The 65,019-nt window shown below is 40.8% G+C and overlaps 2 protein-coding genes across 2 annotated transcripts; one reads left to right on the top strand and one right to left on the bottom strand.

Moving 5' to 3' along the window:
- The first annotated feature begins 46,483 nt into the window (after positions 1–46,483).
- mpc1 (mitochondrial pyruvate carrier 1) lies at positions 46,484–48,295 on the top strand. Its single transcript, XM_026224720.1, has 4 exons — positions 46,484–46,682; positions 47,568–47,664; positions 47,754–47,886; positions 47,986–48,295. The coding sequence occupies exons 1-4, from the start codon at positions 46,608–46,610 to the stop codon at positions 48,008–48,010; spliced, it is 330 nt and encodes a 109-aa protein (XP_026080505.1). The 5' UTR covers positions 46,484–46,607; the 3' UTR covers positions 48,011–48,295.
- Positions 48,296–48,517: 222 nt separating this feature from the next.
- Positions 48,518–60,136, bottom strand: chs1 (chitin synthase 1). The gene is made up of 19 exons (XM_026224704.1): positions 60,055–60,136; positions 58,611–58,746; positions 58,001–58,186; positions 55,784–56,880; positions 55,576–55,677; positions 55,255–55,419; positions 54,996–55,143; positions 54,823–54,888; positions 54,317–54,551; positions 53,667–53,867; positions 52,403–52,687; positions 51,933–52,112; positions 51,298–51,841; positions 51,067–51,206; positions 50,482–50,837; positions 49,540–49,650; positions 49,240–49,457; positions 48,957–49,023; positions 48,518–48,835 (listed from the first exon to the last, which is right to left on the bottom strand). The coding sequence occupies exons 1-19, from the start codon at positions 60,099–60,101 to the stop codon at positions 48,767–48,769; spliced, it is 4,353 nt and encodes a 1,450-aa protein (XP_026080489.1). The 5' UTR covers positions 60,102–60,136; the 3' UTR covers positions 48,518–48,766.
- Positions 60,137–65,019: the final 4,883 nt, after the last annotated feature.

The following is a 65,019-nucleotide window of genomic DNA, read 5'->3' on the forward strand; positions in this document are numbered from 1 at the left end:
TTTAGATTAAGTGGTGTTTAAAAACTCTAATATTTTAAGAAGTCCAAATATTAAAATAAACATCACGCTATCATACTGTGCATGCCCACATTCAGTTTTTCACAGCAGGAAATGTTATTATAGGCTATGTATTTTAGTTAAGAACTGGATGTGTTTCATCTTTTGTCTTCTCCAGATGTTAACTGATGGACTGGAGTGCTGTGGATTATTGGGATGTTTTTATCAGCTGTTTGGGCTGTATCAACTCAAGATTTAATCTGCTCTTGTGAAGTGAACTCTTGTGAACGCACACTGCTAAGCTCATGATTCCCTACATTACACATCATTTTTTTAGTTCCTTTCTCATCGAACCTTAAGACAGAGTCTGATCTTTGAATCAAGGTTGCAATCGCTGTGTCTGCCGTCTGAGGGACAGAGGAGCTCTGAAGGTGCTTCTTACATGCAGTGGCTCAATACATGAGTATCAAGTTCCTGCTGCTCAAGACACAGCGGTGTGCAGAGATGCTTCACACACACACACACACACACACACACACACACACACACACACTCACACACACACTCACTCACAAACAGTCCATTACAGTGATATGAACACATTTAAGCAAATATAGCCATAAAAACTACAGGTATTAAAGGAGTCATCAAATGCAAAATTCCCTTTTACATGTTGTAATAGATGTGTGTTACACATCCACCCTGTAATGATAAAAGTCCACCCAGTGGTATTTTTTAATCCCTATAAATAATATCTCCTTTCTCAGAGCAGGCTGTTCTCAGCTACATGGCAGAGTGATGTCACACAGACCCAGGCCCCTCCCACTCTTGTTGATTGACACTGGTGTTTAATGACAGCTCCGCCCCCTGAGTGAGCCGTCATCAGTCCAACAATGTTTCATCGCTGGAGCAGATGAAGACAAGAATGACTCCTAAGTGATTGAGGTGTTCTGTTGCTGGATGTTATAATGAACATAGCAGTTAATATTTACTCCTGACATCTGATCCACTGAAGACGCAGAGGATTATGTTTGTTTCTACATAAATGCATCTATGTTTGCGGGAATCATTCGTGACCCTGCTTCACCACCAGAAGTAGTGTAAGGTTCTTCAATGAATCTTTGTAAATCAACTTTCCTAATAATGTGCTAATTAGCAAGTGTCACCATGAATGCAAGTTAAGAGTCTCTTAGAGAACAGAAGAGAGGGGCGGAGTCAGCAGAGCTCATTAGCATTTAAAGAGACATGCAACAAAACGGCTTTCTATGAACAGACCTTTTTTTGACAAAGTAAAATTTTGTTTTTTACCCAACCACTGAGAAATTTTAACCAAAGCATTGTATAGACTTTTCATTAGGAGTCTAAAGAATCATATCAACTTGTGGAAAATAGGCATCCGGTGACTCCTTTAATTAAAACTGGAGCAATAATGGTGCACTACTGTATGCACCAAAAAAAAAAAAAAAAATCTTTCTTTTTTTTCAGAAATTGTGTTGTCTGTTCTAACTTTTCTGAATTTTATATTTTATTTATAAATGCACTTTGCATTCAAAAACTGTGGTTATCAAATGAATGCATATTCAACTATTTAAATCATCTTTTAAAAGGTAACCAGATAAAATGCCATAAGCCATAAAATGAAAGGATTTGTTCAAACAGAGTCCTGCACAACATAGATTCACTGTTAAACTAAAACATGGATGGTAAACTGTGATATTCATTCAAAATAATGTTTCAATGTGATATTTTTATTACTAAGTTGTGAAATACATTTTATTATAGAATTAACATTAATATAATCCATCATAATTTTTTCTGTCTGAGTTTCTGTGTGTAGCTGACGATAGATCTGACAAAAGAAATGCCGGTGATGTGATGATGATGATGTGTTGATGACTTCACATTCACACAGCAGCATTTACATGCTTGAAGATCCAAAGCACAGACGAGGAAAGGAACTCATTACATTTAGCTTCTCACAATACTGTAATTGAGTAGCTTTTTTGTGTACTTCTACTTTTTAAAGGCATTTTTTAAATATGTAATATTGCCTCTACTTGAGTATTTTATGTTTGAAGTATTGTACTTTACTACATTTTAAAACACATTAATTACAAATTAAAAAAATAAAATAATAAAAATTGCACCCTCAAAGCTTCTGCAGTAAATAATGGGCATATTCTGGACTATTTTCAAAAAGAATAGCAAAATGTATTTTTAATTGTGTTTTCCATATCTGGTAACATAATCCACAGTGACTGCCACATTTCTACTGAAAAAGCAAAGTCAATTAGCAGCTGTGTTTCCCAGGTCTACAAGCCAGCTGTCAATCAATGTGAGGGGCGGGTGTTAAACACACACATTCAGACACACCAGGACTCATTCAACTGGGCCTGAGAGTCATGAAGCAGTGTGCCGTTCAGACTGAAGAGCGTATCTCTGTGGTTTGGTTTGCTGAGAGTGCTCACCCATGCTGTTAGTGGAGCTGCACCACATGAGCAGACCGGCGGTGCAGATGAGATTCAACATGCTGAACAGAAGGATCCTCCACGACTGAAACACACAGACACATCCTCTCAGTGTGTGTGTGTGTGTGTGTGTGTGTGTGTATAATGACATGGGTATGACACAGGTATTACAAGGAGAGGGTGACTTATGAGGACATAACCCATGTCCCCATTTTTCAAAACGCTTATAAATCATACAGAATGAGTTTTTTTGAGAAAGGTAAAAATTAACAAAATTTCCTGTGAGGGTTAGGGTTAGGTGTAGGGTTGGTGTAGGACCATAAAAAAATACAGTTTCTACAGTATAAAAACCATTACGCTTATGGGATGAACACACTTTTCACAAAAACAAACGTGTGTGTGTCTGTGTGTGTGTGTGTGTGTGTGTGTGTGTGTGTGTGTGTGCGCGCGTTTGTATATGTGTGAGAGACCAGTGAAACACTGACCCCTGCTGTCAGAAAAATCACTTCTCAACCTCTGCTGGATTTCAGCAAACTCATATCATTATGGTTGATTATCGCTTGATTTGATCAACATTGATTCCCAATTTTAATTCAAGTGAAAAAAAATCAAATATTTAAATATGTCTTTTGCAAAACATTTAATTGCAGCAGAGTACCATGAACAAAAATCAGCCAACTAGATAAAAACTGGACTTGATTTAGAGCTGTTTGTGTGCAGAATAAATAGAGACTTTTAGATGGAGGTTGTGGTTCTCACAAATCTAAATAAAAAACTTCCTAATCTCCTGGAATCTATGAATGGAGAGATTCAATGACTTGATGCACACACAGGAACTGATGGGTGGAACTGACATTTTAAGCACCTGATTCCTGACCTTAGGTGCCTAATTCTGGAAATGGAATTGATTTTTGATTCCCAACTCCATATATCATAATCAAATAATGCTGTTCAAACCTTGCATTAACAGCATGGAAGAATTCAGGAAGCAGGGAGTTTATGTCTTTGGTGTGTCTTCATTCAGAGCTGAGTACTCTGCTGTTTTCCTGAGATGAAGAGTGAAGACTAACCCGTCTGTCAGACGTCACCAAACTCAACTCCTGCACTATCTTCCCCAGGACGGAGCGCTGACTTCTGCGGAAGGGATGTATGGTACCCTGCAGTGATGGACAGAGAAAACTACATTACCCACAATCCCCAGAGTCAGCGTTCACAGCCAATGAGCGCAGCAATAAACACAGTCTCCCATGATGCTTTGTGACTACACACTCAAGGAAGAAAAACAGCCCTACAATACATTAACTAGAAACTAGTTTAGGGTCAGCAAGATTAAAAAATATAATTAATACTTTTATTAATATGGACATATTTTAATTGATCAAAAGTGAGGGTAAAAACATTTATCATTTCAACTTTCAATTCATCTGTGAATCCTGAAAAAAAAAATATTGAGAAGCATAACTGTGTTAATATATCAACATTGATAATAATCAGGAATGTTTCTCCAGCAGTAAATCATCATATTTTCATGATTTCTGAAGATCATGTGATCCTGAAGACTGGAGGAATGATGCTGAAAATACAGCGGAGCATCACAGAAATAAATTATACTTTAACAGAAATTCACACAGAAAACAGATGATTTACATTAGAATAAATAATGACCTGCTTCTTTCTTTGCAGCGGCGCTTCTGAACACAGACAAAACACACTTATTAACATTTCACACAGCCAGACCAGCCTCCAAACAAACACCACAACACTGAACAGAGCACTGGAAACAGCACTAACTGTGTGTGTGTGTGTGTGTGTGTGTGTGAGTGTGTGTGTGTGTGTGTGTGTGTGAGTGTGTGTGTATGGGTGAGTGTGTGTTTGAGTGTGTGTGTGTGTGTGTGTGAGTGTGTGTGAACATATGTTTGAAAGTAGGGATGCAAAATATCGATTAATTCCATAATCGATTGTAGTTTAAATTAATCAATTTATCTAATAATCGTTAACCATTATGCTGCAAAATGGATCTATTGCAGGAAGCAGTCACTGGCATGAGAGGATGTGCAAAAGCCACACACACACACACACACACACACACACTTTCTGTTTATACTTCTTTTAGAACAATTTTCCAGGAGGAATTGATTGGGGAGATGTGGAAAGCAAAAACAAAGCATTGTGTTCTTGCAAGAGTTGGAGGTAAATAAATAATTTTGCAATGTGCTGCTGTTGCGGCTGGTCAAGCAAATGTTTCTCCTTTGTTTACATTTGATATAATTGTAAATATCTCTATTAAAATACTGATATTCTGGGGCCATATTCACAAAACATCTTAATTATTAACATCTTAATAGTTCCTAAATTGCAGATTTTATAATTTTTGTAGTATTTTTTATTATGTTCCTGTAGCTCAATTGGTAGAGCATTGTGATATCAATGTTGGGGGTTCGATTCCCTGGGAACACATGATAGGTAAAAATTGATAGCCTGAATGCACTGTAAGTCGCTTTGGATAAAAGCGTCTGCTAAATGCATAAGTTTAATTTTAATTTAATTTAATTTAGGAGAAACTCTTAATGGGCGTGTCAGTCCTAATTTTAGGAGTCCTACATTCTTGACCTAAGAGTATTTCTAGCTAAAACTAGCTCCTTAATCTGTGAAACATTAGGAGTAGTGAAGAGGATTCCTAAGTCACACTAAGATCAAATCACAAACAGTCCTAATCCACACAAAGACACTGTACACCATTGAGTGAATAGTGATAGAGCCTTAGGTGCTGCAAAATGCAATACATTTTGATTAATAGATACATGATGAGACGCCAAAAAATTTTTTTTAACGAATTAATATTCGGCTGGATTCAGACAGGGAGGGGTGGGGGATGGGATAAAGGGGGAAAAGAACACAGGAAAGGTTCTCGTGATTCAGTGGAAACTTGCTGTTCTGTGATGAAATAGACATTTATAAAAATTAAAAATGTCAAATGAAATATTTGAGAATGCAAATATTTCTCTGAATGTGATTACTTTTAGAATAAAAGCTAAAGTAGAGTAACTTCTCTCTTAACGTAAAGACACGATTCCCGAACACGTTCATACACTAAGTATATATATTCTGTAAGTCACACTTTGGTAAGGTTGGTCTGGGCCTGGTTCCCCAAAATGTTCTTATCGCTAAGTAGTTCTTAACCTATTCCTTAACCTCTCTCTTAACGTTATGGCACGATTCCGACACGTTCGTATGCTAAGTATATCTTCTGTAAGTCACACTTTTGTAAGGTTGGTCTGGAGCATTCGTAAGCTCTCTCTTAGCATTGTTTGAGCTCAAGACGGTAGTCACCGCCACTGTGTAGCAGTCTTTAGAAATCAGAGCAGCGCAGTACAAGTCAACCTATGGTATGTTGACAATGTTGTGGCTCAACAATGATTTTATGTTATGGACATTTTAAGAATAATAATAAAATATGTTCGCAATCGATACAGGCCTATTTATGAAGTTGACTTTATGTGGTATTAGAACTAATATGGTGGTAATTAGCCTAGGCTATTTCGTAATGTCATTGATGCGTTTAAATTGGCAATCATAATTCAAATCTGGCAACCAATTTGACTCTAAATGGCTAAGATCTATAAATGGGTAAGCTTGGTGGTGTCCAGTAAGTGACCAACTATGGCAGCGATCCAACGTGTACTCCGTGGCCGGTGCATTTTAGTCCATTTCAATTTTTTTTTTGGCAAAACTTAAGCCTTTTTGACATTTTGCCTGACATGGCTATATAAAAAAAAATTAGCCTCCAAAGACAACTCATTATGGAGCTGCTGGATCTTCTCAGACCTGCGCTTGCCAGGCTAACGCGGGTGGAATTTTGCTTTAGCCCTTAAGTCCAGTGGTAAGGTTTTTTGCTACAGAGAGCTTCATCGAGGTCGTGGGAGAGGGCTATGGCCTAAGCAAGACCTCTGTGTGGAGGTGCGTCCACACTGTCACCAACGCCCTTCTGTGCCATGCCGGGGATTACATCCGACTGGCGGCAACACGTCAGGATGTGTCAACATGCCATTGCTGCCATCCCCAGAGTCTTGGGCCTGATGGATGGCACACTCATCCCTATCACCAATCCATCAGTGACTGATCAGGCGTACATATCGTGAAAGGGTTTTACGCAACCATAAACGTGCAGGTTATAGTGGACCATAGGGGTGTCATCTCCGAAGGTCCAGCAAAACTTCAAGTTCCTCTGACGAGAAGCTTGGTCCCCTTTTTTACATTGCTTCCCCACCATATTGTGTATCTAACTCTCTCTCTCTTTCTCTCTGTTCATTGTGGATAAATGACTTTTTATTGAAAACATTAACCAATGGCAATCAATACTGCATTAAACAGAAGTAACTGCAGCTGCTTGCCAATCAATTCTGATTGTAAAGTACCTTACCGTTAATATAAAAGTGTATAACATAATTTTTAGAAGTCGTTAAACCAATGTCAAGAAGACAAGTGTCGTGCTGCATAGTCTACCCGTCACAACATATCGTGTAAACATATTACTGACCATTTGATAATTTAATTTATAGTCTATATTTTACTTATTACTTTTACTGAGACTATGTTAAAATAAATGTTACTGGAATAATTTGAGGAATGTATCATTTGCATAGGACGTGTTGTCTTTCTTAACGCCAAAATGCACAATTCGTGTGAAGTGGAAAATCGATTCCTGAGCAATTTATGCCAACCAATTCAGCACCTTCTTTTGGGACAGCGCCTTTGTACCATCGGACGTAATAGTCAGCATGCTAAGATGCTTCCCAAGGGACACTTCGGGGAACAAACTTAGGAACATAAACAACTTTGGTAAGATATATCTTTCGAGTCTTCTTAGCACGCTAAGAGTGAGCATTATCGGGGAACCAGGCCCTGAGATATCTTCACTTAGCTGCATAATTTCAACACCATCAACATCAATTCCATGTGACAATATTAAATCTAGAGTATGATTTCGACAATGAGTAAGTCCTGAGACGTTTTGTCTAGCCCCAATAGAGTTCAGGATGTCTATAAATGCTGATCCCAATACATCTTTTTCATTAGCAACATGGATATTAAAATCAACAACTAATAAAACTTTATCTGCAGCCAGAACTAACTCGGATGTAAAATCACCAAACTCTTTAATAAAGTCTGTATGGTGCCCTGGTGGCCTGTATACAGTAGCCAGTACAAACATAACAGGGGATTTATCATTAACATTGGTTTCTCTGGATAATGTTATATGAAGCACCATTACTTCAAACAAGTTATACTTGAAGCCTGCATTCCGAGAAATCCTGAAAACTTTGAGAGTGAGTTTACTTAAAAACAGTGATTGTATCCCCTTGTCGCTGGAAAATCTAATGTAACGATTCAGTATTTAAACTGTATTTAATAAAAGTCATGGGGCAGCGTTGACAAGTTTGTTTTCTCCTGGATGTGTGAGCTGCGCGATTTCCAATATGTGTGTGTGTGTCATTAATATAGAACGATAATTAAAGCTCTAATGCACACCAGCACACCAGTATATGTGTGTATTGTAAGAGCTAGACACCGAATGATGGTGTGTGACGTCATGGTAGTGGTGTCCCAATCCTTAGGGGAATATTTTCTCCCCTACCCCTTGACACTCTGTTTCAAGGGACAAGGGGAAGGGCTATAAAATAGAATTGGGATTGGGCCTAAGGCTTTAAAATATATTCGTTTTTTTGTCTTTTCGCATAGTTATTTCTGGTTTCTTTTAACATATACAGGTAGTAACTTATTGTCATGAGTCCGGACCCGGTGTTCCTCCCTCTCACAACCAGAGGGAGCCACTTCCCCATCTACCGGACTCATTCACCTTCACTCCACACACCAATTCACCCACTTACACACACACCCCTGGTGCCCATTGTCAAGGACTATATAATCTCCACTCTCACACCACTCTGTCTGGCTGGATTAATTGTAATTGTGATTTGTAAGCATTAATGGTGATTCGTGTTTTGCATTTCGGCTGCGTCTGTATGGAGCCAGAAGAGTCTCAATAAAGATAAATGCACACACTACATTCACATATGCACACACAGGATTCATAGATGCACACACATGATTCATAAATACACACACAAGATGCACAAATGCGCACAAAATTCACAAATGCACACACAAAATTTAAAAAGCACAGAAGATTCACAAATGCATACAAAATTCAGAAATGCACACAAAAATCAGAAATACACACACAATTCAGAAATGCAAACAACATTTACAAATGCACTCAAGATTCACAAATGCACAGGACAAGATTCACAAATGCACAGGACAAGATTCAGAAATGTATTTCTGATGCACACACACATAAATCTTGATTCACAAACTGCTTGCTGTCTGTGAACTTCACTGCATTTGTGTGTGAATTTTGAGACTCCCCTGACTTGGCTGGACACACAAATGCTTTTTTTTAAACAGGGAATGATCTGCAACCAATCAGATATCTCCCTTCTTTTAGCCAATCACAAGAATGCACCCCATGTGGGGGGATTGTTTACTTATAAGCCAATCACATGAACGTGTTCACACAGCAATTGTATTAAATTGTATGAAAATACAGATGTTTAGATTACAATTCAGGTTTATTTTTTTTATTATTTTTTACTAAATATAAATTTAAAAAGGTCTCAATACATATAGCCCAGTGACTGCAGAAAAAAAGTTAACCATGGATTCATAAATTTGCAATAGGCAATTTGCAATAGGCAATTATTATTAATAATTATTATTTCTGTCGTTCGCTTAGGAAAGTGAGTTGATTGCTGCGTGAGGAAAGTAAATCGTTCGCTCAACTTCGCTGCTTGAGGAAAGTGAATCGTTCGCTGAGGAAAGTGAGTCGCTCACTGGGTGAGGAAAGTGAGTCGTTCGCTGCGTGACTCGTGAGGAAAGTGAGTCGCTCGCTGGGTGAGGAAAGTGAGTCGCTCGCTTGGTGAGGAAAGTGAGTCGTTTGCTGCGTGACTCGTGAGGAAAGTGAGTCGCTCGCTGGGTGAGGAAAGTGAGTCGTTCGCTGCGTGACTCGTGAGGAAAGTGAGTCGCTCGCTGGATGAGGAAAGTGAGTCGCTCGCTTGGTGAGGAAAGTGAGTCGTTTGCTGCGTGACTCGTGAGGAAAGTGAGTCGCTCGCTGGGTGAGGAAAGTGAGTCGTTCGCTGCGTGACTCGTGAGGAAAGTGAGTCGTTCGCTGCGCAAAGTGGGTCGCCGGCTGTGTGAGGTAAGTGAGTCATTCGCTGAGGAAAGTGAGTCGTTCGCTGCGTGAGGAAAGTGAGTCGTTCGCTGATTGGCTTATAAGTAAACAATCCCCCACGTGGGGTGCATTCTTGTGATTGGCTAAAACAAGGGAGATATCTGATTGGTTGCAGATCATTCCCTGTTTAAAAAAAGGCATTTGTGTGTCGAGCCAAGTCAAGGGAGTCTCAAAATTCACACACAAATGCAGTGAAGTTCACAGACCGCAAGCAGTTTGTAAATCAAGATATATGTGTGTGTGCATCAGAAATACATTTCTGAATCTTGTTCTGTGCATTTGTGAATCTTGAGTGCATTTGTAAATGTTGTTTGCATTTCTAAATTGTGTGTGTATTTCTGAATTTTGTGTGCATTTCTGAATTTTGTATGCATTTTTGAATCTTCTGTGCTTTTTAAATTTTGTGTGTGCATTTGTGAATTTTGTGTGCATTTGTGTATCCTGTGTGTGTATTCATGAATTATGTGTGTGCATGTATGAATCCTATGTGTGCATATGTGACTGTAGTGTGTGCATTTATCTTTATTGAGACTCTTCTGGCTCCATACGTCTGCTCTTGTTCCCGTGATTTGTTTCTGTTTTGTTTTTGCCTTTTTGTTTCAGGTTATTAAAAAGTAATTTTTTGGATCCAGACCCTGTTTCTTCCACAGTGCCGTCTCTACCGTGCTGTGACAGAATCCAGCCAGGGAATTTGGAGTATCGAGGATTATGCCTGGGACTTTGTGGGGGCGGCTCGGTTTTTGGCGACAGAAAAGACCTGCTTAATGGTCTTCTTTTGGGGAGCACTAGCTGAGTCCTTCAAGTCCCTTATGCCATTCTGGCACCCCGATGAGAGGCTGGAGGACTACATCAACCTGGCTCTCCAGTTAAGTGGCTCAGCTGTCAGGGTGGGGGTGCCTACCCAGAAGTTTCCCTGCGAGGAGGCGGGGCTCACCTCCAGCATTAGCCGGAGGGGCTTGCTTCTGGCCTTCACTAAGCTGCGGAGCCCACTGATGTTTCCTGCGAGGCGGCGGGGCTCGCTTCCGGCCTTCACAAAGTGTTGGATCCCGTTGATGTTCTCTGAAAGGCAGTTGGGCTCGCTTCCGGTCTTCACATAGCAGCGGAGCAGGCTGATGTTTCCTGCGAGGTGGCGGGGCTCGCTTCCGGTCTTCACATAGCAGCGGAGCCCGCTAATGTTTCCTGCGAGGTGGCCAGGCTCGCTTCCGGTCTTCACACAGCGGCAGAGCCCGCTGATGTTCTCTGAAAGGTGGCTGGGCTCGCTTCTGGTCTTCCCATAGCGGCAGAGCCCGCTAATGTTTCCTGCGAGGTGGCCAGGCTCGCTTCCGGTCTTCACACAGCGGCAGAGCCCGCTGATGTTCTCTGAAAGGTGGCTGGGCTCGCTTCCCGTCTTCCCATAGCGGTGGAGCCCGGTGATGTTTCCTGCGATGCGGCTGGGCTCGCTTCCAGTCTTAACATAGCCAAAACTCCATCGGTGACAGAATGGAGAAAAAAACCCTGGGAGAAACCAGGCTCAGTTGGGGGGCCAGTTCTCCTCTGACCAGACGAAACCAGCAGTTCAATTCCAGGCTGCAGCAAAGTCAGATTGTGCAGAAGAATCATCTGTTTGCTGTGATCTTGTCACGGTTGTCATCTGAAACAAGGTCTTTACAGGGGATCAGTATCTGGGGCTCTAGTTGTCCTGGTCTCCGCTGTCTTTCAGGGCTGTAGAGGTCCTTTCTAGGAGCTGATCCAACATCTGGTCTGGATACGTACTGGATCCGGGTGACTGCAGTGACCCTCTGATCTGGACACAGACTGGATCTGGTGGCTACGGTGACCTCGGAATAAGAGAGAAACAGACTAATATTAGCATAGATACCATTCTTCTAATTATGTAGCAAGTACATTGGACATTATGGGAAGTGTTCCTAGTTCCGGTTTACCTTATTATTGCTGCCTTAACGGATTTGGATATTAAAAGCATATGCGTGTGTTATGTGTAAGCCAGGTTAAAGAGATGGGTCTTTAATCTAGATTTAAACCGCAAGAGTGCAGAGATGGGACCAAGTCACACATGTGCAAGTCTCAAGTAAGTCTCAAGTCTTAACCTTCAAGTCTCAAGTAAGTCCCAAGTATTTTTTTCTTGGGCAAGTCAAGTCAAGTCAAGTCACAAGCTATGTCAAGTCAAGTCCAAGTCAAGTCACCTTAATATTGTTATTTTACCTGCAGAATCTGATCTTAATAAAGTTAAAAGACAAGATATAAGTAACTGTCAGTAAATTAAAATAATTTGGATTTGCATTGTAAATACTCATGTTCAGTAAAATACATCATGGAATCAAACAAAATTGTAACTTCCTAAAATTATTTATTTTTCACTTCTGCCAACAGTGTTTGAAATGTTTTACATTTTCAACATTGAGTCCATAAAACAAATAACAGCTAAACATCCAACAGACTCCTCTCTGAACACCTCTCTCTCTCTCTCTCTCTCTCTCACACACACACACACACACACACTCTCTCTCTCTCTCTCTCTCTCTCTCTCTCAGAGTATAGAATATAAATATGACGTATTTTCAGTTGTTTCATACTTTTTTGTTATGTACAGTACAGATCAAAAGTTTGGACACAACTTCTCATTCAAAGAGTTTTCTTTATTTTCATGACTATGAAAATTGTAGACTCACACTGAAGGCATCAAAACTATGAATTAACACATGTGGAATTATATATGGAATTATATACATAACAAAAAAGTGTGAAACAACCAAAAATATGTAATATTCTTGGTTCTTCAAAGTAGCCACTTTTTGCTTTGATTACTGCTTTGCATTCTCTTGATGAGCTTCAAGAGCTAGTCACCTGAAATGGTCTTCCAACAGTCTTGAAGGAGTTCTCCGAGAGATGTTTAGCACTTGTTGGCCCTTTTGCCTTCTGTCTGCGGTCCAGCTTACCCCTAAACCATCTCGATTGGGTTCAGGTCCGGTGACTGTGGAGGCCAGGTCATCTGGAGAAGCACCCCATCACTCTCCTTCTTGCTCAAATAGCCCTTGATGCCTTCAGTGTGACTCTACAATTTTCATAGTCACGAAAAATAAAGAAAACTCTTTGAATGAGAAGGTGAGTCCAAACTTTTGGTCTGTACTGTACATAACAAAAAAGTATGAAACAACTTAAAATACGTCATATTTATATTCTGTACTGTATATATATATATATATATATATATATATATATATATATATATATATATATATGCACTTCTCATGATTGGGTAATCGCGGCAGCTACATTAGTTTTTCTGATTAATTGTTTTGCTCTATGAGAAAGACAAGGTAACAAAATATTCGGGGCTTATGCCCCCTTAGCTCAGTCCTAGCGCCGCCCCTGGAATGCGTTTTTTTGACGGCCTGCTAGCGGATCATTAGGGGCCGTTCACATCACGTCTTTAGCGCGCGCAAGTTCGTTATTTCCAATGTAGGCGCGCGGTATGCGCGCTCATAATGGAAGCAACGCGCGCGCATCGCACCGCATCGAGTTAAAAACATCTAAACTTTTCAGAATGCTGCAAGCGCACCGCAGGTCATGTGACAATAACTAACCAATCAGCTTCATCCTTTCCCGTATCAACGTTGAAAGCTCAGCTAAGATGAAGGAACAGCTGTTCATAGCTGTATATGGATTGCCATTTTGAAACGAATTTAGTGGCAGAGCTACTGCGAGCGATTTTTAGTGCTGCAAATCCATTTATACTTTGATGAAAATTCTACGTCTTCATTGAGAGAGAGCGTGTCATGGATGCTTAGCAACGACAGACGCCCCAGCCGGAGCACTTCTGTCCCATTGCTTTGGGAAGAAGGAGAAAGCGGCGCGACTAGCGTTTTCCACGCGTTTTTAGGCGCGAACTATTGAAGACAAAAGCGATGACCCTCGGTACCTCTCAGGCTGACATGTTGATGTGATGTGATATCTGATTTAAGTGGGCGTGGTGTGTGTAAGGTAGAGAGGGCATGACTGATGATAGTGTCCTGATCCAGTCCCGACGCTATTCTCAGCCTGCGCTCTAACTGAGTAATCAACTTTATTTAAAAAAAATAATTTATATATTTTATATTCAAACTGAAAACATGATGTGATTAACACTCAAGTCATTCAAGTCATCGTGTCTCAAGTCAAGTCAAGTCCCGAGTCTTTGACTTCCAAGTCCGAGTCGAGTCTCAAGTCCTAAAAATAGCGACTCGAGTCGACTCGAGTCCAAGTCACCAAGTCACAAGTCCCCATGTCTGCAAGAGTGTGTCTGCCTCCCGAACAATGTTAGGTAGGTTATTCCAGAGTTCAGGCGCCAAATAGGAAAAGGAAATGGAAGCTTTCACATAAGTTCTGCCAGGAAGACTCAATTGTTAGCGTCACCTATTACCTTTTCAATTGTCCAATCACGTTCTAATAATAGAAGTATAAAAGAACCTGTGCTTACACTTGTCTGAGTTTGCAGATGCTGAACGCTTCACTCAGTTGCTCGCGTTCAGTTGTCGACCAAAAACGTCTCAAAACTTGCAATATATTTGCGAATACTCCGACTCTGACAATGAAATCGTCCTGCCATGTCCTGTTACCGCTCGCCAAAGTTCGCGTTTACAGTGCCGCACTTCACCATGGGCTCTGTGGTCTTCGGAAAATATATACAAAGCTCTCGAAAACGCCGAAATACCAATAAGCCAAGGTCTCTCAAGAGAAGATATACTTTTTCTCGCCTATAACACGCTAGGCTATCCCCCGGTTCCTACCCAAACAACTCCAAAACCTTCAACATCGACAACTCAGACAAAACAGTCCGGAAGGGAAAGAACGGCTAAATCATCTTCACCCGTTCCCGCAAAAAGAACATCACAACCTGCCAGAGCACCATCTCCACCTCAAATCATCGAATCCACCGATACGAATCTCCATCTCATCTCTGCTGTTCAAAATGTCTCCAAAACTCAAACTGTAGTGAAAGAACTACAATCAAAAATGACTAACCTCGAACATTCTTTTACCAGTTCCCACTCAAGTATAGATCCGGCAATACACTCAGCTATTCCACAATCTCGTCCTCCTCCTTCTGGAATTAGTAACTATCAGAGTATGCCATCGACTTCAGCTTCCTCTCCACCTTCTCAGCTCACTATCCAGACGCCTTTTCAAAATGTCTCCACTTCACCGGCTTCCTCAAACTTCAACCTTTCCACAGCAACTCCAGCACAAGCATTCGGTAGGCGTTTTGTTCCACCAGCCGCCGCAACAGTGTCTAACCATTTAAGAAGCAATATCATCCAAGGTAAGGACATCAATCTTGCTACCTTACTGCTTCCTTCGCCTGCTGCCGACAGGAAAATGGTTGACTGTGGTGACGTGGCAGTACTTCTTAAAACTTCTGATCCCCGTTTACAACGAAATCTCTCGTTTGGCGAATTCGTCATTGCATTCAGTATTTACAGAGATTCAGATTCAGTATTTACACTGTGTCAAACCTACCCCGAGAGAAGGGAAGAGCAAGATCTTTATCTATCAATGATGGCGGACTTCAGTCAAAGATACGGGGGAACTCTATTTTACGAGTACCACAAGTCCTTCTCAGCGAAATCTGCCTCCTTTATCTCACTGTTTAATTCAAGACTGGTCAGTTACCGACACCGAACTGCTCGTCCGCCATTTCAGAGGCCAAAAAAGCTTGACTTGCGCTATTTGCAGAGCTCACAGTCACAAGGCTTCATTTTGCCCTAAAGCGTTTGCTAGTAACGATCCAGCTGCTGTCCACGGTCCTGAAAATGTAAGCCTCTCTTCAAACTCCAGAGGTCGCTCTACTACGGCAGAATTCAATAACGTACCTCTATGTTTTCAATTTAATGAGGCTGTTTGTTATTTTCCAAATTGCAAATTTGCTCATATTTGTAGTGTTTGCAAGGATCCACACCCGAAATCTGTTTGTCCACGCCGGTACAAACCTGCACCCCGAGGGAAAGCCCTAATTCGGAAAAAAATTTGAATAAACACCCATCTACTCCTATTAATATTCCCAACCTTTCAAGCTACCTCTCTTCTCACTCCGATCCGGTATTTGTCGATTATTTAATCACTGGTTGTCCCAAGGGTTTCGGGTGGGTATCCTCTCTCCTCTTTCTGCCTCTTTTGTTGCAAAAAATTTGCAATCTGCTAGACACGAACCTGATGTGGTTTCAGTTCTTTTAGATAAAGAGGTTAATAAAGGATATGTTATCGGCCCCTTCACTTCTCCTCCTTTTTCTCCTTTTCGGATTAATGCCATCGGCATCGCAACTCGCAAATATTCCGGTAAAAAACGTCTAATCTTTGATATGTCTTCTCCACATTCCTCCAACATAGCTAGCGTTAACGAAAACATTCCCCTAACACCTTTTTCTCTTCATTACGCTACGGTGGATAATGCCATCCAGTTAATTAAATTAGCTGGTCCTGGCGCTTGGTTAGCCAAAGCTGACATTACCGACGCTTTTAAAATTATTCCAATTCACCCATCTGATTGGCCGTATTTTGGAGTGAAATGGAACTCAAAATTCTACTTCCCTGTGAGGCTGACGTTCGGTTGTAGAAGTAGCCTGCATATTTTCAACAGTCTCTCAGAAGCTCTGTGTTGGATTCTACTGAACATCTGTAAGCTTCCTTTCGTTTTGCATTTACTAGACGATTTTTTGCTAGTCGACTTTCCATCTTCACAATCTTCCATCCTTAGTATTCTTAAACAAATATTTAGCGACGAAGGCGTTCTACTCTCTGCCGAAAAAACATTAGGCCCTTCTACTTCGTTAGAATTCTTAGGCATTTCCCTTGACACAGTCAAAATGCAAGCTTCCTTGCCACAAGAGAAACTCCTAAGGATCAGGTCATTTCTGGAATCTTTTTCCTCTCTACGCTGCGTCACGAAACGAGACATGCTCTCTCTGGTCGGTCACCTCAATTTCGCCATGAGCATCATACCACAAGAATCATTTATCTCTCGGCTGTTAACTGTAGCCCATTCCGTCCAAAAATTAAGCGATCCGATCCAGTTAGATGACGGTTGTCTCTCCGATATAAAATTTTGGACTCAGTTGCTTAATGATTGGAACGGTATTTCTTTATTTTACAATGACGCCTTTGAATCCTCCGCAGACCTTCATTTATTTACCGATGCTGCCCCATCTATCGGCTTCGGTGGGTTTTTTCGAGGGCAATGGTTCGCAGAGAAGTGGCCAAACAAATTCCCTAAGAAAGAATCAGGTTCCGTGTCTTCTGCGCTCTACGAGATTTATCCTCTAGTAGTTGCTAGTGTAATCTGGGGTTCAGCGTGGTCAAGGAAACGCATTTTGCTGTTTTGCGATAACGAAGCCACTGTTGCCATAATCAATAAAGGCAGGTCATCGTGCCAAACGATCATGCCTTTTTTGAGATGTTTAATCTGGCAATCAGTCACTTTCAATTTTATTATTAAAGCTGCTCATATACCAGGGCACTGCAACGTTATTGCTGACGCGCTCTCCCGCTTTCGTTTTCAGACGTTCAGATGACTTTGCCCTTCAGCCAATACAGAACCAACACCCTGCCCTCCCCTATCAGCAACTATGTTAAATTAGACGATTTGCAAAGATCAACTAGGCATTACATGTCTAAAGGAGTTGCTCCTTCAAATTTTAAAGCTTACACTTCAGCTTGGTCTTCTTTTCTAATGTTTTGCTACTCCTTCCAGATACCTTTATTTCCTATTCTGGTTACCACGGTTTGCTTGTTCCTTGTTTTTAATTTCGAAAATCGCAATTTAAAAATTTCCTCAATTCGCAGATTGCTCGCTGGGATTCAATTTTATGCTAAATATTTAAATCCCGATTTTCCAAGTCTCTTCACTGATTCTTCCGTTCGATTACTGCTCAAAGGCTTCACTAAATCCTCTACGAATTCCCCCGACAAAAGGTTGCCTTTTTCTTTGCCTCTGTTGCAAAGATTAATCCTTTCCCTACGCAATGGCCTTTTTTCCATATACTCTAATATTCTGCTAGAAGCAGTGTTCTTAACTGCTTTCTATGGATTTATGCACCCAGGCGAATTCACTTCAGCATCTAAACGTTTTGATCCTGTCCGTGGTCTCTGTATCTCTGACTTACACTTCTCTCCTAACTTCTTTACACTTTTTCTTAAACACTCTAAAAATGACTCTTCTGGTTCTGGTGTTTCCATAACAATATCCAAAATAAGCAATAATTTCTGTCCCTTCACATCTATGATTAGATTCCTCAAAATTCGCCCTAGATCCTCAGATCACTCACCCCTATTCTCACTCTCTAACGGAGCTCCTCTTTCTAAAACCTGGTTCAAATCTCATCTAGTTTTCATCCTTAAAAACTGTAGCCTATCCCCTTCCCTGTATACTGGACACTCATTTAGGATAGGAGAAGCTACTACAGCAGCCGAACGCGACGTTCCTACAGAAAGCTATTAAGATCCTGGGAAGATGGTCTTCCTCCGCTTATGAGTCTTACATAAGACCTGACTTTAAGACCATCCTCGAAGCTCAGCAAGCTCTGCAATAATAATTCAGGTAAATTCCTATGCAACTACTGGTGGTGGTGCCATGCTCTATCTATCTGTCATAGTACAGTTTTCATAATTCATGCCATGTATTAGTTGCGTTGTTCTGCGTCACCTCGTCTATGTTTGGCTCAGCGTGGCCTCGTCTATGTGTGGCTCAGCGTGGCCTCGTCTATGTGTGGCTCAGCGTGGCCTCGTCTATGTGTGGCTCAGCGTGGCCTAGTCTATGCGTGGCTCAGCGCGGCCTTGTCTATGCGTGGCTCAGCGCGGCCTTGTCTATGCGTGGCTCAGCGCGGCCTTGTCTATGTGTGGCTCGTCACATGTTATTAAAATATATAAATAAATATTATATATATATATATATATATTATATATATAAATATTTTAATTAATAAATGGAACCCTATTATAAACTGTTAAAACAAGAGTATTGAAGTTTTCATGTCTATCATGCTTGTTCATTGCTAATTATTTTGTTTTTTCTTTTTAGGTACGTCAAGATAGACAGCCGGCAAGTATATTAATTTTCCATTTCTAGGGGTAGGCTCCATTCCAATAGAATTATTCTTCCACTAGTTTTTGGGGGTCGCCTGCGCCCCTGCCTTCATCTTCAGGCAGGAAATACTGAATCCGTACCCTCGGACAGCTATTTACGGATGGGGCCTACGCCAAATACAAACATACAGCTTGCTGGGTCATAAATAAATGTATGAATTTTTACAATATCTTCTCAGAATCTTTCTGGTAGAAATGGAAGCTTTAGCATAAGTTCTGGCAGGAAGACTCAATTGTTAGCGTCACCTATTACCTTTTCAATTGTCCAATCACGTTCTAATAATAGAAGTATAAAAGAACCTGTGCTTACACTTGTCTGAGTTTGCAGATGCTGAACGCTTCACTCACCACCACCCAACCCTCCACCACCAAGATCGGCTCCTCCCTCACCAATAACAAGCATCTTCTCTCCATCTCCCTTACCACCACAGGATGTTCTTCCCCTCCAACCATCCCACCACCACCAGGATGGTCCCTCCTAAAACGTCACGGGGGTCGGCTGTGCCCCTGCCTTCATCTTCAGGCAGGAAATACTGAATCCGTACCCTCGGACAGCTATTTACGGATGGGGCCTACGCCAAATACAAACATACAGCTTGCTGGGTCATAAATAAATGTATGAATTGTTACAATATCTTCTCCGAGTCTTTCTGGTAGAACTGCCGCCTGCAGTTGATTTTGATATTCTAGGTATTATCAAATTGCCTGAGTTTTGAAAATGCAGTGGACGTGGAGGATTTTAATGTAACAGGAGCTCATTCAAATACTGAGGTGCTAAACCATTCAGGGATTTATAAGTAATAAGCAATATTTTAAAATCTATACGATGTCTGATAGGGAGCCAGTGCAGTGTTGACAGGACCGGGCTAATATGGTCATACTTCCTGGTTCTAGTAAGAACTTTTGTTGCTGCATTTTGGACTAGCTGTAGATTGTTTACTAAGCGTGCAGAACAACCACACAATAAAGCATTACAATAATCTAACCTTGAGGTCATAAATGCATGGATTAACATTTCTGCGTTTGACATTGAGAGCATAGGCCGCAATTTACATATATTTTTGGGATGGAAAAATTCAGTTTTACAAATGCTAGAAATGTGGCTTTCTAAGGAAAGATTGCTATCAAATAGTACACCTAGGTTCCTAACTGATGACGAAGAATCGATAGAGCAACCATCAAGCCTTAGACAGTGTTATAGGTTATTACATGCAGAATTGTTAGGTCCCATAATTAACACCGCTGTTTTTTCTGAATTTAGCAATAAGAAATTACTCGTCATCCAGTTTTTTATATCGACTATGCATTCCATTACTTTTTCAAATTGGTGTGTTTCACCGGGCTGCGAAGAAATATAGAGCTGAGTATCATCAGCATAACAGTGAAAGCTAACACCATGTTCCCTGATGATATCTCCCAAGGGTAACATGTAAAGCGTGAAGAGTAGCGGCCCAAATAATGAGCTTTGAGGTACTCCATACTGCACTTGTGATCGATATGATACTTCTTCATTCACTGCTACGAATTGATGGTGGTCATATAAGAACAATTTAAACCAGGGTTCCGAACCGGATGAAGGAACGAAAACAAAAACTGGAAACAAACGAAATTTTGACAGGAACAGAACCAGCACCAGAAACGAAATCAAATTGTGTAGTTCCGAACAGAATTTAAAATTTGAAATGGCTGTGAACTCATCATAGGTAAGTTGCAATGGCAATGCACTGTGTAAGATGAATTCAACAGATCACACGCAACTGCAGAACTTCTGTGAATGGAGAAAACCGAAATCTATAGGCTTACATAGGCTTACATAAAAAGGAACATAGGCATATACACTAAATATATTTCACTTAAATAATTTTGACAGATTAACGAAATGAAAGATTTTTTTTTGCTAAATTACGGTTCATTGTGACAGGTTCCAAAGTTTTTGGAAAGGAAAACGAAACTGCAGGGAGAAGTTTTCTTTATTTTGCAAAAGCTTTACAGTTTTAATTGTTTAGTAAAAGCTGACAGCTTTGAATAATGTCTTGCTTCTATAGGCTATAACCAATCAGCTTTGGTATGACCATCCTCTTCTATCATCCAAGCCTGTTCATTATCAAAACAAAATAGAGTTAAAGAAACAAATAAAAAGTTACACTGCTCCGTTGTACAACATGTTGCGTTCAGCATGACAGTGCCTCACTCTGCTGATATAGCTGATGTGAAGGATGATGAATGTCGATGAAAGTACAAACACTTTATAATAAATCATATTTTAGCATCCAGATACATTGGGAATATGGAAATATTTGGATTTGTGCCGAATGAGAGTTTGTTTTTGGATTATAGTTTTTATAGCCTAAACTTGTTTTGTTTTGGAGATAAACTAATAGCTGTTTTTATAATGTTTGTAAACTATTTTGCTTTGGCATTTTAGCCTTCATTATTTCGGAAAGTAATAGGGCTAATAAAATGCGAAGTTTTTTTCACTTTCAAAATGCAATCTTATACAAGTGTTTTTTTTAACAATGCAGAAAACATTTTTAAATATCTTTTAAAAACTTTGATGTCTTTAAAGTGTTGATAGATTTACTTATTTTTTTTAGTAGCCATTGGCCAAAATCTAGAAAAGATGATGCTTTGGCTGTGACTAACCGCGGCAGGTTATTTACTAACGTTATGTGCCATGAGGCGACCATAATTAGTGGCACCGAGGGCCTAACTACTTAGAACAGAATAAATTCAGCTTTAAAAGAACCGACTATGCCACTCTGACATCAGAGAATAATTTATATAATTTATATCAAGGCACGCAAGTTGGTTGTACTAGTAAGGAACAGAGACATGAATCATACACAAAAGTTATTTATTAATACTAAAATAATACAAAAAAATAAACTGAGCATTCCAGGCAAGATGCGCCACACCATCTGGACACAAAAAGAATGTTATCAGAAGAAAAATACGGTCTTTCGGCAGTCAGTCACTACAAAATTCCTTGCATCAAATAATGACAAAAAAAGGCAGAGGATTTCGAAAGGATCTTGAACACCTTAAAAGGGGAACATAATTGTTAACACACGCACGAAAGCCCGATGTTCTAAACCCAATCAGGAAAAGGCTTACCCTACGATAGAACAAGGTCAATCACTCCGAACCAGTGCATTAAGTGGGCCGGTACGCACCGGTACTCAGTACCGCCACTTCCAAATATAGACAGTCCTGAAATCTAACCTGTTGTCCCGAATCCCGAATCTGGCCCTAATTGCCCCGAAAATTTTACTAAAGCAAAATCTTGAGTAGTTTTTGTATGATAAACTTTAAAAACTGGCTGCGGATGTTGAGTCGTCCTGCAACCAGCCACCGCTGGCTGCTCATTGGCTGCAGCATCTTTTTTCTAAGTTCTAAAAAAATACCGTAGGTGGCTAGGCACGAATTTAGATATTCATTTATCTAATTAATCTATATGCACAAAGACAATACAACCTTTTTATCCCCTTTTTGTTTTAAAGCTTGATGAAGAGAGCGCAAGTTGCTGCAGCTGCGAGCAGGACAGTGATGTACGCGTACAGGAGTGATTGACAGAGGTCTGATTGAAGCACTGTTACAACAGTCATTGTTTTTTTGTTTTTTTTACAATGACATTTGAATTCATGATTTTAATCTTGTTGTTTCTTATGATATATATATATATATATATAGGCTATAATAGAGTACCGGCACCTCTTTTGGGCCACTTAAAGCACTGCTCCGATCAAACCACTTTAGATCGTTTGGTTTCATTCTTATCCTGCAGCACCACATGAACTGGTTTGCATATGCTTGACACAAGCTAAAAGCATACCCACTCTCCAGATTAATGCCTAAACACACAGTACCCATAACTTCCTATTATAAAGGCTTACCCGACAATAAACTCAGTCAAGCACTCTGAACCGTAACACTTCTAGATCATTTGATTTCATTTTGATCCTGCAGCGTTGCATAAACTGATTTACATATCCCTGAAACAAGCAAAAAGTATCGCCATTTCAGGAGCACAGCCACAGTCAAAATCCCTGCACGTTGGAAACAAAAGGGAACCTCCGGGTCAATTGGAAGTAACATGTCTTAACAGGAATGAAAATAGGCTATTTATGGCCTATCGGAAATGACATGTCACAAAGATTGAAAGGAAAGTTGTCGGTGCCAAAGGGCAATTCATTTAATAATTTCTATTAGTGAACAACCTGGGAGAAGAGCTTCTGGTCACAATCTACCCCCGACATTTTCTATACATCTATGCTTTTAATGCCAGGGCTGAAACCAGGCAACCACAGCACTGGATACCAGACATTTGCTTGCATCAACTTCATACCTTGATCTTCCTACTGTTCGAGGGAGGTGATGTGGATTTGAATGGTGTTCTGCCATCAGCTTCCTTGTACGCCTTACCCCCGTATCCGCCTCATGAGGAGTAAGCTCTGGTGACCCCACTTCCGTCATCACATTACCTGGGGTGGGTGCTACAGTATAACCTCTACATCTTCTCCCTCCTCCGGAAGACCATCTGCAAAGGTTTGGTCCCTTCTGGAGACTCCTAATGGGACCTCCACTAGTGGCACTGACCTCCGCCACTCCTGAGGGGTCTCAGGTACCACTACAAACCAATCTCCAATCTCCTCTTCTTCCTCAGCGGGTGCTATTGATCCCAACATACTGCATGAAGGGGGGTCAACTGAAGGACTTTTACCAACCCATGGCTTTATTACAGAGCAATGTACTTGTCTCACTTTACCCAGATTATCCACTGGAGCAATAGAATATACCTGCCTGCCTGCTTTAACAATCTGGTATACTACTGGGTCCCAGAGGTTGTGTATCTTATGTCTAACTCTCACATTAAAAGCTTGAAGAAGCACCAACTGGCCCTCCCATAAAGGTTCCTCCCAGACCTGTCCATCATGTTGAGCCTTGCGACATTCAGCCGCAGTTCTTAGCTGCTCTCTCACCCTCTCGAAAGCTACTTTGAGCCTATTCTGATGTTCTAAGACCCACCTCTACACACAGCCAGCCTCCGGCTCCTGGACTCCCCCAAGCAGAAAATCAACTGGGAGCCGTGGCTCCTGGCCAAACATCAAAAAGTGGGGGGATTCCCCAGTACTCTGATGAGGGGTACTATTGTATGAAAATAACACCTGGGGAAAACACAGCAGGGCCACAGACAGTCGCCGCTTCAGCTCTTCAAAGCTCTGTTGACATTGTATAGACCAGGCATCAGCAAAGTCCTGCTCTGAACACCTCCGTCGTTTTGGATTTGTCAACCTTGCTACCTGCCCATGCAACGGAGCAGCTACTTTATCTGGCAAATCCCAGAAAGGAACGTACCTCACCCACATTAGTGGGACAATACCATTGGGTCACTGCCTCAATAGTACTTGGGTCTGTAGCGACCCCTTCAGATGAGACCACATGACCCAAATATCTTAACTTTCACTGGAAAAATGAACATTTCCCCAATTTAGCTTTTAATCCCTCCCTCTGCAGCATTCAGGACCACCTCCATCCGAGAGAGATGTTGATCAAGTGAGGCCGAAAGCACCACCTTATCATCGAGGTACAAAAGGAGAGACTGTCCCTGTTGATCACCAAACAGCCTTTGCATCAACCACTGGAAGGTGCTAGGAGTGTTACACAGCCTGTTCCACTCAAACAAGCCAAAAGAGTACAGAAGGACGTTTTATATTTATCCCCCTCTGTAACAGGTATCTGGTTATACCCACTGGAGAGATCTATGGTCGAAAACCATTGGGCACCCTTCAGTGAGTCCAAGGTCTCCTCAATACGAGGTAATGGAAAAGCACCCTTCCTTGTGCTCGCATTCAGATGGCGGTAGTCTACGCACAAGCGCACACCACCATCCTTCTTCCTCACAAGCACAATAGGTGATTCATAGGGACTACTGCTCTCCCTAATTATTTGTGCCTCAAGAAGCTGATTTATATGCACCCTCACTACCTCATATTCGGATGGAAGTATCCACCGCTGTCGCTGCCTAATGGGAGTATGGTCTACAAGGGGTATGTCATGAGAGATAAGACCTGTACACCCAAGGTCCCCCTCACATGTGGAAAACACAGACTCATAATTCAACAGCAAGGCCCGAACTTTCACCTGATTGGCCATTGGCAGTACAGATAGATCAATAGAATCAATCTGATCCTGCAGTGGAGTAACTCGAGCTGCCTGTACACTTGCTGACACTGCCACTGGCTGAACCTCGCTAACCTCAGAGGGCAAACTTACCACATCCACGTATCTTAAAGTGCCAATAGCAACTCGTGGACAAAGAACAATATCTGTTGTGCCGACATTTACTACCGGTATGTATATAGTTCCCTGGACCACTCTCACCAATTCAGGAGATGCCAACAAGCCTGCTGGGAGACCTACCTCTGGTGGTTCAAATAAGACTGTCCCACTGCAATAATGGGTTGAACAGGTAGCAGCTACTAGCTTTAATGTACCCCCGGGAATACGGTTCACCTGAGGACCCCGCACCCTGACTTGACCCCTAAAAGTTAAGACAGGCTTAATGCCTACCTGATGACAGTGTTGCAGTGCCTGCGTAATGAATTAGGGAGCCTGTGACACAGGCTCAAAGAGAGCTGAACCATGTTGGCCAAAGAGCTCCTGGTAGCAGCGGCCCAAAACGTTCATCCCCAAGACTCCAGGGACCTGGCCAACCAAACCACCAGGAGGATCCCGGACCACCAGGACCCCGCACCCAGAGAGCAACCGACGGCAAAGTTCAATATCCATTTCCAGGTACCCTATATACGGGAATTGACAAACCGTTCGCCGCTCTCAATTGCAACCACTGGCATGAAAGGAAGCGTTCTGGTCCCCAAGGCTTAAAATAAATAGTAAAACAACTTTCTGTGACAATTGTCACCATAGAGCCAGTGTCCACTAAACAAGACACGGGAGTGTATTGGACTTAACATAACTTTATCTCCATTTATGTCCTTCTCACTTATTACACTATATCGCCCTCCTTCTTCTAAGAATACATTTTATAAACATTTTGAAAATATGTTAAAGAAACGTAATTTTAATAAGGAGGTGATTATTATGGGAGAGTTTAACATCAACTGGGAAGACAAAGTGTCAAGGAAAACATTAAAACAGATTCAGACACAGAACAACAACACTTGGACTCTGCTTTAATCATTCTCGGGGACTTTAATAAAGCCAATCTCTCCCGTGAACTGCCAAAATACGGACAGCATGTTACTTGTCCCACAAGAGACAGTAATATATTGGATCACTGTTACACAACAATAAAGGATGCATATCACTCTGTTCCACGAGCAGCTTTAGGACGTTCTGATCACCTTCTGGTTCATCTTATACCGTCCTACAGGCAGAAACTAAAATCAGCTAAACCTGTAGTAAGGACAGTAAAAAGATGGACTAATGAAGCAGAGCAGGATTTACAATCTTGTTTTGACCTCACTGATTGGAGTGTTTTTGAAGTTGCTGCCACCGATCTGGATGAACTCACAGAGACCGTAACATCATATATCCGTTTCTGTGAGGATATGTGTATTCCTACAAAGACTCAACTAAATTACGACAACGTCAAACTGTGGTTCACTGCAAAACTCAGACAGCTCCGTCAGGCCAAAGAAGATGCTTTCGTGAAGGGGGACAATGTCCTGTATAAACAGGCTAAATACACACTGGAAAAAGAGATCAAAGTGGCAAAGAGGAATTATTCTGAAAAAATAAGGACTCAGTTCACTTCAAACGACTCAGCATCAGTGTGGAAAAGTCTAAAGAAGATCACCAATTACAAGACACCACCCCCCAGCACTGTGGAGAATCAATGACTGGCAGACGATCTGAACGAGTTTTACTGCAGGTTTGAAAGAACACCCATCACCTGCCCTGAACGCCTCCCCACACAACCATTCACACCATTCACAACTCCTGCAACCAGCCCTGAATGCCTCTCCAAACAACCGTTCACACCACTCACAACTCCTGGAACCTGCCCTGAACACCTCTCCAATCAAGCACTCTCACCATTCTCACCTCCTACATCCCCCCTCTCCCCCACACCTGCAATTCAGATCAGCGAGGATGCGGTGCACCAGGTCTTCCGGAAGCAGAAATGGAAAAAAGCACCAGGCCCAGATTGCGTTACACCAGCCTGTCTGAAATCCTGTGCTGACCAGCTGGCCCCCATCTTCACACAGATTTTCAACAAATTGCTGGAACTGTGCGAAGTCCCTTCATGCTTCAAACGCTCCACCATCATCCCCATCCCAAAGAAATCCATAATTACAGGACTAAATGACTACAGGCCTGTGGCTCTAACGTCTGTAGTCATGAAGTCATTTGAAAAACTGGTGCTGGCCCAACTGAAGGACATCACTGAACCCTTGCTAGATCCTCTTCAGTTTGCCTACAGAGCAAACAGGTCTGTGGACGATGCAGTAAACATTGGACTGCATTATGTTCTGCAACACCTAGACAGACCGGGGACTAATGTGAGGATCCTGTTTGTGGACTTCAGCTCTGCCTTCGACACGATCATCCCCAACCTCCTCTTGCCCAAACTAACTCAGCTCTCCGTGCCCACCTCCATCTGTCAGTGGATCAACAGCTTCCTAACAGACAGGCAGCAGCTAGTGAGGCTGGTTAAATACACATCCAGTACCCGTACAATCAGCACCGGAGCTCCCCAGGGCTGCGTTCTCTCCCCACTGCTCTTCTCCCTGTACACTAATGATTGCACGTCTAAGGACCCCTCTGTCAAGCTCCTGAAGTTTGCAGACGACACCACACTCATCTGCCTCATCCAGGACGGTGACGAGTCTGCTTACAGACAGGAGGTAAAAGAGCTGGCTGTCTGGTGCACTCTCAACAGCCTGGAGCTTAACACGCTCAAAACAGTGGAGATGATCGTGGACTTCAGGAGAGACCCCCCTGCTCTCCCCTCACTCACTATCATGAACAGCACTGTGACTGCAGTGGAGTCATTCAGGTTCCTGGGCACCACTATCTCTCAGGACCTGAAGTGGGACATTCACATTGACTCCATTGTGAAAAAGGCCCAGCAGAGGTTGTACTTCCTTCGCCAGCTGAGGAAGTTTAACCTGCCACAGGAGCTGCTGAAACAGTTCTACTCCACCATCATTGAATCCATCCTCTGCACTTCAGTAACTGTCTGGTTCAGCTCAGCTTCTAAATCTGACCTCAGAAGACTACAGAGAGTAGTCCGAACTGCTGAGCAAATCATTGGTACAACCCTCCCATCTATTCAAGAACTGTATTTATCCAGAGTGAGCAAAAGGGCTGTTAAAATCACTCTGGACCCCTCACATCCAGCACACTCCCCCTTTGAACTATTGCCATCTGGTCGACGCTACAGAGCACTGAGCACCAGAACGACCAGACACAAGAACAGTTTCTTCCCTCAGGCAATCCATCTTATGAACAGCTGATAATAACTGTGGAACACACAACACTATTTATATTTATATACACATACACTTATTTATCTAACACACATACTTAGCGTACACTTACATTTTTTGCACATAATATACATGTACATACATAAATGCCATTGTAATATACCTGCCATACATTGTCATTTGTATATTGTCATTCCTTACCCACCTATTTGTATTTTTTTTTTTTAATTCCTTATTGTGTTTTTTGTTTTGTCGCTGTTATGTTGCACTGCGGAGCTTCTGTCACAAAAACAAATTCCTCATATGTGTGAACATACCTGGCAATAAAGCTCATTCTGATTCTGATTCTGATTCTGATCACTGATGACTGTTATCTTACACAGTTGATGAATGGGCCTACCAGAGTAAATTCTACAAGAACACAAATGGACCTAATATTTAGCAATAGGCCAAAGCAAATTGTTAAATCCTTTAATATGCTGACTGGACTATCAGACCACAATATGATCTTAAACAGGGCCATAGGTGGGGTAAGCGGGGCCCCGGTGCTGGCTGTACCAGTGGGCCCTGTTTGAAATTGTTTGATTTATATGTTCATTCTATTTATTTATTTGTGCTAATTGCACAATGTTTAAGTTGTTCATGTTTGTAGGTGTCCAGGTACAGGAAACAAATAATTAAATATAAAATAGCACTGCATAGTCTTCACTTTAAAAATTTAATTAACAGTCAAACCAAAATGTATTCAGACACCTCAACATTTCTTACATTATCACAGTTTATTTGCTCTAGTTTATAAATTGTTAATAAAATATGACAAGAACTCAGAGTTGAACTGTCAGAACAAATTCATCTTGATAATGTCAGATAACTTTGATAGAAATATATGTAATGGATTACAATCAACCGAAATGTCAGACAACTGTTAGTATGACAATATTTGCACAACTATCAATACTTTGTTGAACAATTACCAAGCAATGCTTAATTTTGTTCAGTCTGTGGTGTCAAAAGGTTGCATTAACAATTCAGGATAAAAAAAAAACATGTAAGCAAAACATGGTGAGGTCAAAGTGTCTGAATAATTTTAGGTCATTAGTAGTCCAATTTATGAAGATTATTTTGGGTATAGTATGTCACAGCTCGCTTTATTTTGCTATATTCTCTTACCTTAATTAATTATAGTGTCCTGCACCTACTATTAAAACTTAAAAAAAAAAAATATTTCTTTAATTTTCTTGGATTAGTATTAAAGCAGCTAGTAGCTAAATTAGTTTTTTCGAACATACTTTCCAAGACAGATATTTTGACATATTTTGTATGTTTTTGTCGGTACAAGAGCAAAAAGACGCAAATTCTGTATTAAAAAAGTGTTTTGAGACACCTCTCTCTGCGTGAGCCCTGAACACCAGAACACCATGGTGCTGAAATGGGCTTTTTTCACATCCTTTTCTGTTTGTTTAAACTGCGATTTGTATTTGTTCGTTCAGGTGCAGGAGGAAGTTCGAGGAGAACTTTGGAAAGGAGAGCTCGGTTCAGTGTCACTGTCTGTCAGACGCGGCTCTGAAACTGTGAGATTCGTTCACTTTGCAAGCGTCTCGCAGCGATCATTTTCATACCACGGACGCTAAACATTTTGAATTATATATGCAGACATTCATATGAGGAGTCTAGCAGCAAATTATTCAATAAGAGAAAATTTTTTATTTTCAAACATGAAAAATTTACCGAGGTCCGGACCTCTGTGACCTCATAGCTGGCTACGGCCATGCCGGGGGAGGACCCCCCCCCCCACCAGCACAGCACAGCACACACTCCACGACTCATGTCAGAGAAGACCACGACTACAGTGAAAACTCTACCACCTAATTGGTCACGCGTCTGCCCCCGGGTGCCCAGGCCCTGCCAACAAACAAAGAAAACAACATTAAAGAGCAGTGTTATGGAAAACAAAATAATGCAAATTGTCATAAATGCATCAGTATAATTCAAATCACAAGTGAAAAATGTAAATTTACTAATACATTTGAATTCAAAAAACAGATTCAAAAAAATACTCGTCTTTGAAAATACTAAACAAAATAAAGTAATAAAATAAACTAGAAAAAGGAAACAACCAAAGCTCAAACAAATCACGAAAACTGAGTCATCGTTCACTGGACAGTTCACTTGAAATGATTCACTCGAACAGCTCACTTAGAAGGGTTCACCCAAGACGATTCGATCAGCTGTTCACTCGAGACGACTCGCTTGTGACAGAACAGCACACCAAAAACTAAACAAAACAAACCCAAAACAGAACAGCAGCTGATGAGGCCCAGCACAAATAAAGCCTTATTGATGAAGCACAGAGCAGATAATGCTCATTCAGAAAGTCGGTACAGTCCTTAGCGCATGCCTAAAAACAAACAGAAAGTGTTACACTGAGAGTTCTTCTCCCTTGGCTTCCACTCGAACAGTATACTTACAAAGCATGCTGTCTCAGAATCACTATCCCCAAACTATGCGGTAGATGGAGCCGAAAGTCTCCGATAAACTCGTTGGCATGAAGCACAGATAGATCGTACACTGTCTCAAGTGTCCACATTCAACTCCCCAAACAAGCACATAGACCCGCCAGTGGATAAACAGCTTCGTCAAGTTTACAAGCAGCACATTTTACGCTAACTCTAACAGAAAGTAACAGGGCGCATGGATGACGTCACAGCCCCAGATAATGACGCATGCCAAGGAACTGGTAGCTCATACTCTTATACACCCTGGACGCCTAGTCATTGGCTAAACACTAAACGATGACGTAGGAGGGGTAATAACCCTTCCTGCTACATACATATGCCTGAAACAAGCAAAAAGTATCGCCATTTCAGGAGCACAGCCACAGTCAAAATCCCTGCACATTGGAAACAAAAGGGAACCCCCGGGTCAAGGGCAAGGGCAGCCACTTGCAATCGGTGGTGGAATTGAAAACAGAGAAGTCGAGCTGGACACTTTGTGCTCCTGTTAGTGACAATAATGTGGTGTTTGCATACTTTATCACAGATGAAGTGAATTAAATGCAAAATTTGTCAAATACACAGACTTTTCAGAAACGTTTTCATGAGCAACAGAAACAGTTTTTATATACTGCTTAATACAGTGCAGTATTTTCAAGAATAAAGTTCAACAATCATATATACTATTTAAATACTAATACAGTGGGGTATATATGCTTGATAAACGTGACTCTATACAACAGTGCGACTGCATTAAAAAAGCTTTTACTGTTCTAAAAACTGAAAAGAACTGAAAAGGTTTGTCTAACGCGAAACACACGTGATCGTAGTCATGTGGTGAATCTGGCCAATCGTAAAACAGCTGTGTCGTCATCAGCGTCCCTATAGTCTCTCTGGAGAAACTGCGGCAGCTGAGTAAGCCGGCTGCTCTCGAAACACTCTCACGGTCCTTTGATGCCACACGTGACAGTCATGTGGCATCGGCGCCGTCTCAAGTCGGACAAAATTTCTTAGCGGCATGCATTGCTTCAATCAGACAGCGATCGGTTTGCAAACGCACCTAATAGTCTGCGCGCAGTTGTGTGTGTGTGTGTGTGGAGAGAGAGAGAGAGAGAGAGAGAGAGAGAGAGAGAGAGAGAGAGAGATGACGCACACTGTGTAATCAGATGTGGCTAATTCCTGATGTTCACCTCTTCAGGTTTAATAAATCAAGTGTTATGAATTGCCGAGCTCCCTGTCAGTGTCCTCATTCCAACAAAACCAAGAACCCACGAGCTGGCGCGCGGTAAGAACTGTAAAGCCTGCATATACAAATGACGCGTGTTACATTATTATTAGGCAAATTATAGACAAATATTATTGTTGATGATAAGAGCACGTCATTTATAACTCTAAAGAGAGCAGTCTCAGTACTATGATAACCTCTAAATCCTGACTGGAAGTCCTCACAGATACAATTATTCTCTAAGAAGGAATATAATTGTGAGGATACTACCTTTTCTAGTATCTTGGACAGAAAAGGGAGATTCGAGATCGGTCTATAATTAACTAGTTCTTTGGGGTCAAGTTGTGGTTTTTTGATGAGAGGCTTATACAGCTAATTTGAAGGTTTTGGGGACATATCCTAATGACAATGAGGAATTAATAATAGTCAGAAGAGGATAATATGACTTCTGGAAGCACCTCTTTTAGGAGCTTAGATGGTATAGGGTCTAACATACATGTTGATGGTTTAGATCAGTGGTTCCCAAACCTGTCCTGGAGTACCCCCAACACTGCACGTTTTCTTTATCTCCCTAATTAAACACATCTGATTCAACTCATCAGCTCATTATCACATAGGTTAATGAGCTGATGAGTTGAATCAGATGTGTTTAATTAGGGAGACAAAGAAAACGTGCAGTGTTGGGGGTACTCCAGGACAGGTTTGGGAACCACTGGTTTAGATGATTTAACAAGTTTATACAATTATTCTACTCCTATAGAAGAGCATGAGTGTAAGGCTCAATCCCAATTCTCCCCTTTAGCCCTTCCCCTTTCCAAAAGAGAATCGAGACACCCCTACCCCTTCACGTGAACACACAAAATGGAGGGGTAGGGGTGTCTCGATTCTCTTTTGGTTGAAGGGGTAAGGGGAAGGGCCAGATAGCCCTTCAAACGAAGATTTTTCAGGACCACACTTCAAACGAAGGGTTATTAATTATCTTGGCAACATGGCTGCTACAGCAAACAAAAAGACATAAAAATGTACGCTTTTTTGGCATAAATATAGATTTTAACGAAAAGTAATCATTTGTTTTATGTTACATTCAATTATGAGTTCATATTAACGGTCATGTTACTCAAAGAAATGTTTGCAAAAATAGCTAACATTTGCTAACGTCATATCATTACAGACTGCATGATAGTGCCACAGCATATGTCTGATCAGGACGATAACAAAAAGGGTAAATACAAAATAAACAGTCTTGAGAGACAAACAAAACAAAACATAACAAGAGGTTACCGGACGAAACGGAATGAACAAACTCGTAGGAACGAGAAGGCAGGGGTAAGTCTCGGGAGACGAGAACATATGACACATAGGGTAAGGACTCCATACAGACAACAGAGAAGGACAGCAATATATAGGGAGACTAATGACAAAGGATTGGCAGCACCTGTGCGATTTAATTGGAGTGCAATTACTGTGAAGACAAGACCAGACTAGAGGAATTAAAGTGCCTATGGTGAAGTGCCTAAGGAGAAGTGAGCTCACTAGGGAACACAGAGGAAAACAGAGACTGACAGCGTGATATTACCCCCTCCCCTACGGAGCAGCTCCCAGATGCTCTACCTGAAACCCAGGAAAACCCAACAGAAAAAGGAGGTAGGAGGGAGGTGAAGCGGCGGCGGACTAGGGGGAGGGACGGAGGGTCAGAAAACAGAGACAGGAGAACCAGATAGAATGGACAGGCAGAGACAAATAACCAGGTGGAATGGAGAGACAAAGACAGGACAACCAGGTAAAATGGAAAAACAGAGACGGAACAACCAGGTGAAATGGAAAGGCAGAGGCAGGAAAGGTGTAACACAAAACAAGGAGTACAGGAGGGTGGTGGACGGGCGGAGGAAAAAGGGGAGGGACGGAGGGCCAGGTCCAAAGGAGGAGATAAATAGAAAAACAAATGAAAACAAAAACACAAAAACATGGGTCCATAGAAGACATTAAGTGATGCCCACACGGGCGGAATAGAGGGCCATCACACCCATGTGGTCAAGGCAGAAGCCCCCCCAGGGCGGAGCGGAAGACCACCACGTCCTCGCGGTCAAGGCCGGAGTCCCCCACGGCGGAGCGGAAGACCACCACGTCTTTGTGGTCGGCCCAATGGGAGGACGAAGATCACCGGTGACTTGACTCAGTCCTCGAAGATCACCGGTGACTAGCCTTGTCTCTGGAAAGTCCATGGTACTTAGTCCTGACTCTGGAAGGTCATCAGTGACTAGCCCTGACTCTGGAGGGTTCACAGGAACCTGACTCGACTCTGGAGAGTTCACGGGAACCTGACTCGACCCTGGAAGGTCAACAGGAACTAGCCCTGATTCAGGAGGGTCAACGGTAATTAGCCCTGATTCTGGAAGGTCGACGGTGACTAACCCTGACTCTGGAGGGTCCACGAACACCTGACTCGACTCTAGAGGGTCAACCGGGAACTGACTCAACTCTGAACAGTCAATGGGCACCTGACTTGACTTTGGACTGCCTGTGGAGACGTGAGATGCCTCTGCTTCGGGCACCGCCTCTGGAATGGCCTCGGGCACCGCCTCGGTCACCGCAACGGGAACGGCCTCGGTCACCTCCTCGGGATCCGGAACAGCATCGGGCACCGCCTCGGCCTCCGGTACAGCAGCGGGCACCCTCTCTGCCTCCGGAACAGCATCGGGCACCTACTCGGGAATGGCCTCGGCCTCCGGAACAGCATCGGGCACCGCCTCAACCTCTGGAACAGCATTGGGCACCGCCTCGGTCTCTGGAACAGCATTGGGCACCGCCTCGGCCTCCGGAACAGCAGCGGGCACCGCCTCGGCCTCCGGAACAGCATCGAGCGTCCTCCGGGCTTTGAGGAATGGCAGACGCCTGTCTCCTCCTCCTCTGCCCTCCATGATGGCGAGTTGGTGGCCCCTTGACTGGCGACTCGGGCGTTGAGTCGGCCATCTTGTGCTGTGACGCTGGGCTGGCGGCCATCTTGTGCTGTGGCTCTAAGCTGGTGACCATCTTGTGCTGTGGTCTCTCTACCGCTTGCTCCGGAGCGACCTCCCCTGGTCCCCCGGAACACCACTAGGCGAGAGCCCTCAAAACCATTTCTCTCCTGCTTGCTGGCTGGGGAGGAAATGGTAGTAGACATACTGCTGGATCATGTGTTGATGGAGTCCTTCTGTGACGGTTGGTGTTTAGGAAAAAGATGAGAACATATGACACATAGGGTAAGGACTCCATACAGACAACAGAGAAGGACAGCAGTTTATAGGGAGACTAATGACAAAGGATTGGCAGCACCTGTGCGATTTAATTGGAGTGCAATTACTGTGAAAACAGGACCAGACTAGAAGAATTAAAGTGCCTATGGTGAAGTGCCTAAGGAGAAGTGAGCTCACTAGGAAACACCCAGGAAAAAAGAGACTGACAGCATCAACATCAACTAACACCATCAACATCAATTCCATGTGACAGTATTAAATGTAGAGTATGATTTCGACAATGAGTAGGTCCTGAGACATGTTGTCTAACCCCAATACAGTTCAGAATGTCTATAAATGCTGATCCCAATGCATCTTTTTCATTAGCAACATGGATATTAAAATCACCAACTATTAAAACTTTATCTGCAGCCAGAACTAATTCTGATGTGAAATCACCAAACTCTTTAATAAAGTCTGTATGGTGCCCTGGTGGCCTGTATACAGTAGCGAGTACAAACATAAAATGGGATTTATCATTAACATTTGTTTCTCCGGATAATGTTATATGAAGCACCATTACTTCAAACGAGTTATACTTGAAGCCTGCATTCCGAGAAATCGTGAAAACATTGTTATGAATTTAAGCAACACCTCCCCCTTTGCCTTTTAGACACGCTCATGATCCTTCAGAGTCGGTGGGGGTCGTTTCAGGTTTTTGCAGGGTGGCAGTTACATACACACCACTGTGGTGACCACTGGTTATGCCCTCGGTCCCCATCCCGCTGGCTCTGCCTCAGTCCCCTGGTCCCCCTCCAGCACATGGACCTGGACACCCATCGGTTTACATTCCCTGCAACAGGAGCGATGCACTAAATGAACTGTACCAGCACATCAGTGAGCAGCAGACAGCACACCCTGATGCTTTTCTCATCTGTAACAGAAATGAGTCGAACCAGACAAATTAAAGAGTCTATCAAAGCTGTGCGTTGAAACACGAGAGCCGAATTCCTCAGGAAGTCATAAATCAGTTCTAGTGCCACAAGAACCAAGCAAGATGACCAACCAACTTGTTCACACAACAGCTTTCAACATGAACACCACTAGAGCAATTATTTACAATTTCAATTCGAAGAAGAGATTGTCAAATTTGTTGTTCATAACTGAAATGCAACGCTGGACATCACATGAAAACCCATGAGAGTACTGCACAAGTCCCATTGACCCCCCCCCCCCACCTAGCAGAACCAGACTGAAATTCCTAAGGGGGGGGAAGGGCTGTAAACCTCTGTCTTCACAGAAAAGTCCTTTGCCAGAGAATGGCAAAGAAACTTCTTTTGTACATATATATGGACCAGAATGAACTCATAAATTTATAAAGACTTATAAATGAATCATTCCATTGCTTAACTCCATATTCATTTATGTGTAACCCACACATTTGACTATCATTTATAATCACTTATTGTGTAAGTCTTTTGATAATTATAGGATACATAGTCATGTCTAGTATTGATATAATCAAATTTTCTTGCTTGATATTGTCCTGACAATCATTTATTTGTATAATATATCATAATCGTGTTATAGGAATCATGTCCAAAATTAGACCCTGCCAGAGCAGGAACATTCGGACCACATGCTTGGTAAGATAAACATATGATTTATGATACCCCCCGAGCCAAGACAATATCTGATTGGTCAAGACAACATTTGAGGTGTGACCAACAGGGAAGTTTAAATACTTTGGACACCATGAAATTTTGCTTTTAGTCCCTAGCTGCTGCTATTAGCCATGTCCGCTTTTAGTCGGCTTTTATTTCTTTTCTTTTCCGTTTGAGAGTTTCATGTTCTGAGTTAAGTTTTGTAACGTCGACCTCGTCTGCACGTTTGAACTCCAACCAGCCACACAACTCCAGCTTCAGCCAACGCCCAAGCACGGGCTCCCCAAGACGTCACTTCAGCCACTACTGAACTTCCAGCCAATCAGCGATACCGGGATACCCCTTTCAACGGGAGTCCCTTTCACAGCAAACGAAGGCAACGTTTTCCCAGATATTTGTTGTGCTGGTGTATCTAATATAATTTTAACCCCATTGAGGAACTCAATGCAAGCGCTAATTACGTGATTGATGGTTGTTCATGTCTATGCAATTTAACGTATTGCTGTAAACTTGGGATTCCATATTTCCATTCTCTTAAACTCATCTTTCCCTAACTTTCGATCTTTCTGCAACTTGTATGAATGTGTGAGTGTATGCGTTTATGTGTTAGATTAGTTTATTTGTCTTAGATTTATCTAATAAAGCCTTATTCATATTGAAAAGAGAAGTATCTTGTGTTTTGTGCTTACAAGTTAATGTCTTAAACTGCCGATCTTGTTACTGTGCTAATTGATAGTGTTTCACTATAGTTTGGATATTAGTATCCAGCGCAGATTTTATGTTAAACGGCTAGTTCACTGAATCGCAGGGCGTCTCCGTGAACAGTCGTGAAACAGTGATTCTGTTCAAATTCCCTGTAAAATCTTAAATGATTCCCTTTGAGCTAAATTGACCTGTTTCCCTTACACATCATAGCTGGGAGATTTCAACCATGCTGGCTTAAAGAGTGTGTTTCCAAAAATACACAAACACATTAACTTTCCAACAAGAGGTGAAAAACATTTTAGACTTTTTTGCACATCATAGAGAAGAGCTTACAAAGCCCTCCCCCTCCTCGGCGCCTCAGACCACATCAATGTCATGCTAATTCCTGAATACAGACCGCTCATTAAAGTCACCAAACCAGTTCAAAAATAGATTCAAGTGTGGGCGGAAGGATCATCAGGGGCACTTTAAGACTGTTTTGACACAACTGACTGGAATATGTTTAAACAGGCTGCCACATACAATAACACCACTGACCTCCAGGGGTACTCAGAGACTGTCAATGCCTACATCAACAAGTGTATTGATGATGTAACGCTCACAAAAACCATCATTGTCTAGGCCAATCAGAAGCAGTGGATGAAAGGGGAGGTCTACAGACTCCTGGAGACATGGAACGCTGCCTTCAGACCTGGAGATGAGGTGGGCCTGAGAACAACCAGGGCCAAGCTGTCCCACGGCATCAGAAAGGCTAAGAGACAGCACTCCAGGAGGATAGGCTATCAATTCAGCGACAGCAGAGACACTAGGAGCCTGTTGCAGGGGCTACAGACCATTACGGACTACAAGCCAACAAGGAAACAGTTTATTAACAAGCGTGAAACACGGATGATGTAGTAAGACGGTCCACAATAGGGCAGGGCACACGACAGGAGAACAGGCTGGTCAGAAGGACATGGCTCCAGACTCTGTGGCAAAAGGAGACCTGGTAGCAACTCAAGTAGGAAGGGCCTGACCCAGTTGAAGGAACCCCTTGTAGCACCACAAGGTCTGTCAGGTCAGACGAACCAGCGACCAGGGAGGATTCAGGAAGCAGGGCAGGAACCAACACAAACGCAAACAAAGACAAAACAGGGGAGACAAGAATTTGACAGATGAAAGTAAACTTGCAAACCAATGCCTAGGTAGAAACGAAAACTAAAAAAGGAAAAACAAAAAAGTAGTAATACTAGAAATAACTGGAAATAACTGAAAACCAAAAGGATAACAACTGGAAAAAGCTAGGTATAACTAACTAGAACTACAAACAAAAATAAAGAAAATAGCAACCTTACTGAAAACTAGAAAGAAAATAAAAAGGTGGGTAAAAACCCCAAAAGGGTCAAGAACAAAAAACTAAACTACACATGGGAACAAGTGAAAACTAGAAAAACAAGAGGGAACCAAATAAGTTGCAAAATACTTATTAAAGAGTTCTCACAAGACTAATCTAAGCAAGAGACTGTGCACAAGGAACACACAAAAACGAACCAGCCAAGACCAGAGGGAAATGAGCACAATATAAAGGGAGCAGAGCACACAAGGATCAGGTGAACAATTAGACAAACAAAAGGACTAAACAAGGGGGCGTGGTGATTAGAAACGAGACACATTAAACAAAGATAGGACAGACAAGACTGTCAGGGCAGTCATGCATGCAAAGCTCCGGGGCCTGACAACATTCCTGGGTGTGAACTGAGATACTCACTGATGTCTTCACAGAGAGGCCGTCCCGAAGAGGCCGTCTCCATCCTGCTTCAATGACTACCGTGCTGTTGCACTTACCCCCATCCTCATGAAGTGCTTTGAAAGGCTAGTCATACACCACATCAAGTCTGCCCCCCCCCGGACCCCTTCCAGTTTGCGTATCGGTCCAACCAATCGACCGATTATGCCATCGCCACTGCCGTCCACTCAAGAATCACACATCTAGATAAAAAGACTTATATGTCAGAATGCTGTTCATTGACTTCAGTTCAGCATTCAACACCATCATCCTTCAACAGCTCATTTTCAAACTGGTCCAGCTGGGGCTCAACACTTTACTGTGCAACTGGCTGTTGGACTTTCTGACTAAAAGACCTCAGGCAGTACGGGTCGGCAGCAACACATCCAGCACCATCACACTGAACACTGGGGTCCCCCAAGGATGTGTGCTGAGACCCTCCTCTTCACTTTGCTGACCCATGACTGCACACCGTCACACAAGTCTAACCTCTACATTAAGTTTGCGGATGACATGACTGTGGTGGGTCTTATTAGCAACAGAGATGAGACAAACTACAGGAGCGAGGTGAGCCGCCTGGCCGGATGGTGCAGTGACAACAATCTCTCACTAAAAATCTTTTATCTGCACTGATTGTTCACTTCACTGGTTTGCACTCTATCTTCCATGTGCCCTGCACTGCTTTATTTAACTTTATTTTTAATTTTAATTTTTTCTTTATATGCCCTTTTTTATAGTTTTATTTTATATTTGATGTAGATTTTTAGGCTCTACTGTTAGTGTTATCTGTATGCACCGAGGGTCTGAGAGTAACGCAGTTTCAATTCTCTGTACTGTACATGTGGAAGAATTGACAATAAAGAAGACGTGACTTGAAAATGGGCAAATTGTTCTAAGATAACTGTTATTATATATATATATTTGTTGTTGTTTAAGTTTTATATTTATTCCTCCCACTCTAAGTCTAAAACATAGATTCGTTTTTCCATCGATACCATTTCCTTATAATTTTCTAAGTTCTGAGCGAGTGGCATTAATTAACATCAAATCCTCCTTGACAAGTATATCTTAACGTTTGCTTTCATTATTTTGAGGGCTTTAATTTGCCAGGAGTAAATGTTTACAGAACAATTAACATGATTAACTATATTATGACTCTAATTTATTTCTTAGTCTCAAGCATTCAGAAATCATGCAAAAGGAAATTAAGCAGTTTTACTTTGATAAAACCATGGTTTATTTTTGTAAGGGTTGTGATATGCACGTTTTTTGTTGAAGAAATTATAAAGGCTGTGTCATCTATAGCATAAAGCTGGCTAAAATGAAAGATTAAGTGAATATTTGAATTAAATGTTTGGTCAGTAGCCTAAACAAGGATTTGATCGTCCTGTAAGTGTAACACAGTGTAATCACATGACATTTGGCTCCCTTTGCAGGCATTTGTGATAACATGTACATAAATTGTTTATTTTGTATTTGCCTACATTATGTATTTTAACAGTGTTATTATTAACCAATCATTATTGCCTCATTGTTTTTTTTATATAATGCATTTTAAGTCATTTTAAAGGCTATTTGATGGCTTAGGTCTGTTTTTATAGCAACAACAACAACAAAAATATTACAGTATATTAATACTTCTTTGTAAATTATTATTTGAAGTAACAAAACCATGGTTAATTTGCAGTTACCATGCCTACAAGATGATTTGTGGTGTTATTGTTAAAACCATGGGTAATTTTCCTAAGGGAACCTAAAACAAACAAACTACAGCTAGTCCAAAATGCAGCAGCAAGAGTTCTTACTAGAACCAGGAAGTATGACCATATTAGCCCGGTCCTGTCCACACTGCACTGGCTACCTATCAAACATCGTATAGATTTTAAAATATTGCTTATTACTTATAAAGCCCTGAATGGTTTAGCACCTCAGTATTTGAATGAGCTCCTTTTACATTATACTCCTCTACGTCCGCTACGTTCTCAAAACTCAGGCAATTTGATAATACCTAGAATATCAAAATCAACTGCGGGCGGCAGATCCTTTTCCTATTTGGCGCCTAAACTCTGGAATAACCTACCTAACATTGTTCGGGAGGCAGACACACTCTTGCAGTTTAAATCTAGATTAAAGACCCATCTCTTTAACCTGGCATACACATAACATACTAATATGCTTTTAATATCCAAATCCGTTAAAGGATTTTTAGGCTGCATTAATTAGGTAAACCAGAACCGGAAACACTTCACATAACACCGTACTTGCTACATAATTGGAAGAATGGCATCTACGCTAATATTTGTCTGTTTCTCTCTTATTCCGAGGTCACCGTAGCCACCAGATCCAGTCTGTGTCCAGATCAGAGGGTCACTGCAGTCACCCGGATCCAGTACGTATCCAGACCAGATGGTGGATCAGCACCTAGAAAGGACCTCTACTGCCCTGAAAGACAGCGGAGACCAGGACAACTAGAGCCCAGATACAGATCCCCTGTAAAGAGCTTGTCTCAGAGGAGCACCAGGACAAGACCACAGGAAACAGATGATTCTTCTGCACAATCTGACTTTGCTGCAGTGGAATTGGAATTGAACTACTGGTTTCGTCTGGTCAGATGAGAACTGACCCCAACTGAGCCTGGTTTCTCCCAAGGTTTTTTTCTCCATTCTGTCACCGATGGAGTTTCGGTTCCTTGCCGCTGTCACCTCTGGCTTGCTTAGTTGGGGTCACTTCATCTACAGCGATATCATTGACTTGATTGCAAATAAATGCACAGACACTATTTCAACTGAACAGAGATGACATCACTGAATTCAATGATGAACTGCCTTTAACTATCATTTTGCATTATTGAGACACTGTTTTCCAAATGAATGTTGTTCAGTGCTTTGACGCAATGTATTTTGTTTAAAGCACTATATAAATAAAGGTGATTGATTGATTGATTAAAAAAAAAAAAAAACTTTCACAGGAATGTGCCTGAAAGTGATAAACGGGCAGTCATAAAAACAACTGTAATTTTTCTTCTAGGTGTCAGCTATAATGCACAATTGAATTGAATGTTTGATATTTATTAAAATAAACTGTAAATCATATGTAAATTATGCTACTTTTTTACATGGGCTCAAACGCTTGCAGCCATAAAACAGTTGTAATGTGTTCATTTAGGTGTCAGCTACAATGCATACCTTATAAATTTTTAATATATATTAAAATCAATTATAATCATTTTAACAGCATCAGGGACTGTTTGCAGTGCAGAGCCCTTTTCAAGTCAAACCCACCAGGGTACAGGGAAGAGGCCGGCGTGGTGATCTTCTAGGCTTTTACTCCGATGTTTGCACAGGATTTTGTTCACGGGACTGTTTTTTATTTTTTTATGGCATGAACCACATTAGTGTGTTAAGTTCATAGAAGGTAAATAGAGAATGAACTGAGATCAACTGGTTTAATGTATTAATTGATGTCATTTAAAGTTAAACTTTGCAGTGTATAGTGTTTTAATAAAAAGCTATGGCAAACACGTGCATGATAACAGGTTTCAGTAATTTACGTCAGTCTATCGTTCTTTAAGGTTTCTCATATTTGATGGTAACATTTGCTATGTTTTGCGTTAGGCAGGCATTAAGTCCATCTAATTAATGAATTCTTAATTTAGTTGTGACAATTCTGTGTAATATTTAAATTACCAATGATTTTAGAAAATGTTTAATGGGGTGATTAAATATATTATTTTATATAGAAGCGGGTTACTACAAAAATTCAGGATTAATAAGGTTTTCAGTAGAGCAGCTCAGATGATAAATAACAGGAAAAGTGACAAGTGTTTTTGGGTTCAAGTTCTTTAGAACCTGTATAGTTGCTTGCAAAAAGTAACCATGGATTCATTGTAGTAAAAATATTTATTGGCATATTTATTACCATGTGTAACCATAAAAACACCATAGTTTTTGTAGCAAAACCACGGTTAATTTTCGTAGTATATTTATTACTATAAACTTTTTTTTAACAATTTGTTTACACTTTTTTAAAATACTTTTTAAATAAAATATATATAAAATAAAAAAGAATAAGAAATAAAATCCTGCTGCAAAGTTCTCCACTAAATAGAATACTCTCACTCTCTAACCAATATCATATAATAAAATATAATGAAAAATATAAATAAATAACTATTATTACAGTGCAACATTACCAATCCCAGCTTGTAGGCCTGCTCTTATTTAAACACATATATATAACTTTTCCAAAGTGTAAAGTGCAGCATCAACAGTTTCAGTTTTTAGACCTGCTCAGATTTCGTTATTGCGTTGGACCAATCAGAATTAAGAGCAAAGGTCTGTTTAAATGCCAACTGGAGCTGCGTTTGAATTACAATCATTTTTCCCTAGTTGTAGTGATGTTCACACTCTCGTGATGCCAGAGCCGGATTATCCATAAGGGCACAGGGGCACCAACCATTCACAACAACTAGGGGGGCACCACATGAGAAAAGCTTTAAAAATATTTTTCGTAAATTGTTTTATTATTAACTTGAAAATCTTAAAAGACCATACATAACTAGTTTATGAACACTTACTTAACAATAATAATAATAATGATAAATTATAAATAAATAAAGATTACATGACCACTATCAGTCCCCCCCTTCCGTCCCCAATCTGTCAGAGTTGAGTTGGTCCACAACAAGTATGCGCAAATGTGTCATTTTTTTAACGGCTACAGAAAATGAATCAAAATGGACAGATGTCAATTGAGTGGTTTTGCAAAAAGAAAGTTAAAGAAAGACAAGGGCGCTAGACGTTTAGATACAATCCAGGGATTGACAGTTTTTTTTAAACGAGTGAAGAATGATCTCAGGACGACAATGACACAGAAGCGATTGACTGCACTCTCGCTTGCTCTCCCTGTTTACCATTGAAGTTAAAGTTAAAGTTAAAACATTACCGTCTCCAGCCGCGAGAGGGTGCTCTATGCCGCTGAGTGCTCCTGTAGTCTACACTGAGCAGCATAGAGCGCCCTCTCGCAGCTGTAGACGGTAATGTTTTCTCTTGGTTCTTGGTTCTAAATAAATGCGACTTATAGTCCAGTGTGACTTATATGTTTTATTCCTTGTCAGGTCGTGTTTTTGGACTGTTGCGATTTAAACTTAGGTGCAACTTATAGTCCGAAAAATACAGAAGTTGGACAAGTTAATAAATTACATTTGATTTGCGAAATCACCCTAATTATGTCTGGGGAGTGGGGGGGGGGGCATTTACACACTGTCTTAATATGGCCCTGAGTGATGCCTTTTGAAAACCTTAGGCCGGTGACACACTGACATATTGCACCTGTCAAACATAGTCTATTTTGCCGTCAATACTGTTGACAGTGTCCTTTATCAGTAGGTTTTATATTTATGCTCAACATGAAGTATAGATATTGTTGTCATGAAGACAAGATCCTGGTCTGTTGGCGGTGCCCCTCTATGTCAGCTACAGCAGCAGCGCACCAGCGCCGCGTCAGGCACGATTAACGCAAAGCATATATATATATATATATATATATATACACACAGGGGCGAAGCCAGACAATGTAAACATTCGGGGCTTAGCCAAAACCTAGGGGGGTCCAGGGTCAAACTACCCCGGGGAGATTTTTTCCCCATTTACGTCAGCTAAATGTACTATTTTTCAGGCTGTTTGAGATAATAGAAGAAAAAAAATTACCCAGTAGAGCCTACAACCTATTTTGTATTAAACTGTTCTCCAGCTATATTTCTCAATTAATCTCTCTTCTTATCCCACTAATGTGCCGAGATTTGCTGTAAAACATGCCCTGAGATAACTTTGCAATTGTTACAAGCGGTGTGTTTAGGTTTTACGAGAAAACGTAACCCCCCAAATCGACCGACATTGCTTTTGAATCTCTCTCTGGTCGGTAAGGTTTACTGTTAGTGTTCCTTTGAAAAATTTTGTTATGTCCATAATGTTAATTTCAGCCGGTTAGACAGTGAGCTCGCTACGACGCCGGTGAAATAAAATGCCCACCAGCCCCTAATGACACAGACAAAGAAGTCTTCGTTAGTTTTTATTGGCAGTTGGCAAACAAGCTGAGTGATGCGCAATGCATTACCGTCCGCCACCACGCACAGTAATAGATAGATTGTTTTCCCGCTCCGGCCTGAAAGACCAAGAGGAAATTAAACAAAATTGAAGTTTTTTTTTTTTACAAAAACTAAAAGATTCGGGGCTATATATATAAATATATATATATATATATATATATATATATATATATATATATATATATATATATATATGTAATGTGAACATACAAATCAAAGTAGCTACATCTACGTAACCTGTGGCCGTTGAGGGATTAATTGTAAATTAGACCATTTATTTCTATTCTGTTCATCATAATCCACAACTCTTTGTATTTGGAAACGCAACAATAAATGCAAAAACACAACATTTATATTTACTTTTTAATTTATATTGAAAGTTTATTCATCTGAACGTCTACTTCCGAATTCCAAGCCTGATCACAGCATCATAATTCTCTACACCAATAAGATGTAAAATCGAACATCTCTACACCAAAAAGCTCATTTTATGGTGCGTTCAAGTCATCTCGTATAGATCGTATTTAGGAGTTGAATGCAAATGAACGCCACCACAATATCGTAAATACCAGTGGGGAGATCAGGATTTTCTTTAAGCCCCGATCTGTACTTAAAGTTATTTACCTTTGATATTGTCAGGCTTTTCTATTTACAGCGCAGTAAGTTAATCGACGATGCATAATATGATGGCATTATAATATAAAAATACAAGTTGGCAGTGGCTTCATAAATTAATTTAAACCATTAAAAAACGAAGTATACCTAATGCACATTTCTTTGTTCTTCATTTTTTAGAACAAGAGTTTAAGAACATTGCTGTATGTTTGTGTTAAGAGAAAGTACTCTGCCATATTGCTCCTACGAAAGTGACTTGAACGCACATGCCGTCGTAAGCACGACTTGCCAACTCTTGCGTACGAACTTCCCAAGAGGACTTGAACGCAGCATTAATCATAAACCAATAAGCGCTGAGGTGGGCGTCCCATCGTCCAGACTCTGTGGCCTACTACCTCGCCTGCTTGACTCTGTCCTCAGTTGACGTCTGGTAGCTGCAGCAGCGAGTAGAGTTTACTGCAGACTTCACTGCGTCCTTGTATCATCTCCTGACTGACGATGGCTGGCACTCTGGCGCGTAAAGCCGTGGATTATGTCCGCAGTAAAGAGTTCAGAGAGTATCTCATGAGGTCAGTAACGACACTTTCGATGTGTGACAATTACGGTTGTGAATGTGAACAGCGTTCGTAATAAACGCAGAAAAGCGCTCTGAACTGTGTACATGACCTATAACTGCTGTGTGATGGTGAATATGTCTGTGTACATGATATATAACTGCTGTGTGAAGGTGAATATGTCTGTGTATATGATCTATACTGCTGTGTGAAGGTGAACATGTCTGTGTATATGATTATAACTGTGCTGTGTGAAGGACAGTGCTGCAGTACCGCTGAGAGCCGAAGGGCGGCGCCTTGGGGTCAGAGTTCACCCCACCACGCTCTGATCAGAAACCGTTAACAGTGTGGGAAGACGGGTTTATTTTCTTTTCTTTTTTTCCTCCTTATAATTGCTTGAATTAAAACTGCGTTATCGTCAGTCAAACTGTCAGTGAAATAAATGTGTTCATTACACATTGCAAAGATATCTGCCAAGATTATTTTTCTTACCACATTGGCAGATATTTTTGCTTGTTTTAAGCAAGAAAAATGACAAAAATTAGATTTTTAAAAAATGAAACAAGACCTATCTTTAGTCAATTTACTTGTCAAATAAATTAATCTTGATTCAGGAATATTTACATAGTTTTACTAGAAAACAACAATACAAAGTTTTTATGGCAGAAAGTGACATGTGAAAGGCCTAAGTTGTTCTAAGAGAGCTTTATGTATTGATAATGTGATCTGAATCTGTTGAGTTTGGTTGTGATTAACTTTGTGACGATGGTTTCCTCTCCTGGTCGATCTGCCCCTCCGGGGGGGTCTTCACTCACCTCAGCACAGTGAGTTCTGAAGCTATCATCTTACAATCTAATCATGGCTCATAGCACACGTTATAGGCATCGTGTGTCATGTTTTCCAGCACTTCTGGGGTCCGGTGGCAAACTGGGGCCTGCCAATCGCCGCCATCAGTGACATGAAGAAGAGTCCAGAGATCATCAGCGGCAGAATGACCTTCGGTACGTGACACAACACCAGCAGCTTGCACAACAGCTTGATAGTGTGAGGTCAAAGGTGAATGGAGGTGTTTTGGCTCTTGTTTTCCCAGCTCTCACCTGCTACTCGCTGCTGTTCATGCGCTTCGCCTACAAGGTCCAGCCCAGAAACTGGCTTCTGTTCGCCTGTCACATCACCAATGAAGCAGCGCAGCTCACTCAGGGCAGCAGACTCATCAAATACAAGCAAGTCCCATCACCTTTCACCCTTCCTTCTGATCTCTGATGTTATTCATGTATTCAGGCTAGTCTAACACATTGTCTGTTTCTCATTGTGTTCCTCAGCATGGAGAAGAAGATGGCCAAATGATAAAGGTTTATGTGCACCGCGGTCGGGATTCGTAGAGATCCACCAGATACTGCGACTTCTGATCTGTTTCAACACAATAAAGAAATAGCCGTCCATGAACACAGATTTTATGCTACGTCCTCTCTGTTACATGTATTAGATTATAAGCCTTGTGACACAGCTCTGAAGGTCACGGTTTGTATGTAATGTAGAAATATTTGATTAATATATTTACATGCATAATGCGATTGTGTGTGTGTTAAAAATGTTTACAGAGAAAATAAAACGTTGCTTTTGCTCTTTTGACTATGTCTACAGTGTCTATTTATATGCTCCTCTATCAGTCCTTCACACAAAGCTGTCAAAGACCTTCAGAAGACATTGCATAACATTTATGTTGTTGTCCTAATGGAGCTAAAGGGTCAGGATATTCTACAAATAAATCCTGTTTAAAGGAGTAAGAACATAGAGCTTATGAAAAACATGACCGGTACAACATTTCCACAGAAACCAACTCGCCCAGACAGCTTGGTTACAGAACATTTAATATTCGGCAAACTAATACAATAACACAGAAATAATAACTAACTTGCAAGTAATGGATTGTTTAAAGAATACATAGAAAAATCACTGGTAGTCAGTGCAAACATCCACAGTAAACAAATCCTAGCTCCAGTTTCAGGCATGTGGTGAAAATCTGTCTTCTTCTTCTTCATGTGTGAGGAATCATTCACTTCAACTGTAACTTCACTAACTAGGAGCGAAAGAATCAGCGTTTCACAAGTCATCAGAAGTGACGGTGAGATTAACGGGATTCCCCAGGATCAGTCCCTCATCTTCATCCTCCTGCAATTAACAAAAACATTGTAAAAACAACGTGCTCATCCAAGTTTAAATCAGTGTAAACATGCAGTCTGCCTCTTCATATGCAGCCTGAGTCATGGCTGAACGCCGCACAGCTCCTCACCTCATCTCTTTCTTTGTAGTCTTTCTCTGTGCTTCTGTACGATACCACGTGGATGAGGGTGTATACTCTGTAATGGCAAACAACAGGGCTTTACATCTCAAATAATCAAGTTCCCGTATATTTATATACACTTTTTCTGTATTTCTGGTCAAATAAATACAGCCTTGATGAGCAGATGAGACTCCATTAAAAACATAAAAAATCTAGTATTTGACCAGCAGTGTATGTAATTGTCGACTGATTGTTCAGGTGCCAATGTGGCAGTATGTGATGTGTGTTTTACCTGTGGTAAAGCATAGCCAGGAACTGAATGATGAGCAGAAGGGCGAAGGACAGCAGAAACATCAAGCTCAAGGGCTCCACTCTCAAAGGTTCTGATGCTTCAGTACCGTTGGGATAGTACTTGGGAATATTGATGCTCAGAACATCAGTGCCAATGGCCTGAAGGAAGAACGTTGCTACAATCCATAGGACATTAATTATGAAGTACAAAAACACTGCCTGCAAAACAGAGAGAGTAGTTCTCATTTAGTATATGAAGTTGTGGCCCACGAGCGATGCAGTATTCACTTGCCAAACTTACCTTGTTCCGTAGAGACTTTAGCTCCCGTGTCACTTCATCGAGGTGAGCTTTGTCGTCTTGTATGGGTAGTAGATAACGCTCTATCAGTTTATTCCAGAAATCATGTTCATCCTGGTAAAACAGGAAATATATATAATGTGGCATCATGTAAAAGACTTGACATTTTGAGTGGTCAACCAGTTATTCTAGCCAAATGCATTACTTTTCCATTGGAAATGTACTGAAGCTTTCCCACCATGATTAACTCAAATGAGTCAACATTATTTGTTGATATTGGAACAGTATTCCTGTAAACCAGTTAAAGCCAACCAAATTCCTAATCAATTCCTACTCATAACTGGTTTAGTACCAGGCCCTACCCTTGGCCCTTATCATGAAGCTTAATGATAACATCTGATACCTCTCATTAATCACTGACCTTTGAGTAGTTAGGGCATCCTTTCATGGCCTTTGAACACTATTCCTGTCAACCAGCTTCCGTGTCCAGTGTATCTGATGTGCACTTATGTAACGATCATTTATTCATTTATCATTTACTTTTATCTGCTCTCACATTATTTGAGACATCGTTATCATAACATGTTGCTATTGCGTCTCTTAATTCAGACTTGACTAACAGACTGGCGTTCTTACACGGTCATCTTCATACTTTCTAAACATATCTCTACTTTTTTCCATTGATTTTTTATTATTATTTTGCTTATTGTAAGTATAAAATACAAGAAATGTATATCAATAATCCCATATTCTTAAATGTGACCACAACTCACAAAGCATACATTGGATAGCTTTGAATAAGTGTCCAAGACCGTCGAACCTGGCCCCCTTTAAAAACACCCCATCCCTGAGGTAAGTGTTGATGCATTGATGGCATTGGAGATCCAGGAACATGTCCTGCTTGTGTTAATCTCATTAGAACATGAACCATCCACAAATCATTACCTCAGTTAGCTTCTCAACCTGTGGAGCCACAAGTGTTCTTTCGATTGCCCTCTTGACACGCCTCTCCAGTCGCTGGGCTCCGTTCTCGATGCGGTTGGACTTCACGATGCGCCGGGCGGCTTCATTCAGAGCATACTGCAGTTCCTCCAGCTGACTCACACTCAAGACGTCCTCAGGACCCACTTTATCCCTCAGCTCCTCGTTCAGGGTATCGCTGAGGATCGACACCAGTTCCTCGCACAGATCCTCCTGGTTCTTGTTTCTCAGTGTGTATCGGATCTGCTCCTGAAGGTTTCTCTTCAGATTGGCATACGTCAGTTTCTTCAGGAACTCTTTCTTCACAGGCTCCACCCAGTCTGTCCGTTTGAATAAGAACAACATGAACAATAATTCAGTGCACAGACCAACCCTACACTCAGAATAGTGTACGTTTGAGAGGGTTATGTGGTTTGAATCAGAGATTCTCATTCCATTACCAATCAGAGACACTTCATAGAACATTGTGCTGACAAGATGATCATGAATCACATGTGCTAGATAATAGAGATACTTGTAGGAATTGATCAAAAAGATGTCATCTCTTACCACTCTCAGGTACAAATTCTTTCGGCTCCAGAGTATCATAATCATTGTAATCGTAATCATCATCGTCGTCATCATCTTCCTCATAGTCTGTGTCATCATTAAATGGGTCGGCTTTTTTCTCACAGCTTTTGGAACTCCCACTGTAAGATTTATTTGAAGCAACAGTTGGGGAAATATAAGAACTTTTCAGCAGCATGGTAAATGTAATCCTAACACGTTCATAGTCTTTACCTTTTATCAGAGCAACTGTCTTTTTCTTCATTGTCCTTGTTGAGATTCTCTTTGGAATTGTCCTTCTTTTGAGGCATCTCCTCGTTGTAGTCAAGGATGTGTTTGTTCTGATCTAAACTGTCCTCGACTTCATTGGTGGTCTCAGGCTTTGGCTCTTCTGGCTCAATTTTGGCAGCTGGTGTGTTTGGATTGACAGCTTGCTGAATTTGTTGAAGGACTAGATTTTCGGTCTCCTGAGTGACTTGAATTTTCACATCCCAACAGCACATTTTGCAGTCACGATTGCACACAATGCCCACTTGCTTTTTCTGCTCCTTTGCCTTGTTAGTTTCTCGAGTGCCCCAAGAGACAATGTGCATGTTGACTAGGGAATATATGGTGAGGAGGAGATATCCACTGGGAATGCAAATGAAGTACATAAGACCGTAGATGATCAAAGTGCACTCTTGAGGATGAAGAATAGCTGTCACCATGTAAAGGATCGCACCAGACACCAGGAAGAGTCCAGTAGGAGTTATGAATGTTCCCTGTTTTACCATGTCACCTAAAATAAGACATCCAATGAAATGAAATATCACCAAGCATGTTTTAAACACACACACAAACACACACAAAAGATAATTAGCAATGATTACCAATAATGGAAAAGAAGGATGCAGTCATCAGGAATGCATAAATGACACTGAGAATGGCAGCAATGGTGATTTGGAAGTTGGGTTTGGCCACAAAACATATGATCATGTAAACAGTTGGAGGTACAACAGCAATTATTATGGAAAGAGTGCCTTCTATTCCAAACACAAATTGGAAAGCTCCTAAAATGGAAAAGAAAGAGAATATTAGCAGTTTCCATACACTTATATATTCCCTAAATAGTATTTTTGACCTGGTCAAACCAGCCTAAGAAGTTCAGGTGGGTAAACCAAGCTTTGTCTGTAATGTTAACCAGCTCAACCAGCTCTCTATCAGGTTGGGCAATACACAAGCCCTAAACAGGTTTACCAAATATTCTATCAGGTCAGCCTCAGTCCCATCAGAAGCAGACATTTCTAGCAGAGCAGTCAAATCACTATAATACATCCTTTCCCATTCTTTGAATATTTACCTGCTACCATGAGGGTGACAGAGGCAGGTCCCAGGATGGAGGAAGCCACAGTGAAGGTCTGATATAAGATGTAGAGGATGGAAATGGAGGTGTTCCTCTTTACTGTGTCCTTCCCGCTGTGGAGCAGATCAAGGGTGTTGGCCAGTGTTGAAGGACCCCATCGACGCCTCTGGTTGTAAAACTCTTTGAACTCTTGCGGTGAGTTGGTGAAAGCGTCTGAAGCAGCGTTATACTCCACCCTCCAGCCCTGCTGCAGGAGAAGAGTGCACAGCCAACGGTCCTCACCTAAATGTGAGCGGATGAGTAACATGATGAACTGGTGGAGCACAGAGGAACCCGACTCTCAGCATTCATACAGAATCATCTACACAGAAACATCAGATGCAGTAAGTCTTGCTAACCATCTACTATACAGAACAAAGAAACTGAAAAAAATGTTTACAAAAGTTGATGTAAAGATCTGTGTTATATGTGTAGACATTATCCCAGACAGCAAGCAGTTTCATGGAAAAACTGCATGAAATCCATGTGGGCCAGATGTGGGCCAGACCTGGGCCAACACTATGTTGCTGTCTGGGATGGATTTACTAAACAGGAAAAATTCACATTAGAGCGCAATTCCATAAAAGCACCAATGGGAGGGCAAACCCTGCTTGTGATTTACTGACAATGTGCACATTAAAGAACACAGACACAGCCAGATCATTTCTATAATGACCAGCGCCATCTACCAAGAGCAGCACTAATTACCATCTGCTTTAAGACATGCTTCTTGGGGGGTTAAATATTGATGCAAATACCAGCAATTTGATGAGTTTAAATATTAGAAAATTGCATTACATGTTTCTCCTACCATAAATTTGTGTATGAAAGTGAAACCCCTACAAATGCGTATCTGATTAGGTCAGGCACAAAAATGCAAGCTTTTAGTAAATCTGGCCTTTAGAATTCTTTGTTAAATATTAACTTATAACATGGCATTGACATGTGGGATTAGCCTTTTTTAGCCATTCCCCTGCATTTGGGTGAAATGAGTTCCAAAACAAAACACATTTTCACCCATTAGGCATTTACGAACACTGCCGTACTAGATGTGACACGTGTCAATACACACCAGGAAAAGGCTACTGAGATATACTGTTGAGAGTAAAGACAAATGTGTAAGATAATGTAACTGCAAGTTATTTATTAAGCATAAACGAGACTTCTAGTGGAATGGTTAGCATGCTAGTGAGATATTCAGTGCTATAAAAACAGGGTTTACCTTGGTCATACTGCACATACTCAGAGGCGCGTGTGGCTTTGGTGGTGTATCTCTTCAGGACGTTGTCATCCATCAGTGCAGATCCTCTGAACAGACTGAAACAGCCTGGACTGCACAGAACCGAACCAAACACGTGCTCGGCTGTCTTCTGAAGCCAATGACCCACTGCATACTCAAACTTCTGATACCACACCATTGGGCCTGAAACATGGGGCAGAGGAACATGAATGGAGTATGGTGTGCATACTGCATCTGAGCATTTTTATATTCAGGTTATGTCTTTCAGATAGTTGAGCACTGTTATCATATTGTTAATCCTTTGCTGTAGAGATTAGCTTTCTGATCATCTCAAAGGCTCTTCTAGTATGCAGTGTTAAAACTGCAGTGATTGTGAAGAAGGATTTATGTGAGTGGACTTTGTATGTTGATCAGCATTTGAAAAGCAGGCCTATAAAAGGGAACCTCATTATCTGCTGAGTCCAGACTGCAGCTTCTTTCTTCCTTTTAAGTCATGTACAGTTTTTTTTTTGAGTTTTATGTAATACTGTTATGAAATTTGACATCCTACATTCCCTATAAGCATTCCATTATAAAATGACCATTTCTGTTCGGTTGTTTGATTTTTCTCTCTGAATACAGATGATTTTTACCCATTCCAGTGGGGTGGATTCGTCCACAGGCTGCACCCACAGTGTCATACATTCTCAGACGATCGACGAGCAGAATCAGAGCAGCAGGGTGGAAGTCTGTGTCTCCATCCAAGGCCATGATATATGTGTTGTCATCAGATATATGCCTCCTCTTGCTGTCATTGTCATAAGAAGGTAGCAAATAACTCTCCCCATCTAGTGATATGAGACTGGCTCGACTCGGGTTGTTTTGTCTCTGCAAGAACACACAGTGTAAAAAACAGTTATCTTCAGCCATATACGCTCACTAGGTCATCTGTTTCTCTTCAATATACACGTGTTTGACCTTTTTTGTCAATGTTTGATCACTTTAAAGCAGTATGATTTATGCACATGGCCCAAGGAGAATAGGGGTTTATTTGAATCAGTAAACCAACTTATGAGCAATAGCAGTAGTGAAGCTTGACTTATCCAACATCACTAGTGACCGAATGCTCAGTACTAAAGGAAAACCAAAAAAAACGTACTGTTATTTTCTGAGGGTTTTTGACATTGTATCCTTTCCAGCCAAGCAGGTAATACAGATACATGATCTGAAAATGGACACATGCTCAGTCAGATTCAGGCAAATGTTCAAAATAAACAGTGTTGCAAAGACTGAATTATTTTTCATACTAAGGAATGTGATTTTGACATTCACCTGTGACCATCTCTTTTTGTTTCGAATCAGTTTTTTGTCTTTAAGGTGGATGTAAAGCATGTTTCCCTCTGGCATGACAACCACAAGACGACCACCATATGGTGTTTCAATGATGGAAACTTCATCTGGCTCCTTATTTGTAAATACCCTTGAAGGCAAAAACGGGGACATTTAGTTTACAGTTGGTTGTGAAATATGTATAATTGACATCAGTCTGTTCAGTCTGTTTGCTTATCCCGGACAGGACACTTTGTCTTACCTGTACACCTCCATGACTACTTGTATAAGGTCGCAGACATAGCTGTTGACAAGTTTTGTGTCAGTGTCTGTTTCATACATGAAGCCATCGTCAACATAAATATGGCATTCAAAGTCAAAGCAGTCCTTGTGTTCCTCCTTCGGATCCCCTCGGTATCTGTCCAATCTGAAACCAACAATCCAGCCAAACGAATGAAGAACTGCATTTAAAACCCCTTAGGTGAAGAAAATCTTTAACGGTCATTTACAACTAAGTGTTTTCTGCTGGGCTCCAGGGAGCTGAAATATATTTGCAATACCCATCCATCACTTGTATACATACCTGAACATTGAAGTCATGATTTTTAGCATCTCATCGTATGTTTCATGCCACATTGTTGCACACAGGTAAATGACACAGTTTTCCACATGATCATTTCCACTACTATATGACAGATAAAAGGAAAGGAAACAATCAGATTTTGACTTAATTCATGCAATTGTACAGTATTATGTGTACCATTTTAAAGACATCATTGCTTTATATGTACCTCTCCTTGTTTGCCGTACGAACCGCTTTCATTTTAGTGTTCAGCAGCATAGAGAGGTCAATGAAGGCAGATTCATACAGGCGGCGTACGAAAAGTTGGGATGTGCGTTCGATCCTCTGGACTTTGATTTTCCACACATAATATGTGCATGAGACCAGGCCGAGCCACATGCAGACCCCCTCCAGCGCCAGCATGGAGAAAGGCCACATGGCGTTCGGGTTGTTGAGTGACGTTTTGCAGATACTATATGAAATTTCCAGCATCACGACTGGGGTGGTGTTGACGTCTTTGAGAGTTTCAAGTTCATGACAAAATGGCCAGAAAGGAGTTTTAACTGTAAAATTATCACCTGTGGTATATAAGCTAGCAGTTTGTGATGAAGAGACCAAACTCTCAGCTTGTGTCAAGAACAGTATCATACCCAGGATTAGCGTGACTGGACCAGTTAACGACACGGGCAGAGCGAAAGCAAAGGTCATGGAGTGGATCTTGCAGGCCACGACTCCGAACCAGTGGCAGGCAGCAGAGCAGAACGCCTGCAGGCAAAACAGCCCAATGCCTATCTCTACCGTGCCTTTACTCGCTTTGGTGAAAGAATCCCATTTAATGCGAGCATCGGCTTCAACAATCAGGCAGTAATACAGAAAGTACACCCCCATGGTCAGTGCTATTCGAATGAGGCTGGTGAACAGATAAATGGAATCTCGGAAAGTGTCCAGTTCGCTGAGCATTTCCTGAATGTTAGTGCTGGCCTGGAAAGGGTTCTCCCACCAGTTTAGAGAAATTAGCAGTGTTGCAAAAATTGCAATGGCTACATAAATGTAGGTACCTTCTACTTGTCCTGGCACATAAGAGGACTCCCTCACATAGTAGTCGACTGCTAACAGAACGTAGCCGCTGAGCACTAGGATTAAGGAGCATATAGGGTAGAGGATCATCCAGCTCCGTGTCTGCAATCGAAAGGCGATCTGAAACACGGCCGAAAGGATGCAGATGCCTCCAGGGATGCAGAGGTTTGTCAAAACGTCAAGCTTAGGCATCACAATGAGCACCAGGATCGCAGTCCCCACAGCCACAAGACTCTCAATCACACACATCTGCAAAAACATTTACAACAATCATTACATGTGCACACTGAGACTTCCATAACATTCAAGGTACACATTTCATCAGTTCATGCATGTCTAATGTACAGGAGCTCCACCAGGAATCACTCCTCTGCCATCAATTCACTGTCATTGTATAACAGCATAAGGAGACTGAGTGAGCATCCGACACTAAATGATCGTCTAGTATGTCTAACCTACTGGAAAATCCAAATAAATGTAGCTTTGTTTTGCATAGGGAATCAAAGCTGGCCTTTCAAGCTCTTGGATTGGCCAGTTCCCAGGGCCACAGGTATCTAGATAAAGCATAAACTTGTCGGGTTAGTGCAGGTAGACCACCTTGGCAAGGGGTTAGATTAGGATGGTCAACTAGTAGATCAGTTACCCATCAAAAGACTATGTCAGCTCACATTTTAAATGTAGTATTTTTATTTGAAGTGCTTTAAAGGAGGGGCATCCAACTCTGTTCCTGCAGTGCTACTGAGCATTGGTCTTAAATCTTGCCCCCACTTTCCAGCAGTAGCTGAAGTAGGTTGGAAAGAAACTTTGCAGGACAGTGGGTCCCCGGGAGCAGGGTTGAACACCTGTGCTGTTGAGTTCAGCTCCAACACAATCAAAGCCGTTCAGGGATATCTGATAATTATAGACAGATTTGTTGGAGCAGGTTGGAGTCTGGAATCTGTGAGGTCGGAAACCCCCACTTCATTAGAATAATGTAACACATTTCAGATGTTGTGTATACCTAACATGTTTGCATTAGTCATTAGCATACTCTGTAAACACTGCAGGTGTTATGATGGTCTTGCACATGGAGATGTGCCTTTAATTTTACTCACTGCCACCTCACATTTCTTGAAGTCATTTCAAATTTTTATTTAGACTTATAAAAAAGCAGGGATATCTGAGTGAGCTGTTTACTTTGTAATTTATCCAACTATTTCCAGTTTGATTCATGGTCCAATGCATCCCATTCGTTTTACCCTTTCAATTTCTCATTACCCACTTACATGCCCACCACATATTAGGAACTGTTGGACTTGTGCATGTCTTTTTCTATATAATATTGGTGAAAGGAGTGTTCTTATGTGTTAATCTGCATCGTTCAACTCACGATTCCCAGTGTTCTTGGGTTAGGGGCCACATAGCTCTTGAAGACACATTTCCACATAGACTTCAAGAACATCAGCAGGTTTGGCATCACTAGTACACACATCAAAATCAGCGTGTAGAACTGTTTGTCCACATTGTTTCTCAAAGACACCGGACTGGTCAGAGTGGTCAAAACCAGCAGAGAGCCCTACAATACAAAAAATAAAAATAAATGCCTTTAATGCATTGGATCATTACACAAAATCATCTGTCATGTGACCATGTGATATGTGATGAGATGTGGCTTCCTCTTAATGACCAAGGTACAAGTAAGGTTTTATTGCACTTGGAGTTCATATTAGTCATATTTTATGTTTTTGAAGTTAATAATGGTTTACTTGGCATTTGCCCAAGTTCTTCTTATATTTGGTCAATTAAGATAAAAATAATTCAATGACTCAGTAGCTCTGTGTGTACTCACAGAAACTGGCACGAATGTATCCATAAGCATGATATGATGGTGAATGTACACGTCGTTATGGAGACACAATCTCTCTCTGAGTAAACAGTAACGGGCGTTGGTGCAATTATCCTCTATAAATATTTATGAGCGTGTAATAGTTATGATTTACCTTGCTCATAACCCCGCTAAACAACACGAGCAGGCCCACGATAACAGACACCAAGTTCTGCAGGATTCGAAAGAGTGTTCTCTTCTTCTCTTTCTCAGCTCCGATGGGGTTCAGCTGGAAGGGGTCCCAGGTGTCCCTGTGCACACAGACATTGTGACAGGTCAAAACTCAGACTGAAGAAAAGACCTGTGTCTTCTCCTCATGACTCAGTGTCAAATGAATATGCATTATATCAGTTCAGCATGTTGTGAATTCATGTGTAAAACAGTTTATGTCCATAATAGTTTTAATCTGTATTTACCATTTTATTAGCAATAAGGCTCTGTTGTATAAGTCATGTTGTATATTGTGAACAGTCACACCATGGCTTTTGGTGCTTAACAACATAACTTTACGATATGCCACTTTCAGGCCTTATTGTTTAATGCACTCATTTATCTAAAGTGATAATGGCATTCACCACGTTCACCACACCACACTGACATGTGACCTTTCCTGGTTATATACCAGTAGATCTATATCTATATAAATATCTATAAATGCAGCTACTCAGTTTGGAGAATTTAAGAGGCAATTAAACACAAAGACAAGACAAAAGGAATGTTATAAATGTTGCCATATTACGTCAGTATTAATATACTTAGTAGCATATTACAATATACTGTCTGTACACACACACACACACACACACACACACACACACACGCACACACACACACACACACACTGAAAAAACAGTAACCTAAAAATGTGCTTCATGTGTAACAACTACATTTCAAATAATCTTTCTTAACATTAATGTATCAACATAAATATATTAGGTTATACTATCAATACTAAATGCAAGGGTAAGATCAGATAGAAATAGCTCTTTAATGTAACAATTACAAGTTACCACTTTTTACACACAAACTAAAACAACAACAGGGTAACCAAAAAATGTGCTTTGTGGAAACATATACATTTATTGATTATACTCAAATAAAAAAATAAATAAATAGTGTTACTTAGAATTAGTGAACTAACCTAAATATATGAGGTTACACCATCAAAACTGAATGGAAGGGTAAGATCAGGTGTAGCTCTTTAATGTAACAATTACAGGTTACCACTTTTTAGTGCACACACACACACACACACACACACACGTAATTTAATTTAATTCTGACTACTCTTAATGTCCAAATTTCATAGTGAAACTTTAATCCAGCTATCTTGCTCAAGATTAAATTTTTGTTTTAAATATTAATCTAAATGATAAAAAAGTAAATATTCTAAATCTGTTGATTGAATGTGGTACTGTACTGAGTTTATCTTTCAAATAAAAGCACTGCTTTGTGTTCTTGATGAATTCAACATATTTTGCCACAGAAATGCAATGAAAGCTTTGAATCAGTAACTGTAAGCAGATGATTGATTATATTAATGATGGCGTGTCTTTCACCTGTGACGGCCTTCCCTCTTGCGTCCCCGCTGCTTCAGTTCCTCCATTTCCAGACGCTGACACTTACTCCATAAAGCGGTGCTGGACTATGTCGTGCTTAGCAGACAGAGCTGTCTTAAATCTCATCTGAAGTTATGGGTGCAATATCAGTGTGCTCACGCCCATAAAAGAGTTCAAAGATCTGTGAGATTCATCCCAGCTCAACATCCTTATTACATCTCTGATTGGAAAACTTGTTTATGTCTCTGACCAAAGTTCATTCTTATAACATGACCATTATATTCCATTTATCCTTATGTAAGAATATGAAGTTTTGAACATTTTATAAATATTGAAGGGGAAGGACCTTATAAATCAGCAGTTTCTAATTTCAGCTGCTTTTAGGACCACATTAACCTGTAAATCCCCCCAAAATGTTCACATGTCTGATGTGTCACTATTTATATACAATAAATAACAGGAGTTACACACATCTTCTTTCAGAAATGACTTGATTAATCTATTCCTTGTGTGCAGATAATCAGCTGCTTAATTCTCATTGAGATCGCTGTTTATTCTGCATATACAGTACACATACTGGGTCAGGTCCAAGGGTGGAGACGAGCTGTTTTATAACTAATACATGCTTCTTAAGAGACAAATAAATGACGCACAACAGTTTATTATGCAGTAAATAACACTGAGAATAGATAAAGATGTCCTCTGATAAATTAGATACTTAAATAATCACAATATCTCAACAGTTTTCCTCTTTCATCAAATACTGTTTCTTTTGTGTGACACTAACATACAAACCATTATCAGCATCCTTCTCAAGGATCTGGCGATCATGAAAGCTGGGATGCTAATCATGAAGCATGAGTTGACCCTGCCAGTGTATTAGGGTGTAAATTTACAGTTCTCCTTCCTGAAGACCTTCCTGGATGGTTGTTGTATGCTCAGGGATTGACAGGAAGAAGGTTTTCCCCACGGTTTCCCTACACTGTGCGAGAACAGTTCGAGATTCCTTTATTCTGACACATAGCAGTGTAGGGGACTGACTACAGGCAGGGGCAGGACGTGATGGCTGGCTTCTTGAGGAGCTTAACAAAGCATAAATTGTGGCCATTTGTCCTGATGTAGCCTGATGTAGTTCTCTCATCTGCTGTAGCTCATCTGAAATTATGTTAATAGTGTTCGTTGTGTCTCGCTGTTGCTCTGGAACGACTGGAGGACAAACAATTTGCAACATTCCTGCCCCCCCCCCCCCACAGAATGTACAATAAAAGTTTAAAATCTGTTTAACCTTGTTCCTCTGTGACCTCAGTCACATCAGTGTCTCCTTCCTCTTCCAACACAATCCCACACAGGCTGGCCTCCCCAATTATGGGAGTGATTTTGCTGTCCAGTGATGTGAGTTTAGTCCTCACCAGTTGCAGCCACGCTCTAGCGATGGGAGGACAGTTTTCTCTTTGCCTCCGCCTTGAATAAATGGGATTATTTATTTCACACATTTAAAACAAATAAGCACATCAAAATAAAGCTTACTTAATAGAATATAATACATTTATTGTAATTCTTCAGATGTCCATCAAAGTTTTACACACACACACACACACACATATATATATTTAGAATGTCGTGGAAAAGTTTTTCAGAAATTCAACTCAATTTGTGAAACTCATGTATTAAATGAATTCAGTGCACACAGACTATAATTTGTTGATTTTGGCTCACATTTAAGAAAAACCCCAAAATTTCAACAAATTAGAATACTTCATAAAAAAAAAAAAAAAAAAAACCTTAGAGCTGCCTTGAATTCCAGATCTTCAGTGTTTCACTAATACACCGTTACAGCAGCAAGACACAAGCTAACACACGAAGTAACTAAACCAAACACTGATCACCACAATGGTGACGACTTCAAATAAGTCAAGTATCAACATTTAAACCTCTGTTAATTCTCAATAAGAGCTTCTCTAGATGTCTGACAGAAATAAAGCCACAGAACCTTGTAAGGAGGATCTGGGAACGTCCATATCGAATGTACAGAAGACACAAAAAACATAAAAAAACACATCATAAAAACACTCTGTCTCCTCAGTGGACGTCTTTTCAACGTCTGCAAAGACATAAAAAGACGTCCACTGGACGTAACTTTGCCCAGTGGATTAGGTTGATGTTAAAATATGCAATATAGTAATTTTCACATAATAGTTCCTTTAAAAACAAACAAAATGTTAAATACATGTGAAAAGGTACTTCATGCCACAAGACTACTAACGTATGAAGGTATTATTAACACTAGATTTATTTAACATGCATTATGTACCATGTGTTGAGTTCAGTGTAAAATGCATTGAGTAAAGAAGTTAATATATGTCCTTGGGCTTTGGACACAAACTTTCAGTAATAAAAAAGTTATTTGACCCGTGTTATGGTCTTTTATTTATTTAGACTATTTGAATAATATAAAAAATTGTGTATGCTTATAGATAATAGGCCTTGTGTTCAGTAATATTTTACTGGTTAACATATTGATATTGATATTAGTTGATATTTTTTTAAGTTTACATGACTATTTATGTTGTGACAACTTGTGATATTAAGTTATTATTTTAAGTTGGGTGTACTTTAATCCCCGTTTGTTAAGTTTATTCAAAAAAGCGATTGCAAAAAGTTAAACTACAACAGATGCTTTAATAGGAATCAATGTATATAGTGTCTTATTTTTATTTGTTCATTACATTTTTTGAAGGCTCCTGCTAAATACAATTATTATTTTATTTCTAAGTACCTGAAAATAAAACACTGTTTAGTTTTATTTGTATAGTATGTGTATCTGTAATGTGTAATTTTTTTTTTTTATAACAAAGATATTGACAGATTTTTATCTTCACCCACTTTGGCCTAAATATCCACCATACTTTTTAATATCTTGTTACCTTAAAGTAAAAAGCTTTGTCTTTATAATAGGGAAATCAGTTTGGCTGTGATGCTCAAACAGCTTGCAAAATAGAAAAAAACAATATGACAAAGAATCATGATGAAATCATGATATTTAAAAAATTTATTTTAACATTTTTGCCATATCGCCCACTCTAACAAACCAATACACCTTAACCAGGACCTCGGTTTAGCTTCTCATCCGAAGGACGGTGCTTGTTGACAGTATAGTGTCCCCATCACTACTCTGGGGTGCTAGGACCCACACAGACCACAGGGTGAGCGCCCCCTGCTGGCCTCACTAGCACCTCTTCCAGCAGATACCTAGTGTTCCCAGGAGGTCTCCATCCAGGTACTGACCAGATCAGCCCTGCTTAGCTTCAATGGGTGACCAGTCTTGGGCTCCAGGGTGAATTATTTGAAAATTAAAATAATTGTGGCCAAAAGTTGCCAAACAGGATTGGACCACACAAATGCTATCATTCTACATTAGGGATAATTAAATCTTGCCCTGGAGGGCCAATGCTGACTTTGATCAGGGTTGGAGCCAAACTCTGCAACGCATTGGCCCTCCAGGGCAAGATTTGAATAACCCTGTTCTACATAGTATGTGTGCCAGAACAAGGTATTAGATCTGGGCCAGAATTTAAATATATGGGGCCTTGCTCATTGTAAATGGTTTCGGCTAATGTGTTTACTAGCTTTAAAGCTTGTTAAACAATTTGTGAATGTAAAAGAAAAAAATATATATTGGAATTACTTAATTGATGGGGTTTATCACTACAAATATTTATGAAAAAAAAACTCATTGGTTGGTGATTTTAATTGGATTATTCTGATCCCAGCAGAAGGGTGGATTCCAGGGGAAAAAATTTAATAAAACTTTAAAAGTGGTCAAAAGAAAAAAAAAATGTCCTGAAATCACTAAACAGCAGTCAATATCAAATAAACATATTATTTAAATCACTTATTAGAAACAACATTGGCACAATCATAAGAGATGAGGCAGTCAGAAGTAGTTATTTGTGTAAATGCAATGCAAAACAATGGCATGTGATTTCCAGATCCAGATTAATTTTTTTAAAAACTGGCCTGTGGATCCCAACATAATCAGAGCAGGGTTAGTTTGATCAGGGTTTGGAGCTGCTGGACCGGATTTAAGGAATGCTGGGATGAAGGATTCTTTTTGGTCAAACACTTGTTTACGGTGCTCAACAACTGCTGTTCTGTTTCTGAGTTTGCAAATGTATGTGCTAGTTAGAGTGTCTATGGTAATTCACATTTGTCAAAACAATCTGATCTGCTCTGCTGCAAGTATTAAATTATATTTTATTAGCTGTTGATGCTGGTAATTCTGTGGTTTCAGTTCTTTTAGACTCATCTGCATCCATCGACACCGCTGATCACGTCACTTTCATCTTGAATACTTTGTGGGGCTAAAAGATTTAGTTCTGTACTAGTTCAAATCTTATTTTTCAGACAGATATTTTTAATTCAGTTTACAATCAGTGCCAGTTACCTTTGACCAGGATTGGAGCGAAACTCTGCACCGCATTGGCCCTCCAGGGCACGATTTGAATAGCCTTGCTCTAATCCCTTCAAAAGGGTTTACCCTCCATAGTGAGAGCTTCTAAGGATTGAAGGGTGTCCATCAGTTGTACCCTTTGAAATCCTTCATTCCGAAGGTCCCTTTGAAGTGGTCAGTTTTGAGCACTTCAGTTTGGAACAACCCTTCAATATGGCGGCCATGATGGTTTTCACATCTGAGGGCGATATATCCCATTTTGAATGCATCACCACAGTCGTCAGCCCTAGCACACACCAGATCCCAAATACCAGAGCACTGATTGCCCACACCTGCCTCAGCTCTTTAAGCTCCCTATATTAGAGGCCATGTCCACACTAATACATTTTTGTTTGAAAGCGTATATTTTTATCTTCGTTTTGGCCTTCTATCCACACCGAGATGCCGCTTTAAATTTTGACAGCCTTGTTAAAAATGTATGTCAGTTGCAGATTGCATTTCCTCAAAGAAGCCAG

This window comes from Carassius auratus, chromosome 38 (genome assembly GCF_003368295.1).
Source record: "Carassius auratus strain Wakin chromosome 38, ASM336829v1, whole genome shotgun sequence".
NCBI lineage: Eukaryota > Metazoa > Chordata > Actinopteri > Cypriniformes > Cyprinidae > Carassius > Carassius auratus.

What these genes read in the sequence shown, in the direction of transcription:
- chs1 (XM_026224704.1), bottom strand. Translation starts at nt 60,101, where the DNA reads ATGGAGGAACTGAAGCAGCGGGGACGCAAGAGGGAAGGCCGTCACAG. An exon ending in CGTACGGCAAACAAGGAGAG is followed by an intron (nt 55,678 to 55,783) that starts GTACATATAAAG and finishes TCTGTCATATAG; the next exon opens with TAGTGGAAATGATCATGTGG. An exon ending in ATCATGACTTCAATGTTCAG is followed by an intron (nt 55,420 to 55,575) that starts GTATGTATACAA and finishes TGTTGGTTTCAG; the next exon opens with ATTGGACAGATACCGAGGGG.
- mpc1 (XM_026224720.1), top strand. Translation starts at nt 46,608, where the DNA reads ATGGCTGGCACTCTGGCGCGTAAAGCCGTGGATTATGTCCGCAGTAAA. An exon ending in GAGAGTATCTCATGAGGTCA is followed by an intron (nt 46,683 to 47,567) that starts GTAACGACACTT and finishes CATGTTTTCCAG; the next exon opens with CACTTCTGGGGTCCGGTGGC. An exon ending in CAGCGGCAGAATGACCTTCG is followed by an intron (nt 47,665 to 47,753) that starts GTACGTGACACA and finishes TTGTTTTCCCAG; the next exon opens with CTCTCACCTGCTACTCGCTG.